Source organism: Euleptes europaea, chromosome 1, assembly GCF_029931775.1.
Source record: "Euleptes europaea isolate rEulEur1 chromosome 1, rEulEur1.hap1, whole genome shotgun sequence".
NCBI lineage: Eukaryota > Metazoa > Chordata > Lepidosauria > Squamata > Sphaerodactylidae > Euleptes > Euleptes europaea.
The window spans coordinates 175,368,301-175,439,589 of record NC_079312.1 but is presented as its reverse complement, the minus strand read 5'-3'; the positions used below and the strand labels follow the sequence as shown (position 1 = coordinate 175,439,589).

The following is a 71,289-nucleotide window of genomic DNA, read 5'->3' as shown; positions in this document are numbered from 1 at the left end:
CAAGCTCATACCCTGTGTGTGTGTTAAGTCGCTTCCGACTCATGGCAACCCTATGAATGAAAGTCCTCCAAAATGTCCTCTCTTTGACAGCCTTGCTCAGGTCCTGCAAATTGGAAGGCCGTGGCTTCCTTTATTGAGTCCATCCATCTCTTGTTAGGTCTTCCTCTTTCCCTGCTGCCCTCGACTTTTCCTAGCATGACTGTCTTTTCCAGTGACTCTTGTCGTCTCATGGCGTGACCAAAATACGACAGCCTCAGTTTAGTCATTTTAGCTTCTAGGGTCAGTTCAGGCTTGATTCGAACACTGATTTGTTTTTTTGGCAGTCCACGGAATCCGTAACATTATACCCTACCGGAAAATATTTTTGTTAGTCTTTAAGGTGCTGCCGGACTCTTGCCCTTTTCTACTACTAGTGGATTTTGAGCCACCTTTTCGACACGCTGCAGCAACGCCCAGCAGGGCAAGCCAAAACCTTGCATGTTCTAGTTCAGAGCAAGGGAAGAAGCCAGCACCCTATTCCCATGACTTTATAGACCCCCCCCCTTGCAAGTTAGAATCCCACCCCTTCCTGGATCTCTTATTGCGGATTTTGAGCCACCCTTTCGACAGCCTGCAGCAACGCCCAGCAGGGCAAGCCAAAACCTTGCATGTTCTAGTTCAGAGCAAGGGAAGAAGCCAGCACCCTATCCCCATGACTTTATAGACCGCCCCCCCTTGCAAGTTAGAATCTCACCCCTTCCTGGATCTCTTATTGTGGATTTTGATAATTCACAGTGGAAAGCTCATACCCTACCAGAAAATATTTTTGTTAGTCTTTAAGGTGCTGCCAGACTCTTGCCCTTTTCCACTACTGTGGATTTTGAGCCACCCTGTCGACAGGCTGCAGCAACGCCCAGCAGGGCAAGCCAAAACCTTGCATGTTCTAGTTCAGAGCAAGGGAGGAAGCCAGCACCCTATCCCCATGACTTTATAGACCGCCCCCCCTTGCAAGTCAGAATCCCACCCCTTCCTGGATCTCTTATTGCGGATTTTGAGCCACCCTTTCGACAGGCTGCAGCGGCGCCTGCAGTCGCCCAGCAAGGAGAGCCCAAACTTTGCATTTCCTAGCGCAGAGCAAGGCAGGAAGCGGAGTTGCAAAGGAGGATCTCCGCCGGGGCCCACCGCCCCAGGCCCCCCCAAACGCACCCCCGGCCCGGGGGACTTACAGGAACCGCCTCCAGTGCTGGGCGTCCCCGCCGAAGGAGCCCAGAGAGCCCCCCTTCCTCCTCTCGGGACCCTGCGCCATGGCGGGGCGAGCCGGGCCACGCCGCCCCGGAGAAGCCAGCTCCACCGGCTCGGCAGCTCTGGGGCCCTTTTTATTGCCACGGGGGGGGTGGAGCGGCTTGGGAAAAAGGGAAGCGGGCTGGGCCCCGGTCCGGAGGCGTTGCGGGGTTATTCCGGAGTCAATGCACCGAGGCTTTCACTCCAGGCAAAAAGGGCACAGGGCGACTACTTCTAGCTCCCCACGTTATTTATTTATTTATTTATTTATTTATATACATTTTTATTAAATTTTAACAAAACATACAGTAAAAAAAAAGAAAAAAATTATTAACAAAAAATTAAGAATTAAAGAAAAAAGTAAAATGCAATAACATTTAAAAAAAGAAAGAAAAAAAAGTTGTAAAAGGGTAGTCTTACTACCACATGTTCAATACAATCATAATCAATCAAAATATCCAATAATACCCTTTCTCCTCCACCCACCAAAAAGTGACCCTCCACCCGACTTCCGAAGAAGTGTCTGGATAGTTATGCTTATCTTTCATCTAAAGTCAAAGTTATTAAACATTGTTTTTCTATAACTCACTAAATAATATCGCAAGATCCATTTTTGCCATCTTATTCCAATATGAGGTGGCCTTAGACTATATTTGTTTAAATTCATCCCTATCTTTTCCATGTAGAAATTCCGTTAATCTGGCCATCCTCATATATAACCACAATTTCTCCAGTCAACAGTTGAAGGCTTATTTACTTGTTTCCATATTTTGGCTATCACAATTGTTGCAGCAGCAAAACTATATTGACAAATAACCCTGTCCTGGTCAGAAATGTTATTTATTGATAAGGTCAGACAAGAGGCGAAGGTTGGGCTGGCGCAGGAAGAATATGGAAACAAGAATATAGCCAAAATATGGAAACAAGTAAATAAGCCTTCAATTGTTGACTGGAGAGAGAAATTGTGGTTATATATGAGGATGGCCAGATTAACGGAATTTCTACATGGAAAAGATAGGGATGAATTTAAACAAATATAGTCTAAGGCCACCTCATATTGGAATAAGATGGGATCTGGGGACCGCTGGGGTGTGTGGTGTGCGTGTGCAGAATTATTGCAAGGGGTCCACGAAACCAGATGTGCACAAAGCAGTGTCGTCATTTTGATCTTTTTTTTCTCATTCTGTATTTTCTCCATCAGCAGATTCTAACAGGGCAGTTACCATCGTATGGGGGGGGGGGTGTCTGCAAAAGGTTAAGAAGGGGTTCTCGAACTTGAAAAGGTTGGGAACCACTGCGAGGTTACAAAGCGGAGCAGCTGTGGGCAACCCCCGGGACAGGATCCGAAGCAGCTGACTATGGCCGTTTATGCATGGGAGGTTTCGCCTTGGATTTGCCATGATCTAGATGCGCACTTTCCCGGTCCAAATTCTCTAAACTCAATAAGCCCCCCACCCCCCATGCAGAGTTTTGAGAATTCAGATGGGGGAAATGTGCCTCTAGAGAGCAGCAAGGCAAAACCTCCCGTGCATAAGCGGCCATTGTTCTTGTTTTTTTTTTAAATTTTTTATTAAGTAAATAAAATAACAAGGATACAAAAGGAAAACAGGGAAAGGGAAAAGTACCAATATCAAACATAGATATTATCTGCAAGTTGGGGGGGAAAAACAATTCTAGCGCAGAACAGGCTGATAACGTCATTATAATGCATTACTTAGGCTGATTATATAAACGGCTTGTACAGAAAATAGTCATTTTCTATATCAGTTGACGCATTGGCACATCTAACAGTTATCATATTATAATATAATATTATAATATAATATTATTATAATATAATCCTACAAAAATCTCGTCCATCGTTTTCTTATTGTGAGCAGCGTGCATTGTTCTCCTCTCCTCCCTTTTACCCTCACAACAGCCCTGTGAGGTAGGCTCGGCGACTGCGCCCAAGGTCACCCAGCCAGCTGCCACGGCCGAGTGGGAGTTCGAACCGGTGACCCCCCCCCATCCTAGTCGGACGCTAACCACTGCACCACGCTGGCTCTGTATGTCATGCTGTGCGTGCTTACTCAAGAGTAAGCCTCACTGTTCAGTGGGGTTTACTTTCCCCTTTCCAGCACCTCCCCTTATTTGCATAAGTGGGGGCGGGGTCTCCTCCCAGCCTTATTTAACTATATTGGCACTTCCGGTTCCCAAGAGTTGGGGGAAATGGTCTTAACAGGAACCGGAAGTGAAGATAGCCCGGCATCCGGGCCCTCATCCCCTAGCAACGGCCCAGCGCGGCGCCTCGCTTTTCGCCCTCCCTTCTCCCGAACGGCCTCCTTTCCCATAATCCCCGCTCCGTGTCGTTGCGACCCTCCTAAGATGGCGTCCTGCTCGAAGGCCTCCTTAGCACCCGCGCAAGATGGCGTCCGAAAAGAGCCAACTCGGCTTCCGTCCTCCGGCCCGCCCAATCGCTTTGCAGCACCGCGCCACGAGGGCGGGGCTTGGTTTGATATCCCGGACGTCGATTGGCCCTCTGGGCGGACGGATGGCTTGAATCGAAGGGCGCCAGAAGACAGAAAAATGTTTTTTTTTTATTTGTATCGTCGGTGAAAGGATGGAGAAAAGTGTAGCAATGGAAGAAGCGGCCGTCGGGTGAGTTAATAGGACTGCACCTTATAGGGCAGGGCAGTTTAATTCCCCCCCCACCGTCCACCCCCTTGGGAAGAGTGGTATCTCCCAAGACAGAGAGGGTGGGATTCCGTGGACTCTCCCATTAGATGGGTTTGGAGGGGTGTTTTTTTAAAATATATTTTTATTGTTTTTCAATAATTGCTATACATCTCATTTGACAATACATCCTATATACCAATCTTTGAGTCAATAAAGAATTAAAAAATTATTAGGTGCATGTCTTCAGTATTAAATATAATTAGTTACAATTGACTTCCCCACCGACTTCCTCCCTCCCTACAAATATCTAGTATCTCCTTTGTATTAATATTTTCTAATCCTTTTAAGTCATTATTGTTAATGTTATGTTAATTAATGTTATGCTTTCCCCTCAATTAATATATTTTGATAAGCAATAATAATGTAATATTGATAATAAAGAGAAAAAAGGAAAAAATCATTTAACAAATAAAAACAGAGAACACAAAATACTGTAACATCATTTCTCCAGTCACTCATCTCTGACATATAAAAAGAATTAGATCTTAAAAACCTTTATATACCCCCAAGTAAAAAATTAAGTTGATATCATTTTTCTTCTACCCCCCCCTTTCCCATATTAAAAGTCAAATTGGTATTCTTCCTGCTTTCTTAACTCTTCTTTTTAATCTTTTTCTTCTGTCTGGAATTTCTGGGTTTGGAGGGGGTTGATGCTTATTTGTGTGGCTTGAAGCAGGGTGCTGTGGCTGCCAACACGCCCTGGAGCAGCCTTGGCCATTTATGCTGCAGCAAGGCAAGACTGGCTCATGCTCACTGTATTGGAAGAAGAGGAAAAGAGTTGATTTTCTCCGCCACTTAAGGGAGACTCAAAGCGGCTTACAATCCCCTTCATAGCCGGGTGGAAAAGCGGAGGTTGATGGATACAGAGATTGCAGGAAATTGGCAGAGAGAGCAGTTAGGCTGGTCGCTGCCCTCAACCATAGGCCTGGCGGAACATCTCTGCCTTGGAGGCCCTGTGCAACCGAGTCTCTCCCTGCCCCCCGATGTACAGCTGCCCTTTTCGGTAGAGCTCCTCAACCGAGATTTTCTGGAAAATATAACCTTTGGAACTCCCCGTTCTGTGGTCTTTGCTAGGCAGCGGAACCAGAAAACCTCCCTTAAGATACAGGATTGGTTGTCAAAAGTAAAAGAGGTTTATGTTTTAGTGAAGCTAACAGCTTACCAAAAAGAATAATGATATTAATAGTGTTGACCTGTTATGGACAAGAACCATTCAAAGAATGGGAATGTCCATTTTATAATAAGAGATAGTTTCGGTTAAGCCAGAAGGGGCTACAGATGCGGGGTTGTAAAGTATTTTATGTGACTTTGAGCACACATGAACACGTGAAAGTATTTTATGTGACTTTGAGCACACATGAACACGTGAAGCTGCCTTATACTGAACCAGACCCTCGGTCCATCAAAGTCCGTATTGTCTACTCAGGCTGGCAGCGGCTCTTCAGGGTCTCAGGCAGGGGTCTTTCACGTCACCTCCTTGCCTAGTCCCTTTATCTGGAGATGCCGGGGATTGAACCTGGGACCTTCTGCATGACAAGCAGATGCTCTACGACTGAACCATGGCCCCTCCCCACTCAGACTGGCAGGGTCTCAGGCTGAGGTCTTTCGCATCACCTCCTTGCCTGCTCCTTTTATCTGGAGATGCTGGGGATTGAACCTGGGACCTTCTGCATGCCAAGCAGATGCTCTACCACCGAGCCTCAGTCCCTCCCCTTTATGTGATTATGTGACTATTTCTTTTTAGTTTATGTATATATTTACTGTTGACTGTCCATATTTATTAATAAAACTTAAAAAGAAGAAGAAGAAACTCCCCATTCTAGCCTCTCTCACTATTCCTATTCCTTATGCCCTCTTTAGGCTCCTGGCTCGGCTGAAGGATGTGCTGGCCGTTGAGGACCACCCCAAAGATGGGGCCAGGGCAGAGTTGCCCACCAAAGTCTTGGCTGAGCAGGCAGTGGTGAGTGGCAGTCCCCTTTTGACCCCCTAGAGCAGGGGTCCCCAATGGGGTGCCCATGGGTACCATGGCATCTGCCGACACCTTTCCTGGCGCCTGCTGATTGTTTTGGGGCAGTGGGTGAGGCCAGGAGGGACTGCTTCCAGCAGGGCTTCTGATTGGCCCTGCAGATTAAAATAGCCGTTCAGCGGCAGCCACCACCAGTGTTGTTTTTATTCTCTCATTTGCTCATCTTTCCCAGTGTATTTTTTAAAAAATGACCCCCTTTCCTGTTTCATTTGGGCTTCTCCTGTGTATGTGCTTGTGGGAGGGAGCTCCGCCTCCAGTGGCAGCCATTTTGCGATTGGCTCCGCCTCCGGTGGTAGCCATTTTGTGATTGCCTCCGCCTCCTGCGGCAGATATTTCGTGGCTGCGCCCACCACCCTGTGCCAGAATTCCAGAGGTGCCCACAGGCTCAAAAAGGTTTGGGAAGCGCTGTCCTAGTGGGTGCTTGCTTTGGCTGTGACAGGCTCAAAGAGGTGGGGGGGACGGACCTCCTTATGTCTCCTGGGTGCTGACGCCTCTCCTCCCTTTGCGGTCTGATTCCCAGAACACCAGAAAGACGCACAAGCTGCTACTCAGCCAGCTGCAAGTGGTCAAGTTCCTCCTGGATTTCCTGGACTCTTCCCTTGGTATCCAAGATGCCTCTCACTTGGGCGTTCGTGAGTATTGCTGCTGCTCCGTGGGTGACCGGTGGCTGGGTGTCTAATCGGATGCAGGGGGGGGTGTCCTTCAGTTAGGGGCACTTTAGCATCTTTTGTATCCGCTAGCAGCCCAATACCCTGACATAGATAGCTCAGTCTAGCCTGATCTCGCCAGATCTCGGAAGCGAAGCAGGGTTGGCCCTGGTTAGTACTTGGATGGGAGACCTCCGTGGATGTCCAGAGTCGCTACGCAGAGGCAGGCAACGGCACACCACATCTGTTCGTCTCTCGCCTTGAAAACTCTGCGGCAGGGTGTCAAATTCATTCGTTACGAGGGCTGGATATGGCATAAATGTCACTTAGTCGGGCCGGGCCGTGTGTTCCACAAAATTTAATGCCAGGTACCGGAGATCCTCAGTGTTATAGAGAAAGCAGGCAAAGCCAGTTAATGATATTGTTTTTTTTACTTCATTTTTTACTTAACATACACACGTGCTTAAAACAGTATTTTCTTTCATTTGACTGTCTCTGATAATCGACACATTGGCAGTGAGGTGGGGATGGCCGCCTCAGCCGGCTCGCGGGTCGGATAAGAGCTCTCAAGGGACCAGATCCAGCCCACGGGCTGTATGTTTGACACCTCTAGTGTAGCTTGTATTGCTTCATGGAGGAGAGGACTATCCATGGCTACTAGTCAAAATGGATACTAGTCATGATGCCTATCTATTCTCTCTAGTATCCGAGGAGCATGCCTATTATTTTGGGTGCGGTGGAACACGGGCAGGATAAATGCTGCTGCAGTCGTCTTGTTAGAACAGACTGCTGGACTTGGTGGGCCTGGGTCTGATCCAGCAGGGCTTTCCTTATGTTCTTACAAAAGTACTCTGTGGCTCCACTTGGACTTAACCAGACTGTACTGAAACTCAGAGTGGTAAAGCTGCAGTACTGCAGTCCAAGCTCTGCTCACGACCTGAGTTCGATCCTGACGGAAGTCGGTTTCAGGTAGCCGGCTGAAGGTCGACTCAGCCTTCTGTCCTTCCGGGATCGGTAAAACGAGTACCCAGATTGCTGGGGGTCAAGGGAAGACGACCGGGGAAGGCACTGGCAAACCACCCCGTAAGCAAAGTCTGCCTAGGAAACGTTGGGACGTGATGTCACCCCATGGGTCAGGAATGACCCGGTGCTTGCACAGGGGACCTTTACCTTTACTGAAACACTGGAGACTGTTCCTTTAGCAGTCAGCTGCAGACACCTATTGTACAGGGCTAGGGTATCCTGTTCTGGTTAAAAGGAACCATCAGCCTTGTTTGTCATGAGACCGGTTTCCTGACTGGGGCCAAGGATTCCCGGGTCCCACTTCTGGCACTGAGCCTTTTTCTCCCTTAGCTTGTTCGGTGTTGATGTTTTAATTATATATATATATATACGTATGTAGTTATGGTTTTAATTGCAATAATTTTATACTGTTAGCTGCCCCGAACCTGGCTTTAGTCGGGAAGGGTGGAATAGAAGTATTAATAATAATAATAATAATAATAGTAATGGTATTACTTTACTCTGCTGTGGTTAGACCTCACCTAGAGTACTGAGTTCAGTCTTGGGCACCGCAATTTAAGAAAGATGTAGACGAACTGGAACGTGTCCAGAGGAGGGCAACAAAGATGGTGAGGGGTCTGGAGACCAAGTCCTATGAGGAAAGGTTGATGGAGCTGGGTATGTTCAGCCTGCAGAGGAGAAGACTGAGAGGGGATGTGATAACCATCTTCAAGTACTTGAAGGGCTGTCATATAGAGGAGGGTGCCGAGTTGTTTTCTGTTGCTCCAGAAGGTTGAACCAGAACCAGCAGGTTGAAATTAAATCAAAAGAGTTTCTTTCTAGAAATTAGGAAGAAATTTCTAACAGTTAGAGTGGTTCCTCAGTGGAACAAACAGGCTTCCTTGGGAGGTGGTGAGCTCTCCTTCCCTGGAGGTTTTGAAGCAGAGACTAGATGGCCATCTGTCAGCAATGCTGATTCTATGACCTTAGGCAGATCATGAGAGGGAGGGCACCTTGGCCATCTTCTGGGCATGGAGTAGGGGGTCGCTGGGGGTGTGGGGGGGAGGTAGTTGTGTATTTCCTGCATTGTGGAGGGGGTTGGACTAGATGACCCTGGCGGTCCCTTCCAATTCTATGATTCTAATAATAAGCTTCTTATTTGCAGGGAAAGAGATGACCGAAGCCAAGCAGCAGTGGAAGGCCCTCAAGGCTGAGTACCAGGACAAGGTGGAGGCCATCAAGGAGGCCGTGCCGCAAACCCTGGCCAGACTCAAGGAGGCTCACCGCAGGGCTGAGCTCTTGGAAGAGGCGCTGGGGCGCTACCGGGCCAAGGTCTGTTCCTGCTTCCGGGCGGTGGTGGGGGATAGTGCTGAGACCCCCCCAGTGTCTGGTTGTTAAAACAAATGGGCAGTTTCCTGGATACTAGCCCTCCCTTAAATTGGGGATCTCCAGCGCGGTTCCCGTGGGCCACCAAGAAGCAGTGCACATGCAAGGGAACGTTTTAAAATGATACGTTCATTTAAAAAGGTATCCTGTTAAACAGAGTATCTGCCTGAAATGTTGAAGAGTCACTCTTAGACTACACCAGCGCTAATCTGGTGAATGGGGTTGGTTTCCCCACTCCTCCATACGAAGCCAGCATTGGTGGCCTTGGGATAGTCACTCTCTCTCAGCCCCACCTACCTCACGTGTCTGTTGTGGGGAGGGGAAGGGAAGGCGATTGGAAGCCAGGATTGATTCTTCCTTAAGTGGTAGAGAAAGTCGGCATATAAAAAACCAAGTCTTCTTCTTCTCCTTCTTCTGTCTCAGTGAACCATACTTTTCAGATCTTGGAGCTCTTCATGTTGGAGATTTTACAGAGGCAATGCGGTGCAGAAAGCCAGCGTGGTGTAGTGGTTAAGAGCGGTGGTTTGGAGCGGTGGAGTCTGACCTGGAGAACCGGGTTTGATTTCCCCACTCCTCCACATGAGCGGCGGAGGCTAATCTGGTGAACTGGATTTGTTTCCCCACTCCTACACACAAAGCCAGCTGGGTGACCCTGGGCTAGTCACAGTTCTCTCAGAGCTCTCTCAGCCCCATCTACCTCACAGGGTGTCTGTTGTGGAGAGGGGAAGGTGCTTGTCAGCTAGTTTGATTCTTCCTTAAGCGGTAGAGAAAGTCGGCATATAAAAACCAACTCCTCCTCCTCATCTTAGTGGATTCTCGGTTGTACATTAGCCTGGCCCGGTGGTTTTTGTTCCACCTGTCCTTGTTGAATGAATGAATGAATTTATTTTTACAGCCTTAGCCAGAACAGCTGTGCGTGTTTCAACTTTGCGTTTCCTTTGCAGAAACAGGAAATGGAGGAGAAGGTGAAGAGGGCTCAAGGCCGGCCTCTCGAGGAGCAGGTGAGTGGCATCTGGGGAGATGAGGCAGTTTGGGGGGGACGGCGGGCAGGCAGTGGGTCCTTCGGCCTGACCCGGCCTGCTCTTCCCCCGGCAGGAGCGTTTGCGGAAGCTGCAGGAGCAGTTGGAAGGCCGGGTGGCAGAAGTGCAGGGCAGGCTGCAGAGGCACCTGGAGGAGCTGCGGCACCTGCAGGGGGAGCTGGAGGAGCAGGAGCGCCAGGCTGGGGATTGGCGGGGGAAGGTGCAGACGTGAGTGTTTGGGGGGCGCGGGGGCCGCTCGAGGTCAGAGGCTGGAATGTAAAGCGCCATGCACAAAATCACAGGTGCGCTCTAGGTTTGCCAGGTCCCTGATACAAAATAAGCATAAACAGGTTGCCAAGGCATAGACAGGAAGTGGTTTTGCTCCCTAGGCATAGACAAAAAGTGGCTTTGTTCCCTAGGCATAGACAGGAAGTAGTTTTGCTCCCTAGGCTGGATGTCTTGAGAGCATTGTGGATCCTTGGGGTGGCTACTGAAAAGACCCTGACATGCTTCAAGGCCAACATAGCCTCCCTGTATTAAGGGCCCTGGTGTAGGGGCTTCTCAATTTGTCTGAAAAGGATAAGAAGATCCATCTCTACATTGACTCACTGATCGCTCCACCGTAAGGGATCTTGAGTGCCCACCCCCAGAATTCTCTTTTCCTCCTGGTTTGTTTCTCCCCCACCCCCAAGGATCTCTGATTTCCGGTGCTTTCTGGAGACGCTGCAAGGCGTCAAACTGACCCGCGCGATGGAGAGCGACCTGGAGCTCGAGCTGACCTCTCCCTCCCAGCCCGTGACCGCCGAGCCCCGTTGCCTGAAGCTGCGCCTACACTGGAGGGAGGACGGCAACATTGTGTTGCAAGTGAGTGCGCACATGTGTGTTGGGCGGGGGGTGGGGTGGGCGGAATTCGGCTGGCTAGGCCAAACTGGTGTGTACTTTTCCTGGCTTGATTGGCATGGTGTAGTGGTTAAGAGCGGTGGGCTTTGATCTGGTGAACCGGGTCGGTTTCCCCACTCCTACACACGAAGCCAGCTGGGAGACCTGGGGCTAGTCACAGTTCTATTAAGAGCTCTCTCAGCCCACCCAACTCACAGGGTGTCTGTTGTGGGGAGGGAAGGGAAGGTGATTGTAAGCCAGTTTGATTCTCCCTTAAGTGGTAGAGGAAGTCGGCATATAAAAACCAACTCCTTCTCCTTCTTCCTTTCTTTCTCTCTTGCCCGCCCCCGTACAGAGCGACGATCCTTTTTTCCTTCTCTCAAGTGCGCTCACCACGGGCACCGGGGGCACCGTCAAGAATGTCCTTCTGGAGCTGCAGGACAGCTACCTGCAGCAAGCGCAGCTTCTGGCCGAGATCGAGTCCCTGCAGAGCTGGTGAGTTTTCCGCCCGTGGTCCCCCCTTGCGGTTCTGCTTCAGGCCTCTGGACTTCCTCGGTGGTCTCCCATCCAAGTACTAACCAGGGCTGACCCTGCATACCTTCTGAGACCTGACGAAATCAGGCTCGCCTGGCTCATCCATGTCAAAGCAAGGGAGCTTCACAGATGGTTTGCCATCACCTGCCTCTGCTCGGCGACCCTGGATTTCCTTGGCAGTCTCCCATCCAAGCGCTCAGCTTGCGAGATCTGACATTGTTGGGCTAGCCTTGACCATCCAGGTCACAGCAGTTACGAGATACCCTCTTCAACAAAGAGAAACAGTCACAGGATATAAATTTGATGTAATACATCTGCTGCCAACTGGTGGCCCCCGGGCCGAGTCCTGCCCACGCGTGACTCCTGGCTTTTGGGGCTGCAAGGGCCACTGGTTCTATATGCATAGAGTAGATTGGTGCCTCCAGCTTTTCTCCCTCTCTCACAAGACCAGGACGTGGGGTCATCTGCTTCAAAACAGATAAAAGGAAGTGTTTCTTCACACAATGCTTAGTTAAAATGTGGAACTCCCTGCCCCAGGATGTGGTGATGGCTGCCAACTTGGAAGGCTTGAAGAGGGGAGTGGACATGTTCATGGAGGAGAGGGCTATCCGTGGCTACTAGTCAAAATGTATGCTAGTCATGATGCATACCTATTCTCTCCAGGATCAGAGGAGCATGCCTATTATGGTAGGAGCTGTGGAACACAGGCAGGATAATTCTGCTGCAGTCGTCTTGCTTGAGGGCTTCCCAGAGGCACCTGGTTGGCCAGTGTGTGAACAGACTGCTGGACTTGATGGGCCTTGGTCTGATCCAGCAGGGCATTTCTTATTTCTTATGGAGGATGGGGCTATCCATGGCTACTAGTCCAAATGAATACTTGTCATGATGCACACCTGTTCTCTCCAGGATCAGAGGAGCGTGCCCATTATATGAGGTGCTATGGAACGCAGGCAGGATGGTGCTGCTGCAGTTGTCTTGTTCGTGGGCTTTCTAGAGGCACCTGATTGGCCACTGTGTGAACAGACAGCTGGACTTGATGGGCCCGGGTCTGATCCAGCAGGGCCTTTCTTATGTTCTTATGATGTGCTAGGTCAGTGGCCTTTTTCAGATGCCTGCCCCCCCCCCCCCCATTTCTCTATGCATACAATCACTGACTTGTTGACTGTTTCTCAATCTCCTCCTCCTCCCCTCTCCAACTACAGTTTTGCCATTGATTGGCAGCCAGCGAAGAGGCTGCTGCATTACATGAAGCCATCCTTCACGTGCACCCTCTGCGTGGAGCAGGGGTATCCAACCAGCGGGGGGATCCACCTTCTCTCCATCAAGAGCCAGCACGGTGCAATCAATGCGACTATCTATAAGGTTAGTAGTGAATGCAGGGCCAGCGTCGGCATACCCCAAGGCGGGGCATCTGCCAGGGCTTCTGCTGGATCCCACCCACTAGGGATGCCAGCTCCAGCTTGGGAAATACCTGGATATTTTGGGGGTGGCGCCTGTAGAGGGCGAGGTTTTGGGGAGGAGAGGGACTTCAATGGAGATCTTTGGGCTGTGTAATGCCAGAGAGTCTACCTGGCTAGAGAGCCAGCGTGGTGTAGTGGTTAAGAGTGGTGGTTTGGAGCGGTGAATTCTGATCTGGAGAACCTGGTTTGATTCCCCACTCCTCCACATGAGCGGTGGAGGCTAATCTGGTGAATGGGATTTGTTTCCCCACTCCCACACACGAAGCCAGCTAGGTGACCTTGGGCTAGTCACAGCTCTCACAGGCCCACCTACCTCCCCATCTGTCCGGTTTCTTCTCCCCAGTGGGGACCCACAGCGGCTTAAACCTCATTCTCCTCTCCTCCATTTTATCCTCTTGACAACCTGTGAGGTAGGGGAGGCTGAGTGTGTGAGACTTGCCCCGGGTCACCCAGTCAGCTTCTCTGGTGAAGGGGGGAGTTGAGCTTGGCTCTCCCAGATCCTGGTCCAACAGGACAGCATGCCAGTTCTGATGCCGCTGCTTCGTTGTTCTTGGCAATGTACAGCTGCCCTTGCTCTTGATTGTTGGCCATGCAAATAGGTCTTAGAAGGGGGTGGGGATTGGTGGGAGCAGTGGTGAGGTCAGCGGTGATATTCCCCTATGCGATTTCTAGGGGCAAACGAGCATTTAGGGGCTTCCTATGGCTGGCAAACGTCCAGCCTTTCACCTGGGAGTCTCCTACCTTGTCCTTTTTGAGAACATCAGGCCGTCCCCTACTGCCAAAGGAATTTAAGACGAGAAGGCAGACCGACACAAACATTGTGGGGACAACATTGTGTAAGATTACTAGAAGCCAATATACTTCTAGTTGTTGTTTTTTTAAGCAAACAGAGTCATTTAAATTTTGACGCCTCTCTAGCCAGCTGCTGGGAGCTTCTGGAATTTTCTTGGCCCCGACTCTGACACCTGTGCCTTCTCCTTTTCTTTCTTCCAGCCTTCTCAGGAAACGCCCTCCCTGCAGGACTGGCTGGAATACCTCAGTGCTTTGGACTTCAATGCCCCTCTCCTTGCCAGAGAAGCTATCTGAGGCCCTGGACAGCATATAAAAAATGTGGGGCTAGGATCTCTGGGAAGGCTTCTGTCCCTCTGCACACTGCTTCTGGGGTGTGTGTGTGTGTATGTTCCAATGTTCTGTTCAATAAAACATGGATGAAGATCACTGGTTCTGGCTTCTCTGTTTTATGTAGTTGTGCAGAAGGCTTGGTGTAGTGGTTAAGAACAGTGGTTTGGAGCAGTGGAATACCTGTGAGAGCCAGTGTGGTGTAGTGGTTAAGAGCGGTGGGCTCTGATCTGGAGAACCGGGTTCGATTCCCCACTCCTCCACATGAGTGGCGGAGGCTAATCTGGTGAACCGGGTTGGTTTCCCCACTCCACACGAAGCCTGCTAGGTGACCTTGGGCTAGTCACGGCTCTCTTAGAACTCTCTCAGCCCCACCTACCTCACAGGGTATCTGTTGTGGGGAGAGGAAGGGAAGGTGATTGTCAGCCGGTTTGATTCTCTGTGAAGCGGTAGAGAAAGTCGGCATATAAAAACCAACTCTTCTTCTTCGTCTGGGTTCTCCTGTCTCCTTCCCAGAGATCAGATCTGTGTTCTGTGGCCATCTGGGCCATGAGTTTCCTGTATATATATATTAGAGCGAGGGTCTACAGCTTTCATGAATGACGAGTAATCAAGCTGAATCTTATGAATGGCTGTGAAGATACCCTGGTGCATGTTGGTAGCCACCATTTCCAAATGAGTTTCTGACAAAGGAGATCACCCCACATTTAGCTGGGACCGTCAACATTCATAGATAGATATAAAAATTTCCCCCATTCCTGGCATTTGCTGTTGCGTAGAAAGTCATCCGTGTCTTGGTGAAATAAGCTGGAAGGGGTTTACACATAACATAAATTAAAAGGAACCTTTTAAAACTAGCAAGAAAACCCAATTCTAGTGGTGTTCATGGGCGCCATGGTGCCCAGCAGCACCTTTTCTAGTGGCCACAAAGCATTTTTAGAAAGGGGGGAAGCATGTGGGGCTTTTGCTCGGCACGGCTTCTGTTAGGCCATTGGATTTTTAGAAATGTTGCTTTTGGCAGCCGCTGCCACCACAGCCCAAAGATCTCCACGGTGTGACTGAAGGTAAGCTGTGGCAGCCATTTTGTGGCTGGCTCCGCCTCCTGTGGCCGCCATTTTGATGAAGCTGTTTTGTGGCTGTGCCCACCGCACCGTGTCAGGATTCCAAAGGTTCCCACAGGCTGAACAAGATTGGGAACCCCTGCCCTATCCCGACAAGGTCCCTAGACTCTCCCACACGCTTCTTTCTCAATTGCAGAAGGGAAGGCGTAGTCCTGATAAGCTTGTTACGCAGAGCTTGGGCCATTTTGTCTGGGAACAAAAATCTGAGTCCAGTAGCACCATAAAGACGCAATGAATTTTGATAGGGTATAAGATAGTCATGCTAGGAAAAGTTGAGGGCAGCAGGAAAAGAGGAAGACCCAACAAGAGATGGATGGACTCAATAAAGGAAGCCACAGCCTTCAATTTGCAAGATCTGAGCAAGGCTGTCAAAGAGGACATTTTGGAGGACTTTCATTCATAGGGTCGCCATGAGTCGGAAGCGACTTGATGGCACTTAACACACGCACACATAAGCTTTTGAGAGTCAGTACTATCCAGTCATCATCAAGAAGACAAAAGTTATGACTACAGGAGAATTACTCAACTTTAAGGTTGACAATGAGGAAAATAGAAACTATACAAGGCTTTCTACTCCTTGGCTCCATCCTCAACCAAAAGGGAGACTGCAGCCAAGAAATCAGAAGGAGATTGAGACTGGGAAGGGCAGCCATGCAGGAGCTGGAAAAGATTCTTCAGTGTAAGGATGTGTCACTGGCAACCAAGATCAAATTAATTCGTGCCATCATAGTCCATATTACTATGTAGGGGTGTGAAAGTTGGACAATGAAGAAAGCTGATAGGAAGAAAGTAGATTCCTTTGAAATGTGGTGTTGGAGGACAGCGTTGTGGATACCCTGGACTGCCCAAAAAACCGAATCAAATAAAACCTGAACTGACCCTAAAGCTAAAATGACTAAACTGAGGCTGTCGTACTTTGGTCACATTATGAGAAGCCAAGAGTCCCTGGAAAAGACAGTCATGCTGGGGAAAAGTTGAGGGCAGCAGGAAAAGAGGAAGACCCAACAAGGGATGGAGTGACTACAAAGGAAGCCACGGCCCTCAGTTTGCAAGGCCTGAGCAAGGCTGTTAAGGATAGGACGTTTAGGAGGACATTGATTCATAGGGTCATCATGAGTCGGACGCAACTTGACAGCACCACACACACACACACACACTATCCAATACTATCCAGTGAGCTCTGACTTGCAAAAGCTGGAAAGTTTTGTTCCTGAAAGGTACTACCAAACTTGAATTTTGGTTCTGCTGTAGTATCACAATGTCTACCACTCTGAAACTCTTTTTGTCTGGGCTGTTGCTCCCCTGACCCCTCTTAAGAGAACAGATCTTGCAGGGGAGGATTGTAAGGTATGTCTGTGTTCATCAGGAAGAAGGGGAAGAGTCGGTTTCTATATGCCGATTTTCTCTACCTTTCAAAGAGAATCAAACCGGCTTACAATCTCCTTCCCTTCCTCTCCCCACAACAGACACCTTGTGAGGTAGGTGAGGCTGAGAGAGTTTGGAGAGAGCTGTGACTAGCCCAGGGTCACCCAGCTGGCTTCATGTGGAGGAGCGGGGAAACAAATCCAGGGTGAAAACGCATGGTCGCTTTAGCCTCCTTTTTTCTTTTCTTTCTTTGAGTACCATTTGTCTTTATTAGCCAACAGTCACACTATCATCCCCAGGACAGGATGCACAACTGGAACATACGCTGTCACCAGCTACACCAACTTACAAGCAAAGTATCCATATGCCTAATTTTATTGGGATAAATAGACACTTTTCCACATCATATATATATATATATATATATATATATATATATATATATATATATATATATATATACACACCTCGCAAGGTCCCCTGGTTTCATAGCCTCACAGAAGTTCAGACACCTGATGACGGCAGCCCCATATCTGATGACAAAGGAGGTAAGCAAATTTAGAAGGGCTTTCACATTAGCCAGATGTGGAGCTTTGCCATCGGCCATCCTAGTAAGCAGATATAAAAAAATTCCTCTTTCCAAGAGAGTCTGCCCGTGCAATGGTGAAGAAATTGAGACCCGTGAACATGTCTTCTTATACTGCCCTCTCCATCATGAGTTTAGATCTAAGACTATTCAAGAAACTCTAAGAAATAATACAGGGCTACCTGATGAAATCTGTATCCAACGTCTACTGGAAGATAGTAACACACAAACTTTGAGACGTGTGGCCGAATTCTGTGCTGCTATCTATAAGGCCCGAAAGGATGTAACGTACTAATAGGTACAATTTGATAGATAAACGTTTTAGAAGCTAGTTTGCTTACCTTTTTAGATACGGGATTTTATTGATATATTTTATTCTGTGGACTTTTCGATTGTCTGATATTGTTTTGTTACAAATTTATGTTGCTGTTGATTAGATGTTCTACTTTTGGTCAAATGACCGTAAAATAAAGATTGAATTGAACTGAATAAACGTGTTGTATAAAAAGGCATGTGAGGGATGACACTTACATAACCAGGGGCAGGGGGAGAAGAGACAGAAATGCCAAAAAATATACTGGCGGAGATGGCGAAACTCACGGCGTTGATAAACCCAAAAGATAATTTACAATTTTGGGGTGAATGGGAGGCATGGAGCGTGCGCGTTCGATCCTGGCTGAATCCTGGCTGAAACGGAATAAAGGAGGCTAAGGCGACTGTGCGTTTTCGCCCCCAGTTCGCTCGATTTGCATCCACTGCTCATGGGGAGGAGTGGAGGATCGAACCCGGTTCTCCAGATCAGAGTCTGCCGCTCCAAACCACCGCTCTTAACCTACTACACCACGCTGGCTGAAGAGGTGGTAATCCAAGTATGTTTGTGTAGATACCCGTAGAAGTCATCTTTCCCCCCCCCCCTTTTGAATTGTCAACCTTTTCTCGACTAACCTTCAGGATTATTTATGCATAAAATAAAAAACGGCTGTGAGTTGTTTGCAGCTAGGTAGAGGCGGCTGGTTTGAGTGGTAGTTCTGCATTTAGCCACGAGGCGGTGCTGTGGGGCCGCTTCACCTGTGGTCTAGCAGCCCTTAAGGATGCCCAAGAGTTGCATTGAGGGTCCCTTTGGCTTTTGAGATGTGCTGAGCTGTAATGGGGGGGGGGGGAAGCGAAACTATTGCTCCAGTATTTTGGAAGCAATGAGGTATGCTTTTGGTGGTCCAGGAATGCAGCTTCTCCCTACCTCTTCTTTTTTAAAAAAAAAATTTTTTTTTATTGGTTTTTATAATACAAATTTTCCATGATAATAAACAACAATGAAGGTAATATGAAATTCAAAATCCCAACTTAATGTTGTTATATCTTATAAACATTACAAAAAAAAACAAATAAAGGAACATTTATGACTTCCCCATCACCTCTGTCTGCCTCTTAATAAAGTATTCATCCCATCGTAATTGGTCTGATCTTAACTGTTCATAAACTCATTTAAGTTTCATATAACATATTCTATTAATATAGATAGTTGTGATTCTTAATATTAATTGTGTCATCTAGATCAGATTAATAAGTATTCTTCCATTTTCCCCAGTTTTAACTCATATTCACAATATTTCATCCAAGCCTCCCATTCCCCTAAATTCTCCCTACCTCTTCTTGCTTCTTCACAGCGGCTGCCCTCGGAGCTGGGCCTTTCTCGTTTGCCGTCTCCTCCCTTTGGGTTCTCTAAATAGGGCCGAACCTGTAATCTAGGGGTTGGGAATCGGGAGCCCGTGAACAAGCTGTCTTAGAGGTGGGCGCAGCCCCCTTTGTGCCACATTTCCCCTTCTCCGCATGCTTCTAATGGAGAAGATGGGGGCTGAGAGGGTTTAGCAGGGTTAAGGCAGTGGGTGCGGAAGCCGGATGGCGCCAGAGGCATTTGCATGCCTTTATTTATTCGTCTCCCGCTTTTCTCTCCAGCCGGGACTGAAAGTGGCTTAGAACGTCGTTCTCTCCTCTTCCCTTTTCTCACAACAACCCTGTGAGGTAGGCCAGGCGGGGAGATCGACTGGCCCAAGATCATCCACTGAGGTGCCGTGGTAGAAGTGAGAATCTGAACCTGGGTCAAGCAAGATTCTAGACTGCTGCTCTACCCAGTATGCCACAGTACCTCACTGGCAGGCAGGCATTCTCAGGATGGGAGCCTGGCGGAGGGTTGAGGGGCTGCCTGCAACGAATGATAAGAAAAAGAGGAGTTGGTTTTTATACCCTGCTTTTCTCTACCTTTAAGGAGTCTCAAAGTGGCTTACCATCTTCTTCCCTTCCCCTCCCCACAACAGACACCTTGTGAGGTCGGTGGGGCTGAGAGAGTTCAGAGAGAACTGTGACTAGTCCAAGGCAACCCAGCTGGCTTCACGGGCAGGAGGAGGAAGAAGAGGAGTTGGTTTTTATATGGTAACTTTCTCTACCACTTAAGGAAGAATCAAACCAGCTTACAATCTCCTTCCCAGACACCCTGTGAGGTAGGTGGGGCTGAGAGAGTTCAGAGAGAACTGTGAGTAGCCCAAGGTCACCCAGCTGGCCTCATGTGTTGGAGTGGGGAAACCAACCCAGCTCACCAGATAAGGTCCGCCGCTCACGTTGAGAAGTGGGGAATCAAACCCGGTTCTCCAGATTCGAGTCCACCGCTTTTAACCACTACACCACGCTGGCTCTCACACAGGTATTCTTCACACAGGTCCGGACTGGATCTCGCCCTGTTGCAGTGGAGGGTGTTGGTTACATCACAGAAACCTAGAGCTGGAAGGAGACCCAAAGGTCCCCCAATCCAGCCCTCTGCACAATGCAGGACATTCACACCTCCTCCCCCAGTGACCCCTACTCTATGCCCAGAGGAAGGCAAAAACCCCAGCAGGATCCCTGGGCCAATCTAGCCTGGTGGAAAATCCTGCAAGTCTGTTCTGCAAATGGCTGCTACTATTGCAAACGGCTCCACACGACCCGGACAGATGCGTGGCTCTCTTCCTTCCAGCCATGGGGCAGTGGTTAAGAGCGGTGGTTTGGAGCGGTGGGCTCTGATCTGGAGAACCGGGTTTGATTCCCCACTGCTCCACATGAGTAGTGGAGGCTAATCTGGCAAACCGGGTTCTCCTCCACATGAAGCCAACTGGGTGACCTCGGGCTGGTCACAGCACTCTTTGAGCTCTCTCAGCCCCACCCACCTCACAGGGTGTCTGTTGTGGGGAAGGGAAGGTGATTGTAAGCCGGTTTGAGTCTCCCTTAAGCGGTAGAGAAAGTCAGCATATAAAAACCAACTCTTCTTCTCCCACATTTTGATAAGCGTTAAAGACCGGCTGTGCGTTTGCTGCTGAAATATTCATTGGCTGGAGTTAACAGTGGTGGGGAGCCTTAAGTGAGTGTTTTCTGCTCGGGCTCACAGGATGAAATATTAAAGAAATGGCAAAGAACTGGGCAGCATCTTAGGCAGGTCTTTTTGTGTGCGATGGTACTCTCCAGGCTAGCCTGATCTCGTCACATCTCAGAGGCTAAGCGCTGTCAGCCCTGGCTAGTATTTGGATGGGGGACCTCCAAGGCATACCAGGGTCATGACGCAGAGGCACGCAAGGGCAAACCACCTCTGAACATCTCTTGTCTTGAAAACCCTACAGGGTCACCAGAAGTCAGTTAAATTGGAACTCCCTGCCCCAGGATGTGGTGATGGCTGCCAGCTTGGAAGGCCTGAAGAGGGGAGTGGACATGTTCATGGAGGAGAGGGCTATCCATGGCTACTAGTCAAAATGGATACTAGTCATCATGCATACGTATTCTCTCCAGGATCAGATGAGCATGCCTATTATATTAGGTGCTGTGGAATGCAGGCAGGATAATGCTGCTGCAGTCGTCTTGTTTGGGGGCTTCCTCGAGGCCCCTGGTTGGCCCCGGTGTGAACAGACTGCTGGAGTGGATGGGCCTTGGTCTAATCCAGCCATGGCCTTTCTTATGTTCTTATGTCAGCTTTGACCTGACAGCGAAGCAAACACAAAACTCACCACTACTGAGGACTGGAACCTATTTTCAGGGCTCTTCCAAGTCTTGAGTGGGGAACTGGTAGAAATCAGTCAACTTTGGGGTCAGGAAGCAATTTTCCTCCAGGCCAGATTGGCCAGGGATCCTGGAGGTTTTTTTTTTGCCATCTTCTGGGCATGAAGTAGGGGTCGCTGGGGATGTGAGGGGGAGTTAGTTGTGAATTTCCTGCATTGTGCAGGGGGTTGGACTAGATGACCCTGGTGGTCCCTTCCAACTCTATGATTCTATGATCCTAAGAGGGGCCTGAAGATCTCCCAGAATTACAACCGATCTCCTACTATTGAGATGAGTTCTCCTGGGGGAAATGTCTTATTTGGAGGGTGGACTGAATGGCTCTCCCCCCACAATGAGGCTCCTCCCCCAATCTCCAGGAATTTTCCAGCCTGCAATTGGAAACCCTAGTTTAAGAAGCTGGATTGTGCTACTGCTGAGAAATTCAACTGTGCCCCATCTGCAGGTGGAGCCTACTGTTATATAGGAAGCGATGGGCTTAGAATGGGCCACTTATGCTGAAGTTCTTCTTTTTTTCACATAGCTTGTTTTTCAGCCCACAAGAGGCACGTGATAAACTGGCTTTTAACAGAATTTTACGTCAGGTGCCTGCTGAAACGTCCCTATCCCATTAATGTTTGAGTTTTCTCTCTCGCTTTTCTTCCATAGCCACTTTTATGTCCCCCGGGGTCTTTTTACATTTTGTTCTTAAACCTTCCTTTTGTACGTGTCCACAATGGCTGCGTTTTCTTTTTTTAGAACACCCTTCTCAGTTTTGGAGCTAACATGAGCTCTAATGGAAGCGGAAAGGGGGAGAATTCTCGTACTTGTCTGTTTGCAACTTCACTCATTCTCAACACGGATTTCACTTCCGTCCTGTAGTTCAATAGAGATATCAACTATTTAATTTTTTAAAAAAATGCGTCTGGAAAATTATTCCAGACACAAACAACCTATCAAATGGCTATGAGCCATGACAGCTAAATGGAGCCTCCATGGATCGAAGCAGTCTAGATGTTGAGGGCATCTGTTGCGTTTGTGCCCTACTGCTCCCAAGATTCCCTCGGGCATCTGCCTGGCTACTGATGGAGGAAGGCGGCTGGATTAGGTCTACCTCCCCCCACCGGTGCAGTTATCAGCAAAAAGGTGGTTGTCTGTACAAAGATTAGTGATTGTCAGGGAAATGCTGTGTCTCATTGTTTTGCATGCAGAAGGTCTCAAGTTCAGTCCTCGGCATTTGCAGGTAAAAAAAGATCAGGTGGTCAGTGGGGTAAAGGATCGCTACCTGAGATCCTGGAGAGCTGTTGCCAGGCAGAATAGACCAGACTGACCTTGATGGATGCCGGGTCTGATTCAGTATAAGGCAGCTTCGTGTGCGATTAATGTAGATGGTGCGCTTAGGCCAACTGAAGCCAAACGGGGCAATATTTCCTAGTGGTTGGAGGGAAACATCCTTTCCGGCTGTAGTAAACTATCGTGGGTTGACTCCCATTTCAGAAGAGTGGGAAGTCCTCAACGCACCAAGACATCTCACCGCTCAAGAAGGATTGAAGGCAGTCTTGTAAAAATACAGGTTTATTCCCCACGCGCTGCCCATCAGGGTCCCTTCACTGAGCTCCCCCCTCAACAAATCTCCTCCCGCCCACCCCCCTCCCATTTCCCCTCCCCTGCCGATGGATAGATGCCCCTCCTCGTCTCCAGTCATGTGGGCACCATGGTTAGCTCTGTGTAGCTGATGTACGTCACCTTCTGGAGGCCTGCAAAGGACACAAGATGGGAGGAGTTAGGGGTGGACCGAGGGAGAGGTGGGCCACACTGGGACCCGGAGTGGAAAGCCTGCCCGAGAGACAGAGGTCTTCTGGCTTGCCTGGGGTTATCAGCTTCCAGGTATGGCCTGGAGTTCCCTTGGAATTGCAATTGATCACCACGCTACAGAAATTCATCCTCCAGAACTGCCAACCTTCTGGTACTAGCTGGAGATCTCCTACTATTACGACTGATGTCCAGCCGATAGAGATCAGTTCCCCTGGAGAAAACGGCCGCTTTGGCAATTGGACTCTATGGCATTGAAGTCCCTCCCCTCCCCAAACCCCACCCTCCTCAGGCTCCACCCCCAAAAACCTCCCGCCGGTGGCAAAGAGGGACCTGGCATCCCTAGATCTCCTGCTTTTACAACTGATCTCCAGATGACCAAGATCAGATCCTCTAGAGAACTTCGGTGGATGGATTCTATGGCATTATATCCTGCTGAGGTAGGGTTGCCAGGTCCCTCTTTGCCACTGGTAGGAGGTTTTTGGGGTGGGGCTTGAGGAGGGTGGGGTTTGGGGAGGGACTTCAATGCCATAGAGTCCAGTTGCCAACGCGGCCATTTCCTCCAGGGGAACTGATCTCTATTGGCTGGAGATCAGTTGTAATAGCGGAAGATCTCCAGCTACTACCTGGAGGCTGACAACCCTATACTGAGCCCCCCCCCCCAAATCTCCGGGTATTTCTTAACCCAGATCTGACAACCCTATCTCTGAAGTCTGGAGATCAGTTGTAATTCTGGGAACTCCAGGCCCCACTCGAAGGTAGATAGGGCCGCCAACCTCCAGGTACTAGCTGAAGATCTCCCGCTATTACAACTGATCTCCAGCCAATAGAAATCAATTCCCCTGGAGGAAATGGCCACTTTGGCAATTGGACTCTATAGCATAGAAGCCCCTCCTCTCTCCAAATCACGCCCTCCTCAGGCTCTGCCCCAAAAACCTCCCGTGGTGAAGAGGGACCTGGCAACCTTAGAGGTAGAGAAGCCTATTTCTATGACTTTCTAGCTAGGGAAAGAACAGAAGTCCTCCTCCCATTCTCATGACATGGCTTTTTGTTAAAGCTGCAAGCTTTAATTGGTTGACTTAGAAGAGATTAATCAACGAAAGCTTAAGTTGATTAAGTCGAGCCCTTTTCAGGCTGCACGGGGAGATTTTAATTGGTTGTGACCGCTTAAGGGATCTCTGGTTTCTTTTCTTGACATGGGGCTGATATGCTGAAAAATGAACAGAAAATATGACCCACATCTCTTCCTTCTGACACAGACTGGTGACTTTTGTTTATAATCAAACCCCAAAATACAAAAGCATGCGACTGAGGGACAATACTCATAGATTTAATTATGCACCAACGTTATAAGAAGAAGAGTTGGTTTTTATATGCCGACTTTCTCTACCACTTAAGGGAGACTCAAACCGGCTTACAATCACCTTCCCCTCCCCACAACAGACGCCCTGTGAGGTATGTGGGGCTTAGAGAGCTCTAAAAGAGCTGTGACTAGCTTAAGGTCACCCAGCGGGCTTCGTGTGTACGAGTGGGGGAAACAAATCCAGTTCACCAGATTAGCGTCCGCCACTCATGAGAAAGAGTGGGGAATCAAACTCGGTTCTCCAGATCAGAGTCCACCGCTCCAAACCACTGCTCCAAACCACTACACCATGCTGGCTCTTATAACTACCTATATATACTGATTGAAATACATCCAAAGTAACAATGCACAATAATTCTACTGGTATAGAATCAAGAGTCCATATACAATCCTTGAGGTTGTTCTTCCATATGTTGTGGATATCTGTTCAATGATGCAACACCGGTAGATCAGTTAATAAATAAAGTTATAAACCGTGTCTTCAGTATCGGTCGAAAAATAGCTATAAATAATCTCTTCGGTACTAGACGGGTTGCTGGCTCCTGATCCCGTTTCGTAAAAATGGAATGAGGAGTTTGTCAGATTAGGTATCATTTTGGACAAATAAGATTGATGCGATCGTGTATCATTTTGGACAAATAAAATCGATGTGGAGTTCTGATGAAGAATTCAGACAGCATATATAGGGAGTTATTTATTTATTTATTATTTGAATTTAATACCCCGCTCCCCCGGCCAAGACCAGGCTCAGAGCGACTTAACAAGGGAGTAATATCCCATTGAGTCAATAAAACCATTACAACGTTTAAAATAGCCCTATAAAATTATGTAAACCAAATATCCCAAAATTACTTAAGGCACCACTAAAGTGTAAAATGAATTACAATTAGGGAAGCAGATGGAACTAAGTACAAGAGCGGTGAGGTTTATAAGGTTGGTACATAATTAAATGTATAAGTATTGTCCCTTAGCCACATGCTTTTGTATTTTGGGATTGGATCGCAGTGTTGGGTATGGTGTGGCTGCTATGTTTTCTTTACTTTTGTTTATAAACCTTATAAAAGATCTCATGTTTACGTGGAAATGTTTGCTGCAGTCGTCATGTTTGCCGCAGCCGTCTTGTTTGTGGCTTCCTGGGGGCACCTGGTTGGCCGCTGTGTGAACAGACTGCGGGACTTGATGGGCCTCGGTCTGATCCAGCAGGGCCTTTCTTATGTTCTTAAATTGGGGCGATGTGCACATTTAACAAATTATATGGTCAAAGGGGGAAATATCGAAGATTTATTTGGTTGGTGGTGCTAAGATTGACATGATGGAAGGCACAGCGGCACTGGGAAAGATCATGGGGGTCCTTGGGGGCCAGGTAGGAGGTTGGGGGGGTAGTAGTACTTACAGGGAAGGCTGAGGTCAGTCGGAGGCACGTCGGGTTGGGGGGCACGTCAAAGAGCAAAAAGGCAGCGATACCTACTTTCTGGCTACTTACTGTCCGGCTTTTCGTCTTTGCTCTCGCCGTTCTGAGTGCCTTTCTGCGAGAGCCGCGTGGAGGCGTTGACCGCCGTGGCCGCCGCCTTGAAACTCCGCTTGCGCTTCTGGACGTTCTGCTCCGGGTGGAAGAGGATGATGTACACCTTGGGGACGTAGAGCATGCCGAGGGAGACCGAGGCGCTCAGGCTCATGGAGACGGTGAGCGTCGTCGTCTGGATGAAGATCTGAGGGGAAGAGAAACGGGGGGCTTGCCCAGGTGGCTTGTACAAAGATCCAGGTGGCCTGTACAAAGGGTTTACAAAATAGTAGTAGCAACAAAGGTTCAAATAAATTGCAAAACGTGTATTACGGTATACAAATAGTGATCTTTATGTCCCTGTGTTCACTAATTGTTATTTTACTCATTGCAGTATAATTACTTCATTTCTGATGATAGCTACAGTAAGCCTCATGTAACCTGTTGTAAGCACGTTATATGTAATTATTTCCTTTCCTTTATCCCTTAGAAGCTCCTTGATCCATTGAGCTTGAGCAGCGAAATTTTAAATCTGAGGGATATAAGGACGGAAATAAATCTTGCCACTGACAACGTAGCCTTGGGATCCCCGTCGCTTAATAAAAAAGGCATTATGTCAGACACAGAGGCATTAGATTTATATGTTAAAAGGGGAGAGATAATAACGTGATCTAAGTTCCTCATAAAAGCGGCTTTCCAAAAGGGCATGAGCTAATAAATCAATAGAATATGAAATTGTTTTGTGATATTTGTGATATTAGTTATACTTCTGTTTATTGTGGAATGTCAAGGTTATGGTCCGAAGAAGACAATTCACAGTATCTGAAGAAGTGAGCTGTGGCTCACGAAAGCTCATACCCTGCCAGAAAATATTTTTGTTAGTCTTTAAGGTGCTACTGGACTCTTGCTCTTTTCTACTGGTCCGAAGAAGGATATCGATACAGGATACCAGCTGGCAGACCTGAAACTGTTGTGGTTTTGTGTTTTATTATCAGCTCTTTTGCTTTTTGCGTTTGATCATTGTTTGTATACTGTAATACACGTTTTGCGATTTATTTGAACCTTTGTTGTTACTACTATTTTGTAAAACTTTGGAGTAGCTACAAATGATTAGATAAACACCGTGTTACCTCCGGTAAAGCCTTCTTCAGTGTGCTGGAAGACACTTTGCAATACAAAATCCAATAGTACACAATTGTGAGCACATAATTTGATTTGATGAGCACATTTTTTGATTGTGTGAACTGTTGTAGGTACTGAGCCTGTGTAACATCTCAATACAGTTGGGTGAGCTGACATTTTGCTTGGCATCCTGTACTTTTTGTCATATGCAGTCTACCTGGAGGTTGGCAACCTTATCTATATCATTTTGGCCTGCAAGCAATGGATCTTGTTTGTGGGCTTCCTGGTTGGCCACTGAGTGAACAGACTGCTGGACTTGATGGGCCTTGGCCTGAGATCCAGCAGGGCTTTCCTTATGTTCTTATGGAGGAGAGGGGTATCCATGGCTACTAGTCAAAATGGATTACTAGTCATTAGGGCTGCCAATTGCCAGGTAGTAGCAGGAGATCTCCTGCTAATTCAACTGATCTCCAGCCAATAGAGATCAGATCACCTGGAGAAAAATGGTCGCTTTGGCCATTGAACTCTATGGCATTGAAGTCCCTCCCCTCCCCAAACCCCACCCTCCTCAGGCTTCACCCTCAAAATCTCCCGCCGGTTGAGAAGAGGGACCTGGCAACCCTACTAGTCATGTTGCGTACCTATTCTCTCCAGTCTCATGGGAGCAGGCCTATTATCTTAGGTGCTGTGGAACACAGGCAGGATAATGCTGCTGCAGTCGTCTTGCTTGTGGGCTTCCTAGAGGCACCTGGTTGACCACTGTGGGAACAGGCTGCTGGACTTGATGGGCCTTGGTCTGATCCAGCAGGGCTTTCCTTATGTTCTTATGGAGGAAGGGGCTATGCACGGCTACTAGTCCAAATGGATACTAGTCATGATGCTTACCTATTCTCTCCAGGATCAGAGGAGCAGGCCTATCGTATTAGGTGCTGTGGAACACAGGCAGGATAATGCTGCTGCAGACGTCTTGCTTGTGGGGCTTCCTGGAGGCACCCGGTTGGCCGCTGTGTGAACTGACTGCTGGACTTGATGGGCCTTGGTCTGATCCAGCATTGGCATTTCTTATGTTCTTAATGAGGATGGGTCTAATCATGGCTACTAGTCCAAATGGATACTAGTCCTGATGCATACCTATCCTCCCTAGTCTCAGAGGAGCGTGCCTATTATCTTAGGTGCTGTGGAACGCAGGCAGGACAATGCTGCTGCAGTCGTCTTGCTTGTGGGCTTCCTGGAGGCACCCGGTTGGCCACTGTGTGAACTGACTGCTGGACTTGATGGGCCTTGGTCTGATCCAGCAGGGCTTTTCTTATGTTCTTATGTCTCAGCCCTAATGGCTCTGGGACAGCACCCTCCATCGAGTCCTCGCTCTGTTCGGTATCCCCTTAGGGAACCAACCCGTGGTGCCGCCGCAAGCAGCCCTCAGGACTGGGCCGAAAGACCCAATTAAGGCCCATTCCGTGGGCTAGAATGAAAGGCCCTCCGATGGTTTCCTTCTTGTTCTTGTGACGTAAAACTCCAGGATAAAAATACCCTCAAAGGGGTTTTTTTTGGTTTTTTTTTTAAAGGTGCGCCCTTCACTTGCAGCTCTGCCAATTAATATTTGTCTTCAAAGATTAAAACGAACCGTGCTGGTGATCAATCAGTGGCGGCTGTGAATTATCTACCCATTTAAAAACCACAGCCCCTAACATGAAATCGTGCACTGATTTGCTTATTTGGCCTACTCTTGCTTTTGCAAGTCTTGGGGAAGACACCGAGCCCCTGAATCTGGCTCTTGGCTTCTAGAAACCCTACTCTGCCAGACTTTGGCTTTGGAAATCTCACCATGCTCTGCTCACGTTAGGGTTGCCAAGTCCTTCTCCACCACCTGTGGGAGGTTTTTCGGGCAGAGCCTGAGGAGGGCGGAGTTTGGGGAAGAGAGGGACTTCAATGCCATAGAGTCCAATTGCTAAAGAGGCCATTTTCTCCAGGGGAACTGATCTCTGTCCCCTGGAGATCAGTTGTAATAGCGGGAGATCTCCAGCCATTACCTGGAGGCTAAATCAAAAATGCACTGGCATTAATTAGACAAGCTATATAAAAGAATAATACCAAGCTTGAAAATTTCAATGAAAACTTATATTCTAAATAGTGAATAAGTGCAAAGTGCTAAACAAACATACAAGTGACAAAACTGAAACTTAAGGCTATCTAATAAAGAACAAGAAGAAACAAAGTAGCTGTATAAAACGCTACTAATTTCTACAAGGCAGCAATGCTTGCAAGGTAAGTAAAAGTTCCAGAAATATTATGACCAATGTCTATAAATATGTTTGCCAGGTCCCTCTTATCACCGGTGGGAGGTTTTTGGGGTGGAGCCTGAGGAGAGAGGGGAGGGGCTTCAATGCCATAGAGTCCAACCGCCAAAGTGACCATTTTCTCCAGGGAAACTGATCTCTATCGGCTGGAGATCAGTTGTAATAGCAGGAGATCTTCAGCTAGTACCTGGAGGTTGGCAACCTCACATGCTTACAAATTTACCTTTGAAGCCACAAGGGGCTACAGCTCAGGGGCCGAAGCCATGGGCGCAACGTTTGTAGTTAGGGTTGCCAACCTCCAAGCAGAGCCGGGAAGGCTCCTGGAATTACAACTGTCCAGACGACAGAGATCAGTTCCCCCGGAAGAAAATGGACAGTTATGCATGGGTACTTTCACTCACATTCGCCCCTGGACTATCTCGGTTGTTCCTTGGAGTTATGCATGTGTTTTCCGTCCATTAGAGATGACCTCACGCCCAGCCCCCGCAAATCCCGGGTCTTCCTGTTCCTGTAAAAACTCAATCCTTTGATCTCCTCTGAGATCAGCCCAGGTGAAATCACCAAGCATAAGCCAAAGTGCGGGACAGGGGAGCTGGGGCGGGGGGTTGTCACATTTTGCTATCAATAAGCGCTACAGTCAATCACAAAGCAGTGTTTCAAGGGGCGGGGACTAAAATGCTTCCTGCTTTTTGTCTCCCACACTTTCTATTTTCTAAGCAGATTCTATGACAGGCAGTTCATGAGAGGGGGGGCATCTTGGCCATCTTCTGGGCATGGAGTAGGGGTCGCTGGGGGTGTGTGGGCGAGGTAGTTGTGAAATTCCTGCATTGTGCAGGGGGTTGGACTAGATGACCCTGGTGGTCCCTTCCAACTCTATGATTCTATGATTGTCACATAAAAATGGGTTTTAAAACAACACTTGGGTTTCCCCCCCCCATTCCTTTTAAAGAGCTCCATTGGTTTTTAAAATGGCACTTGGGTTTCCGCCAGGAGGAGAGGGGAACTGGACGTTTTTCTCAGAGTAAGCGCCACAGCCAATTACAAAGCAGTGTTTCACGGGGCGGGTACTCAAATGCTTCCTGACTTGAGCTTGGTGACTTTGCTGGTGCACAGCAATTTTTGGGTTCGCAACAGAAAAGTGTGGGTCGAGCGAGCTTCAAACCCCAGGTAAAACCGCTAGGCATAAACGACCTGCTTGACTGAAGGTAAGGTGTGGAAGCCAATTGGTGGCTGGCTTCATTTCCTGTGGCGGCGCTCACCACACTGTGCTAAAGTCTGATCGGCAGCCGCACGCTTAGAAAGTTTGAGGCCCCCTGCAATAATGGATAAACCTCGTTGACAGGGTGAAGCTGGAGCACTCGCAATTGGAGATAAAAATCCTCACTCTTTCCCTCTTCTACCTATTCCCTTCCCTTCCACTCCCTTTCCCTTGTGTTCCTTTTTAGTTTGTAGGCCTGGAGGGCAGGCATCGCCTCCTCCTTTATTGACACAATTGTTGGGAAAGCGGGGTATAAATAAATCTGACACCCCCCCCCGAACACACCATCACCAACCTAAATCACTGTTACCAGCAGTGCGTCTAACATTTCTCCCGAAACCTTTCATGCCAAAACAGATCCACAGAAGCCTGACCTCGATCAGCCTCTTGCTGGGCTTCTACCGTTTCAGACTGCAGGTGGGGAACGGGATGTTTTATTTAATGCTTCCTTCACATTAAAAAAAAAACCCCACACCCAAACCAAAACCCAAGACTTTATACAAAGCTATCACATCAGAGAGAAGTTTCTAGGCTAGCTTTCCCTCTGGCCGTGCCGTGCTAGTTCTACGTTTACAGGGAGTCTTTTATGGGAAGGAACATTGCAAATTCCGCTCCCGACGCTGCGATCTGAAATGGTGTCGCCCAGCGTGAAAATATATCCCGACGGAGCTTTACTTTGTCCGTTTCAGATCTTAGAGCCAGACTTCCCCGGGAGGCGTGTGAACCATTCACCTGATTTTCTTTTAAAACTGAGATTGGGAGGGTACAGAAGAACGGCTGGGGGAGACGGGCTGCATAGCCCCATTTCCCTTTCTGTCATTTACCGTACGAAACCTATTCCTCAGATGTTTCCCTATGAGAGTTGGCAGGAAAGCATTGGCAACCGGGGAGGGGGTTGTTCTAGGAGACAAGGGCGGTCAAACCAATGTTGCGGCATCACCACAATGCCAATTGCCCCACCATTTTTCTCCTGTAGCTGCGCTCGGCATCAGCCAGGGCTGAGAGGTCTCCATACTCCCCACCCATAGGGAAAAGATCTTATAATTTTCCCCAGCCGTGTGGGCAGGGTGATTTTGACTTATGACACAAGGGAAAGGGTTAAACAATGCCTTCTTGCTGTTCTTCCAGTGATAGGGGTATTCCCCTGTGGCTTCTTCTGCCAGCATGGTATAGTGGTTAAGAGCGGTGGTTTGGAGCGGTGGACTCTGACCCGGAGAGCCTGGTTAGATTCCCCACTCCTCCACATGGGCGGCGGAGGTTAATCTGGTGAACTGGATTGGTTTCCCCGCTCCTCCACATGAAGCCAGCTGGGTGACCTTGGGCTATTCACAGCTCTGTTAGAGCTCTCTCAGCCCCACCTACCTCATAGGGTGTCTGTTGTGGGGAGGGGTAGGGAAGGTGATTGTGAGCTGGTTTGATTCTTCCTTAAGTGGTAGAGAACGTTGGCATGTAAAAACCAACTCTTCTCTTCTTCTTCAAGTTGGTTTTTATACCCCACTTTTTTCTACCTTTAAGGAGGCTCATAGCGGCTTACAATCATCTTCCCCTCCCTACAACAGACACCTTATGAGGTAGGTGGGGCTGAGAGAGTTCTGAGAGAACTGTGACTAGCCCAAGGTCACCAAGCTGGCCTCATGTGGAGGAGTGGGGAATCAAGTCCGGTTCACCGCTCTTAACCACTACGCCACGCTGGCTCTCAATTACTATGTTTTTGAGCCAGTAGACTGCTGGTGTGCCCTGACCCGGATGGCCCAGGCGAGCCCGATTTCATCAGATCTTGGGTCAAGCCTGCTTTGGTCTTGGATGGGAGACCACCAAGGAAGTCCAGGGTTGCTATGCAAAGGCAGGCAATGGCAACCCACCTCTCTTTATCTCTTGCCTCTAAAACCCTATGGGGTTGCCATGAGTCAGCTGCGACTTGACGGCACTTACAAACACACTGGCCATTTATGCAGGGGTATTTAGGTCGCGGTCCCTACTGGACTGCTTCCTTTGCATGATTCATGATTTTACCAACCTTTAGAAGTCACTTTGCTCCCGCCTCATTCTTTCCCCACAGTTCTAGGATGCTGTTTTATAACGAATTTGAATTCTGCTTTGAGGCAAGAGCGATGCAAATCCCCACCATTTCCATGCATAGTCCTAACTTCGGGTTTCTCTCCCCAAGCCCATTCTGGCTTCTCCCTCCCACGTGTCTGTCCCTCCCATCCAACCCCTTCCTTCAAAGCAAAGCACAAAAGAACGAGTGAAACCTTCATGAAATGTGCAGGAAAACACCAACAGAAGAGAGGCTGGAAGGCAGCTCCTGGCAGGGAGCTGTTGAAGAAAGGAGAAGAGGAATACCCAGCTTTGCAAAAGCACACACGCAGACAGGGAGGAAGCAGTCCCTTCAAGAGCTGACGTGCCCCCTCCAAGTAAATTGCAACAAGGCTGCGTTTTTAGGGGGAGGGACTCAGAAGCTCCATGATTCACTGGGGATATATAATTAATCACAAGGTACTCCTGAAATTTCTTGGTGTGTGTGGGGGGAAGCCCTCATGCATATGATGTTTGAGAATTTGGATCAGAAAACTGTGCAGCAAACTAAACACAAACTTCCCCTGCATACTTGACCACAGACTGTTCTGTATACCTCCTGGATACCATTGAATGTGGAGTTTATCGGCCGCTTAAACCTCCCCTCCATCTGACTATGTTCTCTTTGCCACCCCTTTCTCAGCCTCGTTGCTCCCACCTTCTCTGCTGATTGGGCAGTGCCGAAGAAGATGGGCACGAAGGCCAGCCAGACGATGCAGGTGGTGTACATGGTGAAGCCAATGGGTTTGGCCTCGTTGAAGTTCTCGGGCACGCCGCGAGCCTTGATAGCGTAGACCGTGCAGGTGACCATCAGAAGGATGCTGTAGCTGAGGCAGCAGATGATGGACAGGTCTGACATGTCGCATTTGAGCACCCCCTGAGCAAACTCGGGGTTGGGCGTGCGCTGCTCTTCAAAGTCGATGATGCTGTGGGGCGGCTGGACCCCCAGCCAGATGACCACGCTCACGATCTGCACGGACATGAGGCTGAAAGTGATGGCCAGCTGGGAGGTGGGGCTGATGAACTTGGGCGGGCTCACCGACTTCTTGCCTTGCTCGAAGATTCGGTAGATGCGGTTGGTTTTGGTCAGCAAGGCCGAGTAGCTGATGGCCATGCCCAGGCCCAGGAAGAGGCGCCGGAAGGCGCAGACGGTGACGCCGGGCTCTGCGATCATCAGAAAAGTGATGGAGTAGATGAGGAAAATCCCAGTGAGGAGGACGTAGCTCAGCTCCCGGCCCGAGGCCCGGACGATGGGCGTGTCATTGAATCGGATGAAGGTGATGACGATGAAGACTGTCCCAAGGATGCCCAGAATGGCTAAGAAGAGGGGCAGAACAGCCCAGGGGGAGCTCCATTCCAGCTTGACGATGGGGGTTGGGCGGCAGGCCGTGCGGTTAAGGTTGGGCCGCATGTCGAAGGGGCACATCTCGCAGGTGAACTCGTCCAGCTGGTACTGGTAGCCGTCGCACAGCTCGCAGTGCCAGCAGCAGGAGACCCCCTTGACCATCTTCTTCCGTTCGCCTGAGTTACAGGGAAGGCTGCACACTGAACTGGGGATCTCTTTTTGCCCGCCAGACCACTGCATGTCCTCAATCTATGGGAGACAGAGAATGATGCCCGTATAGCAATGGGTATCCGATTGTGCTCTATAGTAAGTAGTCATATATCAGAGATCGACACCCCGACCCTGCCTCTTGGGAGCTTCTGCCATTTGCCAGGAGGGACCTGGTGACCCTAAGTGGCGCCCATTCAGCGTTCTCAAATTTCCAAATGTGCCCGCAAGATTCAACAACGTTGGGGACCCTTGCCCTAGATTTATCGTGTTAATGGGTCACTGTTGCGCCAGATTTCCTGCCACAGTTTCACCTCATTTCCCAGGAACCACTAGCACTGTGCCCATGTCACTCACATTCAGGCGGAGATATTCCGTCCACTGCCCAATGGCCTTGTACCCAGGGGCCGTGGTGTTTGTTAGCTGATACTGGAAAATGTCGTAGCGTCCAGGCGCATCCCCATTCTCATTGAACATCACGGGTGTCCCGGCGCTACCTGTAAAAAAGGGAAGAGGTACAAGCAGGAGGCTGATACCTCTCTCCATCTGAACGTGCAGGCCTCATCCTTGGCCCGAAATGTATCTGGCTGTCCTTGACCAGGGCCAGGGCTTTTTCGGCTGTGGCCCCAGCCTGGTGGAAAACTCTGTCAAATGAGAACAGGGCCCTGCGGGGACCCAGCACAGTTCCGCAGGGCCTGCAAGACGGAGATGTTCCGCCAGGCTTATGGTTGAGGATAGAAATGGTTCTCTTATCTGGCCTTCCCTTCCCTCTTCCCCCCACTCTTCCCCTCCCCCTTCTTTCCCCCCTTTCATCCTCCCTTTTCTTCCTTCCCCCCTTTTCCTTTCCCTACTTGTTTTTCCCCTAATCCTATTTTATGTCCATCCATCACCATCTTGTGGCTCCCCGCACTGGGCATGCCCGGTTTCTCTGATCCTGGACCCGATAACATCATCTGAGAGCCATGATCAGGGTGCCGTTATTGTTTGTTACTATCTAAGGTTTTAATGATTTATATGGTATTTATGATTTGAATCGTAATAATTTTATGCTGGTAGCCACCCTGATAGGGTTGCCAGGTGGTTTGGATTGGCGGGCAATTGCCCACCAATCCATCGTCCTGCTCACAGCCAGAATCGTATATGCGCGTGGCTGCAAACAACACGATCCTGTCACTTCCCATTTACTTCCGGTTTGAGTGGTAAATTGGGGTTTGAGTGGTAAATCGTTCCATCGGGCTGTGGTGCTTCCAGAAGTAAACTGGAAGTGACGGGCTCGTGTCGTTTGCGTGCGATCCTTGTCTCCCCAAAATCTCCTGCTGGAGGACAGGAGGGATGTGGCAACCCTACGGCCTGAGCCCAGATTTAGTCAAGAAGGGTGGAATAAAATTATAATAAACAAAAAATTAATAAATATTGGGCTGGCCCAACAAGGGAGTGGCAGGGTAGATCCGGAGGCACCACAGGAGAAACAGGGTGCGCATTAGAACAGATAGACGCACACGTTGGGCTTCAGGGGGCATCTGATAGCATGCGTTACAATTTGCCTTGACATGCTTACGGAGCCAGCAAACAAGGAATGAGCTGATGAAGCTTATCGAAACGTGACATGCTAGCTTCACGTTCTCTTTTGGATTGAATTATTTTGCCTTCGGGTTCTCCTCCGGACATTTTTGCAGCCATCATTGCAACAGAACCTCTTGTTTATGATTTGGAACCTTCGTGGTCAAGAATGGGAGCAGACGCCTATACCTATTGAGACCTTCTATATGGACTTATCGCGTCGTTATTGAATTGCAATTCTTTTCCTTTCATGCATCTGTTGCTATGTTAATTAATAGCCAAATAGCGGATTGAAGTACTGACTGCTGATTATTTTTTTATTGATGTTACAGGCCACAGTACGAATTAATACTGTTAACTGCCTAGAATAACTGATTTGATTATAACTTAATATTTACCATCCAGGATTATTACTGTATGAGCCCTCGTGCTGCTGTTTTTCTAAAATTCACTTATTACTGGCACAGGTTGTAATTTTTTGTTGCTTAACCTCCAGGCATGGCCTGACGTTCTCCTGGCATTACAGCTGATCTCCAGATTGTCCTTGTCAAGATGTGACTCCTGAAATGGCTGCTTGAGGATTGAATTGTGTCCCTAATTTCAACCCCCATCCCATCACTTCTGCTCCAGTTTGGCAATCCAAGAGCACTGGGGGAGTGGAGGCTGCAAGGACACCACCCTATGCTACGTGAAGTGGTATAGTCCAGAAAAACCTATCACCGTCGCTGGGCTGCACCTTGGCTGGCTGCCCCTTGGCCCTGCTGTAAATCATCCTTTGTCTCGGAGGGTGGCCTGTGCAAGCCAACCTCCCGCCACCACCAAGAGGGCCCTGCTAGCCTCACCGTTGAAGTTGACTGAGAGGATGTAGTGCAGCAGGGTGCGTCCGTGGATGGGTTCCATGTTGTCACACACCCCGATCTGGCCCGGGCAGAGGTCCTTGTGCATGTTATGCAGGGCGTGGGCCATGGCGTAGACGGCGTCGATCACGAACTGCACCTTCCCCTCCTGCTCGTACGATGAATCTCGCGCGATCCGCTCTTCCCCTGGGAGGACAAAAGGAAAGGGTTGGACCCTGCACAGAAGTAGGATTGCCAGGTCCCTCCTCGCCACCGGCAGGAGGTTTGGGGGTGGAGTCTGAGGAGGGCAGGGTTTGGGGAGGGGAGGGATTTCAATGCCATAGTGTCCAATTGCCAAAGTGGCCATTTTCTCCAGGTGAACTGATCTCTATCGGCTGGAGATCCGTTGCAAATAGCAGGAGATCTCCAGCTACTGCCTGGAGGCTATACACAATTCGCAGCCACTATGCCTAAAATGTCTTATGTAATCCTATTGTTCAATGTAACTACAATAATAAACATAACATCAACAAGCTCCAAGTTGTGCATCCATTATATTATAAATGGTAGTGTGTTCACATGCTATACAAAAAACTAAACATCAAAACATCAACCCCACAGTCAAATTAGAGAGTCCAATTCTCTCCACTAATCCTTATAGTGCTATCAAGTCCTCAATACAGTCCTTATTGTTGAAAAGGTTGTAGCTGCAATATGGCAAAGAATATTATAGGTGAAATGTAGGCGATACAGGTCCCAATATTGTAACTACGATCTTTTCAACAATAAGGACTTTATTGAGGACTTTATAGCACTATAAGGATTAGTGGAGAGAATTGGACTCTCTAATTTGACTGTGGGGTTGTTTTGATGTTTAGTTTTTTGTATAGCATGTGAACACACTACCATATATAATATAATAGACGCACAACTTGGAGCTTTTGGATGTTATGTTTATTATTGTAGTTACATTGAACAATAGGTTTACATATGACATTTTGGCCATAGTGGCTGCGAATTGTGTATAACTTTACTTGTGCAGCACAAGTTTCGATTTTATTTGGGATGGTGCCTGGAGGTCAGCAACCCTACTCCTACTGTGCCTCAGAACTGAGTTCCCATGGGGAATTTGCAGCTGCCGTCTGAAGGCAAGTCTCTATGGCAGTCACACATTACATATAAGTCTAGATTGTGTCCACAGAGTCAGCATTCTGGAAACTGCACTTCTGGTTTTCGGGCAATGAGCCTTGAAACCCACTCGGTCAGATCTGCATTTGATGGCCGTAAAGGATAACTGCCCCACCCTCGGTCCCCGGTGATACAAGGAGGCTGAGAACTTTTCCTTTTAGGCCACAAATGACTGACGTGCATATGCGGCAAAAGGATTATTTCAAAAAGGAGAGCGGTTGTGATTTGGGGGGGGGCATTCTTTGCCAGCCTGCTTGCATTAATTCGTCTCATCCGATATTAATTAATCTCATCCAAGGGACGATATTTGGGCTCCGGAATTCAGAACGCCGATCCTCTCCCTGCTGTCGGACGTGTGGGGATGGCAGCCGAGCACAATGCGCTGTTAGCTTGTCATGCGCCGCAGTAGGAGAGTTGCAGACAACCCAGAACAGGGGGGGGGGGAACGAATGCGAGGTGAACAGGCGCCTTTGCGATGCTAATTAAAATCCAGTTGGGTTCTAATCTGGGATTTTCCTGGCGATCAAGTGCATTTGAATGGGACGATGGCAGCAGGTAGCGTGAAAGTGGGCGTTATCGGGGGGGGGGGGGGAAGAGACGCTGGCGTCTAGTTCCCTCCTGCCCTGCCAAGGGGAGGGATTTGGGGACTCTAATCCCCTCCGTTCCTGCAGAGTTGTAACGAACCCAACGGCTCTGCAGCTCCCTGATAACATCCCCACTGTCTCAAAGCCCCAGGGATTAGCACACAGTAAGGAGGGAGAAATCAACTGTGGAAGACAGGGTGCAGAGCAAGGTTGCCAACCTCCAGGATGGCTCTGGAGTTCTCCTGGAATTACTACAGATCCCCAGGAGACAGCCACCCCTTCACTTTCAATCTGGGTTGGCGAGGCATGGCCCAGCCTGACCAAGTGACATTTATGTCATATCCTGCCCTCGTAACAAATGAGTTCGACACTCCTGCCTTAGAGGAAACAGCAGCTTTGGAGGGTGGACTCTATGGCATCACAACCCCGCCGTGTTCCCTCCCCAAACTCCATTGCCCCCAAATCTCTAGGAATTTCCCGAGTCAGAGTTGGCTACCCTAGGTGTGTCATTGGCGGGTGCTGCTGCGCATTTATCTCTGCTTGCTTTGAGCCCCCCTGCCATTCATACCCGTGCATTTCCGTGCCCCCTCCTCAGGCTGCATCCCTGGCCTGGTCAGTTTGCACTTGAAATCCTCCTCCCAGTATTCAGCAAACCAGATATTGCGCCGGTTGTTCTCCAGGGAGCGCGTGGTGAAGTACTGGTCGAAACCTGGGTGAGAAAGGAAGGAGAGCGAGCGGGTGAAGGGGGCAGCTCATTTGCGGACTGTCCTCTGTAGCGGGGTATGCAGGTCATGCTTATCCATCAATATCAATCAACATCTGCAGAGAACGTAATCGTACAATTTCACTCAACCGAGTTAACCTGTTCCCATTTACAGTAACATTCACGAATCCACATTGCTTGCTGCAAAAACTTGGCTACATGGTCAATTGTGGCCACATCCTGAGTAGACATAAGACAAGTTATCTTGCGCTCAACTGGGTGCCACTCCGTACTAGTGAATAACGGGTTGATAAACTTAAGGCAGATTCTCTGATAACGGGGGCAGTGCAAAAGAACACGCATAACTGATTCTGTATGATTCATTACACAGGGGCATAACCTTGCAGCAAGTAGTATTGATTGAAATCTCCCCTGTAATATTGACGAGGGTAGCTCATTGAATCTTGCTAACATATGCCCTCCTTTGTTTGGGATCTGTTAAGTGGGAAAAATAGGTTGCCACTGAATGTTTGCATTTTACCATCCCCAGATCATGCTTATCTCTGTGCTTTGAAAAGCTCAAACCAGATAATTTCTGAACATCGAACTGCTGTTAAAGGCACAGGAGCAGGCTAGGCGGGATGTTTTTCAGGTCAGTTGGCAACCGTACCCTGCTTTTCCTATACTTCCTTCCCCAATGAGAAGTGTTGGGTGTGTAGATTTGGTCTTCTGACTTTGTGTGTGTTTGTACAGTGCTGTCAAGTCGCAGCTGACTTATGGCTTCCCTGTAAGGTTTTCAAGGCAAGAGGTGGTTTGCCGTTGCCTGCCTCTGTGTAGCAACCCTGGACTCCCATCTAGAGTACTAACCGGGGCTGACCCTGCTTAGCTTCTGAGATCTGATAAGATCAGGCTAGCCTGGGCCATCCAGGTCAGGGCTTTCTGAATTTAGAAGCCTTTTATCAGAGCTACGTTGGAAGGGGAGGGGGCGCCCCTAGACTTTCTTACCTTCAATCGAGGCTCGTTTGGGTAAGATGGTGACCGCTCCCTCGGCTACGTCCTCCAGCTTCAGAATGGGGGAGAGCTTGGAGCCCCAGCTGTCCGATCCCACCCATAGGAACTGCCCCGTCAAGTTGGCACGACTCGAAGCTTCCAAGACTTGCCTGTGGCGGGGGTGGGTGGGGGGGAGAGGAACAGGAATGAGTGCCTCACCCAACCTTCCCCACCCCTCCCAGGGCATTTGGCGCACTCACTTGATGTCGTCCTCGTTGGCAAAGATGATGATGCCGCGGGCATTGGGGGTCTCCATCAAACGCTTGATGAGTTTGTCAAACTCGCCCGGTTTGGGTTCTCGAGGGATCTTGATGGACTGAGCAATGCAGACGCCTCCTGCCAGGGGGCAAGAGAGCTTCAGGGGGCTGAGGTCCTTCACACCTGGACCTCTTCTTCTTCTCCCCTCCCCTGCTCCTCCCTCGTTGCCCAGCCCAAAACCTTGCTTCTCAAACTGTGCCCCATGAAATCCTGAGGGTCTGTGGATGGTTATCAAGTTCAGGGACGCATATCAGGGATTCCTTTTATTTTAACCAGAGAAAAAGCCTCCAGGGTCTAGGACAGGGGTGTCAATCCATTTGTTATGAGGGCCAGATATGCTGCAACCAGACAGAGCACAGCAAAGTTTGGCATGGCAGAGGCAAGGTTTAGCTCGATTTTTGTTTAAAAATAGACACCTTCCCCATCGCTTTCTTTCCATGTGAATAGGCAAAGCGTCTGCAGATACGAGCATTGCCTTGTTTGGTCCTGAATGGAAGAAGTCTGCCTTTCTCCTATCCCATCCTTAGCATGGCAACCCTGATCCCAGCTGGGACCTCTATTAAAGATCTCACGAGATTTCAGGAATTCGTTTCTAATCACTGATCTCCCGAGCAGAGATCTCAGATAATCTTGTTTGTTTTGATCCTTTCCTGAATGTCTGTGTTGTAATACTCCTTTGCATTGGGAGGGGAAAAACACTTGCCTCTGTTCCACGTAGACTGGAGCAACCTGCCTGCCTTCCAAATGTTTGCGTCTTTCCCCTGTAGGCACGTTGCTTATTGCATGGGTCTGTGTGGCCTGGCTGCTTGCTACTGTTCAACAGCAGCCACCCTATGAAAGTCAGTGTGGTGTGGAAGTTACAGCTTCAGAGAAGGGTCTGGGAAGCTGTGGAAGCTCACTGGGTAATTTAGCGTGAGTCATCTTCTTTCAGCCTAATCTACCTCACAAGGTTTCTGTGAGGAGGAAAAAGGAGGAGAGAAGAAGAAATTAAGCTGTTTTAAGAACGTAAGAACATAAGAAAAACCATGCTGGATCAGACCAAGGCCCATCAAGTCCAGCAGTCTGTTCACACAGTGGCCAACCAGCTGCCTCTAGGAAGCCCACAAGCAAGACAACTGCAGCAGCACCATCCTGCCTGCTTTCCACCGCACCCAAAATAATATGCATGCTCCTCTGATCCTGAAGAGAATAGATATGCATAATGACTAGGGTTGCCAATTGCCTGGTGGTGCCGGGTAAACTACCGCCCATCCACCGGGCTACCCGCCGGCCAGCTGAGGGCCAGCGGGCACTGCGGGCAAGCTCGCGCAGACGCAGCGCACGCGTCATTTTTGGGTAAACCCCGAAAGTGAAGCGGACGCTCTAGCACCCTCGGCTAAAACGCTATGGAAACCTTAGAGTTTTGGCCCGGATCGCTAGAGCGCCCCTGTCACTTCCGGGTTAAGGGGGCGCATTGCGAGCTAACGCCACTGCCCTGCGAAGCTCCCGCCGGTGGAGCTGCAGGGCCTGGCAAGCCTAATCATGACTAGTATCCATTTTGACCAGTAGCCATGGATAGCCCTCTCCTCCATGAACATATCCACTCCCCTCTTCAAGCCTTCCAAGTAGGCAGCCATCACCACATCCTGGGTGTCAGGGTGTTCCACAATTGAACTATGCGTGTGTGAAGAAAGACTTCCTTTTATCTGTTTTGAATCTCTCACCTTCCAGCTTCAGCAGAGGACCCCGCATTATGAGAGAGGGAGCAAAGCATCTCCCTGTCCCCTCTCTCCATACCACGCATAATTTTATAGACCTCTATCATGTCTCCCCTTAACCGCCTTCTTTCCAAGCTAAACAGCCCCAAGCGTTGGTCCTCACTGTGGAAAAAGGTGGGGTATAAATGAAGGAAATGTGTGTGCACAAGTGTGTGTAAAGTGCCATCAAGTCCCAGCCAACTTCTGGCGACTTACAGAGGTGGTTTGCCATTGCCTTCCTCTGCATGGGGACCCTGGTATTTCTTGGTGGTCTCCCATCCAATTACAAACCAGGCTCAACCCTGCTTTACTTCTGAGATGTGACAGGATCAGGCTAGCCTGGGCCATCTAGGCCAGGGCAAATGAAGTTAAGAAATGATAATAAATATAGCTGAAGATGGGAAGCAGAAAAAAGGTAGGTTGGTGAATAGCTAAGAAAGTGAAGAACGAGGCAGGGAAAGGGAAGAGGATATGGAGGTGGACAGGAGGAGGGAAAGAGGAAATCGTGTGGGGAGGGGATACGGGGGAAAGTGAGGTCTCCCCCCACAAGTCCTTCAGGGTTCCCTATGATGCAATTGGATTCTATTGAAGTCCCTCCCCTCTTCAAACCCCGCCCACTTCCGGCTCCGCCCCTAAAACCTCCAGGTATTTCCCAACCCGGAGCTGGCAACCCTACCGTCCAGTACCGCCATCGTTCTTGGTCGCTCCCCCGGGCCCCACTCACCAGCCTCACGTGAGATCTGCACGAAGGCGTCCACACCGCTTTCCCCGTAGTTTCCTTCAGATGCCAGTGTGGAAACGTAATTCCAGCCCAATGCCTTCACTATGTCCACCATGGCCTGGGCTTGGTAGGAGTCGGGGGGCACCACGCGGGAAAAGTAGTCGTAACGGTTGCTGTCGCTGAGCTCGGGCGCTGTGGAGGCATAGCTGATCTGGGGGATCTGAGGGGTGGGGAGAAAATAACAGGGGTCAGGGGCAGGTATCTGGCGGGCTCTGTGTACAATGCAGGATTCAAAAACAAGCTGTTGAATGGACATACGAGCAATGGCCTCATACTGGATCAGACCCTTGGCCGACCAAAGTCAGTATTGTCTACTCAGTAGGGTTGGGAAATACCTGGAGGTTTTGGGGGCGGAGCCTGAGGAGGGCGGGGTTTGGGGAGGGGAGGGCCTTCAATGCCATAGAGTCCAATTGACCAAGCGGCCGTTTTCTCCAGGGGAAATTGATCTCTGTCGGCTGGAGATCAGTTGTAATAGCGGGAGGTCTCCAGCCACCACCTGGAGGTTGGCAACCCTACTACTCAGACTGGCAGCAGCTGTCCACGGTCTCGGCTAGATAGGGTTGCCAATCTCCAGGTACAAGCTGGAGATCTCCTGCTATTGTAACTGATGTTGGATGGAAGGTTGTTAAATAACATCTCCCTGGAAAGGTACATGGATATATATAATTTGGATATGCCTCTATTGTCGGAGAAATGCGACTGAAGAAGGACGTGAAATAAGAAATATTGGATTCCTGGCTTGCTGCTCTGCCGTTTCGTTCCACCTTGCTGCTCCCTTTTGTTTCTTCGCTGTTTTGCGGCTTTTCCCCCTGGAGTCAATGGCATTATATCTTGCCTGCCCCCACCCACCCCAGGCTCCATCCCCGAAAGCACCAGGTATTTCCCAACCCAGGTCACCGAACTGCTGGAAATGTCAAAAAGAAGTGGGTTCTTTTCATCATGTTTGGTGGCTATGTGAGAAGGCTAAGAATTATTGGGACATGATTTATAATGAATTAAGGTTGATATTACAACAAAATATCCCTAAAACAACAGAAATGATGCTATTGAGTATAATACCTGATACTATAGTGAACCAGAGACCTTTTTTGATGTATGCTACTATTGCCGCCAGAATAGTATATGCTAGGAGATGGAAAATGACAGATATACCAAACAAATCGGAGTGGATTGAAAAAATGATGGAATTAGTAGAAATGGCAAAACTTACGGCGTCGGTAAATCAAAAGGATGATAATGAATTTGCAAAAGAATGGGAGGCATGGATTAATTATTGTAGAGATGAACTTAAATGTGATATTAACAAATGTATTTTGATCTAATTCAGAACGGATGTATTGGGTATTGACGGTTTTGTTATAATTGAATTATAAAAACAATACAAAGAGAAAAAAAATGTTAATTAAAGGATCAGAGGAAGGGGGAGGGGAAGTCAAAGAAATTAGACTTTTTACAATATGTAATGAAATGTATAATGATTGTATGGAAAAATAAAAAAATTATTTACCAAAAAGGTATTTCCCAACCCAGAGCTGCCCAGTCCTAGCAACAGCCCGGCCCCGAGGAATTCAAGCTGTCAGAAGGTCAGATAGGAAACGGAGGCCAGAGAACATTACAGTGGGTGGAACTGATCGTCCTGGCTCGCTGCTACAAAGCCACGGCCCTCTCCTTACATTTCAGATTGACACCCCTCCCCGGCTCAATTCCTGGTCGCCCCAGCCAGAGATCTGGGGTCCCACTCCAATCCCTCCTCCGGCTGGAAAGCAAGGTACGCCTTCCAATCCCAGATCCATCAGGGTAAAACCAAACTGTCCCTTTCCTCGTGTCCCTGAATCTCCCTTTCCTGCCCGCTTTGGGTCCGCGCGAAGACCCATTAAAGCGATTAGTGACGGGGATTAGAGGGTTTTCAGCGAAATGAGCAGGAGCTCCGGTCAGGAACGGCTGAAGCTGGTGTGTGTGAGGCTGCGGTCACCCAGCGCAAGCATGCGGGCGAGTGAGTTCAGCTAGATCTGTGTGGTAGAATTAGGGTTGCCAACCTCCAGGTATTAGCTGGAGATCTCCTGCTGTTACAGCTGATCTCTAGCCGATAGAGATCAGTTCACCTGGAGAAAATGGCTGCTTTGGCAATTGGAACCTATGGCATTGAAGTCCCTCCCCTCCCCAAACCCCACCCTCCTCAGCCTCCTCCCTCAAAATCTCCAGTTATTTCCCAATCTGGAGCTGGCAACCCTAGGTAGAATGGGTATTGGGCAGACGGGTTCATGTCTTAGGATTCCCTTGAGTTGCTGAATCTGAATGCATCTCCTGCATATAGGGTTGCCAGGTCCCTCTTCACCCCCAGAAGGAGGTTTTTGGGGTGGAGCCTGGGGAGGGCAGGATTTGGGGAGGGACTTCAATGCCATAGAGTCCAATTGCCAAAACGGCCGTTTTCTCCAGGGGAACTGATCTCTATATCGGCTGGAGATCAGTTGTAATAGCGGGCGATCTCCAGCTAGTTCCTGGAGGTTGGCAACCCTACCTGCATAACACTTCTATTCTATTCTGAAACGACAGAAGGGCAAACTGATTTCCCACTCCCTGGCACCTTTTCCAGGGGGCCAAGGTCGCCAACCTCCGGGTGGGCCTGTTGCTCTCCTGGAAGAACAGCCAAGGTTGCCAATCTCCAGGTACTAGCTGGAGATCTACTATTACAACTGATCTCCAGTTGATAGAGATCAGTTCACCTGGAGAAATTTGGCAATTGGGTTCTAGGGCATTGAAGTCCCTCCCTGCCCCAAACCCCACCCTACTCAGGCTCCTCACCTCTCCAACAACTTCGGGGCTCTGTGTTCATTATTTCCCCACCTTCAGAGGTTGCCTCGCTCTCCCCCTGCATTTCCCCGTTTTGCCCTCATTTTCAAATCTGAGATGAAACAGGTTTCTGAAAATGCGGGCAAAACGTGGGGTAACGCAGGGGGAACGTGAGGCGACTTCTGACGGCCCCCAGGCATCCCCCAAAACTCCAGGCATTTCCCAACCTGAAGTTGGCATCCCTACCTAGGAGCTCTTCCAAAGCAGTTTACATCTTTGTTGGCCGAAGCTGGCTTCCAGCTGCTCAGGAAGGCTCGACACATTCGACATTTGGGCACAGTATTTTAATACTGGACAGGAAAGACAAGTCGATGCCCAAGAAGGCTGGCAACTGAAGGGCGAAAACGGGTTATCAGGAAAAAAAAAATCTGGGTGGACGGTGGCCCAAACGAAATACGCTTATGGCTGAGGCATGCTGGGACGGGAGTTCGTATGCACCCGCGATCACATGGAAGAGACATGCGCACGCAATCCTCTGGACCTCTACGCACTAGCCAAGTGTACAAGAATTAAGGGACATCTGCCCGTTCGCTTTCCAATACAGATGGCAGCTTCGGAGAGTGGACTCTACGGCATTGTAGCCTGCTGAAGTCTTTCCCCTTCCCCGGATCCCGCCTTCTCCAGGTGCCGCCACCCCTAAATCCCCAGGAATTTGCTAACGTAGAATTGGCAACGCTACATAAGGGGGAGGTTAGGTGCCCCTCTTCATACCCAATATTCCTCTTATTTTTCTGTTAAAATATGAAGGGGCATCCTCCCTCCCAGTGTCTTCTAAAGAGCTTTTGAGTGCAGATGCCGACCGCCAACAGCTGCTACTCAGAGATGCCTTCCTCTCCCCTCGGCAAAGGGTCAATTACAGTTTAAAGAATCGTGGTGGAAAGTGCTGTCAATTCACAGGCCATTATGGTGACCACGTAGGGTTTTCAAGGCAAGAGCCGAACTGAGCTTAGGGCTGTTTAGCTTGGAAAGAAGGCGGTTAAGGGGAGACACGCTAGAGGTCTATAAAGTTATGCATGGTGTGGAGAGAGTGGACAGGGAGAAGCTTTGCTCCCTCGTAATACCAGGATGGGGTATCATCTGCTGAAGCTGGTTCAAGACAGATAAAAGGAAGTATTTCTTCACACAGTGCATAGTTAAATTGTGGAACTCCCTGCCCCAGGATGTGGTGATGGCTGCCAACCTGGAAGGTTGAAGAGGGGAGTGGACATGTTCATGGAGGAGAGGGGTATCCATGGCTACTAGTCAAAATGGATACTAGTCATGATGCTTACCTATTCTCTCTGTGTTGTTTGTGGACTTCCTAGAGGCCCCTGGTTGGCCACAGTGTGAACAGACTGCTGGACTCGATGGACCTTGGTCTGATCCACCATGGCCTTTCTTATGTTCTGTAGAGGTAGTTTCCATTGCCTACCTCTGCGTATCAACTCCTTACTTCCTTGGTGGTCTCCCACCAAGGCTGACCCTGCTTAGCTTCTGACATCTGATGAGATCAAGCTAGCTTGGACAAGTCAGGTCAAGGCAGAGACGAACAGAGGTGGTTTTCCATCACCTACCTCTGCGTAGCAACCCTGGACTTCCTTGGTGATCTCCCATCCAAACAGTAACCATGGCTGACCTTGCTTAGAATTCAAGATCTGAAGAGACACCAGGCTAGCTTGAGCCATCCAAGCAAGGATCTTTTTGGGGGGGATCATATAGTCACAGCTGACTTAGGGTGACCCCGTAGGGTTTTCAAGGCAAGAGGCGCTCAGAGGTGGTGCCAGCGTGGTGTAGTGGTTAAGAGCAGTGGCTTGGAGCGGTGGACTCTGATCTGGAGAACCGGATTCGATTCCCCCACTCCTCCACACGAGCGGCGGAGGCTAATCTGGTGAACTGGATTTGTTTCCCCACTCCTACACACGAAGCCGGCTGGGTGACCGTGGGCAAGTCACACTCTCTCAGCCCCACCCACCTCACAGGGTGTCTGTTGTGGGGAGGGGAAGGGTGATTGTAAGCCGGTTGGAGTCTCACCCTTAAGTGGTAGAGAAAGTCGGCATATAAAAACCAACTCTTCTTCGTCTTCTTCTTCATCATCATTGCCTGCCTCCATGCCGTGCCCCTGGTATTGCTTGGCAGCCTCCCATCCAAATACTAGCCAGGGTCGAGGCTGAGAGTGTGTGACTGGCCCAAGGTCACCCAGCAAGCTTCCATGGCATGAGTGGGGATTTGAACCTGGGTTTCCCAGGTCCCAGTCCGAAAGCTTAACCACGACACCATGCTGGGTGGAAGCTTGCTGGGTGACCTTGGGCCAGTCACACACTCTTAGCCTTTTTTTTTGCAGGGGGGTGGTAAATTCATAGAATCAGCAATGCTGATTCTATGAATTTAGGCAGTTCATGAGAGGGAGGGCATCTTGGCCATCTTCTGGGCACTGGGAGTGTGTGGGGGAGGTAGTTGTGAATTTCCTGCATTGTGCAGGGGGTTGGACTAGATGACCCTGGTGGTCCCTTCCAACTCTATGATTCTATGATTCTTCCCCCATTTCCCCCCCAATACTTTATTAAAAGGAACCAAATAAAAACAAAGGCCTAGAACACAAATTAAGGTTAACAATGAGGAAATTGAAATTGTTCAAGACTTTCTATTCCTTGGCTCCACCATCAACCAAAAGGGAGACTGCAGCCGTGAAATTAGAAGGAGATTGAGACTAGGAAGGGCAGCCATGAAGGAGCTAGAAAAGATTTTGAAGTGTAAGGTTGTGTCACTGGCCACCAAGATTAGATTAATTCATGCAATCATATTCCCTATTACTATGTATGGGTGTGAAAGCTGGACAGTGAAGAAAGCTGATAGGAAGAAAATAGATTCCTTTGAAATGTGGTGTTGGAGGAGAGTGTTACGGATACCGTGGACTGCCCCCCCCCCAAAAAAAATCAGTGGGTTATAGATCAAATCTAGCCTGAACTGACCCTAGAAGCTAAAATGACTAAACTGAGGCTATCGTATTTTGCTCACATTATGAGAAGAGAAGAGTCACTAGAAAAGACAGTCATGCTAGGAAAAGTTGAGGGCAGCAGGAAAAGAGGAAGACCCAACAAGAGATGGATGGACTCAATAAAGGAAGCCACAGCCTTCAATTTGCAAGATCTGAGCAAGGCTGTCAAAGAGAGGACATTTTGGAGGACTTTGATTCATAGGGTCGCCATGAGTCGGAAGCGACTTGACGGCACGTAACACACACACAGAACACAAATTACTAAATTACATCGACGTCAAACTACACAAGCTCGAACTAACTGAACATTCTAGACAAAAGAAAAGCATTCAATTTTTCAGACTTTTGGCCATGTGAAAGACAAGTTAGTTCATTCAGACAAATACACTCCATCAGCTTCTCCAGCAATCCCTCCTCCTTCGGGATTATATTTCTCTTCTCTCAGCCTCAACCCTGGCAAGTATTTGGATGGGAGACCTCCAAGGAATACCAGGGGCCTGATGCGGAGGCAGGCCATGGCAAACCACCTTTGAACGTCTCTTGCCTTGAAAACCCTACGGGGTCACCAGAAGTCAGCTGTGACTTGATGGCCCCCCAAAAAATGGTTAATGGACACCCCAACCACAGCGGGTATGAATGCTCTTAGATCCTCAGTGTATTCTTTTAAAGCAGGATTTCCCCACTTACCATAGCATATTCCCAGCTACAGAAACCCACCTGAACCCTGTCTCTCCTCTGGTTCGGTACCCAATGGTGGCCATTTATGCATGGGGAGGTTTTGCCTTGTATTTGCCTCTCTCGAAATGCACATTTCCCCCCATTCGAATTCTCAAAATTCTGCATGGGGGCTTACTGATGAATTTTGAGAATTTGGATGGGGAAAACATGCACCTAGAGAGTGGCAAATCCAAGGCAAAACCACCCATGCATAAATGGCCCGTGTCCACTTTTTACTAATACTACATTTTACTAATAGTGGGAGCGATATATCAGTAAATCTGGGTCTCTGTCCCTGAGCAAGGAGATTGTGATTCCTGATAAGCTCTCCTGCGTGACAAAAGGAATGGCCACATTTCGTAACGCCCGGCTGATCTTCCCCTCCACGGCTTGAACGGCTCTGGCCAAGCCGTCCCTCAGATGACTCCCCTCTCGGTGGAAGGGAGGGTGGGTGTGCATCTAGGTGGGGAAAGGAGGATAAAACAAAAATCTAGGGGCACCTGGAAGACTAACATTTATTTCAGTGTGAGCATCTGTGGGGTCACAGTTCACCTCTTGAAAAGGAAGCACAGTTCTTAGGAGCTGAAAGAGGTAGAGTCAGAGAGAGATTGCTAAAAGCTGATGCAATTGGTGGGGGGGGAGGCTGGATCTCTCTCTCTCTCTCTCTCTCTAAGAAGAAGAAGAAGAAGAAGAAGAAGAAGAAAAAGGGATTATACCCTGCTGAGGTCCTTCCCCTCCCCAAACCCCGCCCTACCTCCCCAGGCTTCACCCCCCAAATCTCCAGGTATTTCCCAACCCACAGCCGGCAGCCCCTACTCCGAGGCGCTACTGGACTTGAGTCTAGCTGTTCTACTTGGGGTTGCTAGCTCCAGGTTGGGAAATACCTGGAGATTTTGGGGGTGGAGCCTGGGGAGGGCGGGGCTTGAGGAGGGGAGGGACCTCAGCAGGTATCATGCCATACAGTCCTCCTTCCAAAGCAGGCTTTTTCTCTAGGGGAACTGATCTCTGTCACTTGGGAGTCCAGTTGTAATAGATCTCCACCTCCAGTTACCACCTTGCAGAAGGTGGAACCACTTGGGGGTAATATCACATATGGGTCTTACTCAATTTCGATAGGCCTTTATTGATCCCCTGATCAGTAGATTCCCAGATAAGTCAGCTGAGTTCCCGTCTAAGAAGCTTCTGATGGGGGAGACTCCTCATCTTTCGCTCCCTACTTCTAAATTCTTTGCCATCGCAATTAAAATATGCAAAAATAGGGTGGAAAAAAACTGTTAAACTCTTTTATACTTTTATATTTTTAGTAATCTTAAATTGGCAAGCCACTTTTGTGTCATGCACTAATTTTGTATATCTTATTAATACCAGATTTTTTTTATCGATTTTTGTAATTTGTAACAGTTTTTAGTTTTATCAAGTTGGACAATATGATAAACTATCTTCTGGCTGTTCAAATGGACCGTATTAATAAACTTGACTTGACTCGACTAGGCCTTTATTACATTTTGAATTTGAGACACTTTATCTGATGAAATTGTATATGTGCGTGTATTTCAATGGAATTACTTTGAATATTTCTAGTTAGGGACAGACATCATACATATAAACAAGTGGAAACCCGCAAAAAAAAAAACCTCCATCCTCCACATTGTCCTAGTCCAACAGACCAACCACTACACCCCTCTCCCTCTCTCTCCCCCTTCCTACTTCTTAAGTCTATGGTCGTTTACGCATGGGTACTTTCACTCACGTTCACCCCTGGTCTGTCTCGGTTGTTCCTTGGAGCTATGCATGAGTTTTCCGTCCATTAGAGATGACCTCGCGGCCAGCCCTCACAAATCCCAGGACTTTTCATTCCTCTATTAACCCAATTCTTCACTCTCTCCTGAGATTGGCCCGGGTGAAATCCCCATTCATAAGGCAAAGCACGGGACACAGAAGCTTGGGGGAGTGATGTTTCTCTCATAGAAAGCACTACAGCCAATTACAAAGCAGCGTATCAAGGGGTGGGGAGTCAATGCTTCCTGCTTCCTCAGAGTCCTTTCTGATCGGAAGAAAAGATTTTAGAAATGAGGCTTGGGTTTCTTCCCCGTTTTTTAAAAGCTCCGTTTTTTTTAAAATGTGTTTTTGACGCAGCACTTAGGATCGTTTATGCACGGGAGTTTTACATGAGGTTCGTTGTTTGCTGGGCCCACACTTTCCTGTTGGGAATCTATGCACCAGCAGTCTCCAAGCTCGAATCAAGAAGCATTTGAGTCCCCGCCCCTTGAAATGCTGCTTTGTAATTGACTGTAGTGCTTACTGTGAGAGAAAAGTCCCCTGTCCCCCCTCAAAACCAAATTGCCACAGAAAAAAGCATTTTAAAAAACGGAGCTCTTTAAAAGGGATGAGTGGGGGGTGGGAAACCTAAGACTTGTTTCTAAAATCATTTCTTCTGATCAGAAAGAACTCCAAGAAAGCAGGAAGCATTTTAATGCCCACCCCTTCATACGCTGCTTTGTAGTTGGCTATAGTGTGGTCTGTGAGAGAAATGTCACTCCCCCAAGCTTCCGTGTCTTGAGCTTTGCCTTATGCGTGGGGATTTCACCCGAGCTGATCTCAGGGGAAATGGAAGAATCGGGTTAATAGAGGAACGAGAAGTCCTGGGACTTGTGAGGGCTGGCAGCGAGGTCATCTCTAATGCACGGAAAGCTCATGCATAACTCCAAGGAACAACCGAGACAGACAGGAGGCGAATGTGAGTGAAAGTACCCAGGCATAAATGACTTGGGTTTCGGAGGGGGGCTGGGGGACTTTTCTCTCACAGTAAGCACTACAGCCAATTACAAAGCCTCGTTTCAAGGGGCGGGGACTCCAATGCTTCTTGATTTGAGCTTGGAGACTGCTGGTGCATAGATCTGCAACAGGAAAGTGTGGGTCCAGCGAGCGATGAACCTAAGGTAAAACTCCCATGCATAAAAGACCTATACGTCCTGTGCTCTTTGTCGTTGACTTCTGTCACCTGGTGTTGAGATTCATTAGGAACCCACCCAGCCAACCCCTTATCGCCTCCTTTCCTGGAAGTGTTGCTCGAAAGGACTTCCCCTCTACTCACAGCAAACAGGCGCAGCACGTTGGCCACCATGATGGAGACAGAACTGGCCGAGGCCCCGATGACGGCCACCACACGTTCAGGCCTGGAGATGATGGGCGGCTCACCGTTGGAGCAGCGCACGTCGGACGTTTCCTTCTGGATGAGGGCCTGCACAAAAGTCAGTGACTGCTCCAAGGCGTAGGTGTCGCGGGAGCAGGTATCCAGGATGCGGGCCCCCAGGGTCATGTTGGGAAGGAGGTCGGGGTCGCTGTTGATCTGGTCCAGGGCGTAGAGCATGGCTTCCATCCGATGGATCCCTTTTTCCTTCTTCACTTCCCCGCACGGCACCCCGGCCGGGCCACGGGAATGCACGGGGAACAGCCCGCCTAGGGTGATGTCCCCTTCGATCCGGATGGAGTGTGGTTGTGTTGCTTGGTGGCCATCGACCCAACTTGGGTTAGGGCCCAAGGTCCATAGTGGCCATATCCAAAACAGTGGGAAGTTGGCAGAGTTCATGATGTGCCTTGCAGGGATCCCACAATGCTTACAGCCTGGGAATCGGAAGAAAACAGGCTTACAGTGGGGGGGTCTATCTAGGTTTGAGAACCTCCAGGTGGGATCTAGGGTTCTCCCAGAATTACAACAGATCTCCAGACTAAAGACATATGTTCTCCTGGAGGAGATGGCAGTTTCACAGGGGCAGCGCCTGTAAAATACGATAGAGTCTAGGAGCAATGGAAGAAGAGGAAGAGGAAGAAGAAGAGCTGTTTTTATATGCTGACTTTCTCTACCACTTAAGGCAGAATCAAACTGGCTTACAATCACCTTCCCTTCCCCTCCCCACAACAGACACCCTGCAAGGTGGGTGAGGCTGAAAGAGCATGACTTGCCCAAGGTCACCCAGCTGGCTTCGTGTATAGGAGTGGGGAAACAAATCCAGTTCACCAGATTAGCCTCTGCAGCTCATGTGGAGGAGCGGGGAATCAAACCCTGTTCTCCAGATCAGAGTCCACCGCTCCAAGCCACTGCTCTTAACCACTACGCCATGCTAGCTCTTTTAAAGGCAACTGGGATGCAACCTTGTAGAACTCTCTTACCTGTGTCTTCTTCCTAATACAAACCTGTCCAAAATATTGTCGAAGGCTTTCACGGTCAGAGTTCATTGGTTCTTGTAGGTTATCCAGGCTGTGTGACCGTGGTCTTGGTATTTTCTTTCCTGACGTTTCGCCAGCAGCTGTGGCCGGCATCTTCAGAGGAGTAACACTGAAGGACAGTGTCTCTCAATGTCAAGTGTGTAGGAAGAGTAATATATAGTCAGAAAGGGGTTGGGTTTGAGCTGAATCATTGTCCTGCAAAAAGTAACAAAGGTAATGTGCTAACCATTGTCCTGTAAGTATCAAGATAATGTGCTGATGAGGGTGTGGTATGTTAATATGGAACCATTGTATCCTGAAGTGATCTGTTAATGTGTGAAATCCAAAGCTAATCTGCATGGCTATTGTTGACTGTAGTCTTTGTTAGTCTGGAGGTTTTCAAGACAGGAAGCCAAGCCTTATTCATTCTTAAACTCTCTTCTTTTCTGTTAAAGTTGTGCTGATGTTTATGAATTTCAATGGCTTCTCTGTGCAATCTGACAAAATAGTTGGTAGAATTGTGCAGTCTTTCAGTGTCTTGGAATAAGACCCTGTGTCCTGTTTGGGTCAGTCCATGTTCAGCCACTGCTGATTTCTTAGGTTGGCCCAGACACTGAGAGACACTGTCCTTCAGTGTTACTCCTCTGAAGATGCCTGCCACAGCTGCTGGCGAAACGTCAGGAAAGAAAATACCAAGACCACGGTTACACAGCCCGGATAACCTACGAGAACCAACAAACCTGTCCCTTCCCCAGAGCTGGGATCTGTTTCATGGGAAGGGGGATATAGCGGCTATTTTTTTTTTTAAGGCAGAGAATTTCACTCATAGATCTTCAATGTAGAGTTGCCTGCTCCAGGTTGGGAAATACCTGGAGATTTGGGGGGTGGAGCCTAAGGAGGACGGGGTTTGGGGTGGAGAGGAACTTCAATGGGGTATAATAAGAACCTAAGAAAGGGCATGCTGGATCAGACTGAGGCCCATCAAGTCCAGCAGTTCTGTTCACACAGGGGCCAACCAGGTGCCTCTAGGAAACCCACAAACAAGACGACGGCAGCAGCATTGTCCTGCCTGTGTTCCACAGCACCTAATATTACAGGCATGCTCCTCTGATCCTGGAGAGAATATGTATGCATCATGACTAGAATCCATTTTTACTAGTAGCCATGGATAGCCCTCTCCTCCATGAACATGTCCGCTCCCCTCTTAAAGCCTTCATGCGGCAGGGAGTTCCACAATTTAATGCTATCGAGTCCACCTTTCAAACCGGCCCTTTTCTCCAGGTGAACTGATCTCGGTCGCCTGGAAACCAGCTGTAATAGCAGGAGATCTCCAGCCACCATCTGGAGGCTGGCAACCATACTCCCGTGTCATATGTCGTTTGCCCATCAGGTGCCAAAACTCTGTTAGCCCACTCTGTTTGGTCCTCCCTGTTGTATTTGGCGTCCGGATCCTGCAGAACCAGGTCACGGCAAGCATTTGGTGCCGCTCTGGGCCTCAGAAAGGCGAATTCCCCCACGCACACACACTTACACACACACCCCAACCGGGACTAAGACGGGTGACATCCAATGCTTTACTTCGGGAGAGGAACGGTAGGGAGGGAGATGACCGACAGTCAGGAATCGGTTTCTGAAAGCTTTTCCTGGTACCTGACCCGAGACCCGGCGGCTTCAGTTCTGGAACATCCAAGGAGGGAGAAAAAAGTGCAGCCACTGACATCCGGATGGGAAGCAGAGGTAGAGCACAGCTTTGGGAAGAAATGAGGCCACCGGGAGGGGCTCTGCAGTTCTCCAGCAATCCCAGACAAATCTGTCTCTGGCTATCCATCCATCCAATCATCCACCCCCCCCCTCCATCCTTCTCTTGCTCAGTCTCTTCTCCATCTCCCTCCCTCCCTGCCTCCCTCACGCTGGACCGGGACCACCCCATTCCACTACTGAAAACTACTTTAGAGAGCCAGCGTGGTGTAGTGGTTCAGAGCAGCGGTTTGGAGCAGTGGACTCTGATCTGGAGAACCGGGTTTGATTCCCCCCTCCTCCACGTGAGCGGCGGAGGCTGATCTGGTGAACCGGGTTTGGGGAAGGGAGGGACTTCAATGCCATAGAGCCCAATGGCCAAAAAGCGGCCCTTTTCTCCAGGCGAACTGATCTCTGTTGGCTGGAGATCAGTTATAAGAGCAGGAGATCTCCAGCTAGTACCTGGAGGTTGTAAGGAAACAAACACAGGAGTGAAAATGTATCCCAAAGTGCAAAATGTTATATTATACAAGCTACACAACATGGGAAACAAAATCAACGACAGTAAAACTATATATCTATCCTAATAGCTATAAATAGCCAGATAAGTAACACAAGATTACTAACACCGTCCATGGTTATAAAAGTCCAATACTAGTACAAAAGCTTGTGAAAATTCATATTGTTGTATGTCTTTTTATTTTCAGATGTCCTTCAGCCAGGTACAAGAGAAAATGCAGGTTCAATTCACAATTCATTACCGGAACCACCTCTAATATACTCCAATTTTCATTTATTCCATTATTAGGATAGTCAAACCGGTTCCCTCCTGGAATTAGAGGTGGTTCTGGTAATGAATTGTGAGGAGACTTTTGCACAGTCATGTACTGAATGGAAGAGGGACTGAGGAAGAATCGGAAACGGCCCGTCTCCCCTTCTTTTCTTGAGATTTGGAGCCTGCATTTTCTATAGCAGGAGATCGCCAGCTAGTACCTGGAGGTTGGCAACCCTAACTTCTCTGCAGCTTCAGGCGTCTGCACCAGGGAAATTCTTCGGTGTACAATTCGCACATCCTCCCTCCAGGCACGGCTTTTGTTAAAACGATGTCCCATTTCGCAGGCATTCAAGCTGCAATATTTCATGCTTTAGGGGAATGCAATGCTTTCAATAGGCTGTACTCTAATGGCTACGGTCGCTGCTGAGAGCAAACTGGTTTCCCTGGTGCATTTGAAGATCTGTGCCACATAATTCCCAATGGGCACCACAGCGCCCGCTGTGGCTTCCAATACTTTTTTGGGCGGGGGGGTTGTTGTTAATCGAATTGTGTTTAATATTATGTCATGTTTTTGAATGATGTTTTGGGGTCTGTGCGATCCTGTCCTGCAAAACTCACATCCGAAAGTGCTTTCTTAGACATTTTTTTTTTAAAAAGGAAATGTATGCTGGGACTGAGTGCGGGACGGGTGCTCCCACAGCAGTCCTGCTTTACAAATGTTATGTTTGTCTCTGGTAGGGTTGCCAGGTCCCTCTTTGCCACTGGTGGAAGATTTTTGAGGTGGAGCAGGGTTTGGGGGAGGGACTGCAATGCCATAGAGTCCAATTGCCAAAGTGGAGAACTGATCTCTATCGGCTGGAGAACAGTTGTAATAGCAGGAGGTCTCCAGCTAGTACCTGGAGGTTGGCAACCCTAGTCTTCGGCCTAACAATCTTCCTGCCCAAACAACCCAACTTTCTCCTCTCATATTCAGCCAGTGTGGTGTAGTGGTTAAGAGCGGTGGTTTGGAGCAGTGGACTCTGATCTGGAGAACTGGGTTTGATTCCCCCACTCCTCCTCATGAGCGGTGGACGCTAATCTGTTGAACTAGATTTGTTTCCCCACTCCTACACACGAAGCCAGCTGGATGACCTTGGGCTAGTCACACTTTCTCAGCCCCACCTACCTCACAGGGTGTCTGTTGTGGGGAGGGGAAGGGGAAGTGACTGTAAGCCGGTTTGAGTCTCCCTTAAGTGGTAGAGAAAGTCGGCATATAAAAACCAACGTTTCTTCTTATTGTTCCCAGTCCGAGACCTGGAAGCCACTTTCTGACAATTATATCCTTCTGAGCAGTGACTAAGGTGGAAGAAAGCGCTCTCAGGTCACCATGTGGAATGGTACGATATAGGCCAATATCATCAGATCTCGGAAGCGACGCAGGGTCACTATTTGGCGAGGGGACCACCGAGAAAGACTCTGCAGAGGAAGGCAATGGCAACCCCCCTGCTCTGCTTCTCAGTCACCTTGGAAGCCCCTTTCTGGGGCCGCCACAAGTCGGTTGCAGCTTGCTATGCCTTCCTCTGCATAGCAACCCTGGTAACTCCTTGTCTCCCACCCAAGTACTAACCCGGGCCAACCCTGCTTAGCTTCTGAGATCGGAGAAGCACACGCCTTTCTCTTTCTGGAGGGCTGCTGTCAGTCAAAGCAGGCAACACGGGGCTCCGTATACGCAAGAGGGGGCTTGCCAGGTCCCTCTTTGGCGGGAGGTTTTTGGGGCAGAGCCTGAGGAGGGCAGGGTTAGAGGAGGGGAGGGACTTCAATGCCATGTACTGTTACCTCTCAGTAGGACATAAGAACCTATGGGTCTGGAACCCTTTGGGGTCTGATTTGAAATGGTGTTGAAGCAATTTGCCTTTAATGCAACTGAAGAAGCAATATGTATGCGAAACGATTCCCGATCTAGAGGTATCGTCTTGGAATGTTTCTGGAATGATTCTACATATCAACTTTATACTCTTTGGATTATCCTTGTTTTGGGACAATTCTACCAACTACCTTTTCTTTGGACTTTCGGTGATGTAACCTAATTTCGTTCACACTTTTGGAATCCTAAGGAAATTGGACTTTGGATTTATCTTGGACTGTGAAAAATTCCCAGGAGGGAACCGTAGTTGTGATATTGTGCCTTTGTTGTTAACATTATTATAGAACTTTCTGGAATTATTCCTTGTAGAAGTTTTTTTATTTATGAGCCCTCGTGCTGTTGTTGGTTGCAACGACGTTGATTTCAGCATAGGTAACTTGGTTATTCAGATTGTCTAAACTACCCGGAGGTTGGCAACCTGGTGCATGAGCGAAAAGGTGGCAGCAGTTGCCAGACCGATCTGAGGGCCATAAATACAGGCTCGTGATTTTCGAGCCCTGCAGTATGTGATTTATTTACCTTTCTCTGCTGCCCCGACGGCAATCGAAAGGCAGCCGATTAAAGCTCAAAGCGGCAGGCCTCCCTCTGCGGCGAAAAGGGATTGGTGCCAAAGCCCGGACCGCTCGGATAATAGCTCTGTGCATTAGCCAGCGAGTAGCGAGCGCATCTCTGGGGATCAAGATGGGGGGCGGGGTAGGAAATGGAGGGTCCCTTCCTCCCAAACAGGATTACGATGACTGGTTGCGCAGGTTGAAATGTGGGGAGGAGGGGGGGAGAAATGCCACAGCAGTCTTAGACCCTCGGGGCAAACACATTAGGCAGCAGAAAGGGAGGGGAAAGCGGTCAACGAATCTCCTGGCACTTTGCGCATTAGGCCGGTCCTGTTCTTCTGACGTGCCACGCGGACCCTGGACAAGATCAGTTGTTAGGGTTGGCAACCTCCAGGTACTAGCTGGAGATCTCCTACTATTACAACTGATCTCCAGCCGATAGAGATCAGATGACCTGGAGAAAATGGCCGCTTTGGCCATTGGACTCTATGGCATTGAGGTCCCTGCCCTCTCCAAACCCCGCCATTCTCAGGCTCTGCCCCAAAAACCTGCCGCCGTTGGCGAAGAGGGACCTGGCAACCCTATCAGCTGTCCACCTAATTCATAATCTTGATGATCCCTGGTAGTACACGGGGAGTGTTGCCAACCTCCAGGCGGTGGCTGGAGATCTCCCGCTATTTCAACTGATCTCCAGCCGATAGAGATCAGTCCACCTGGAGAAGATGGCCGCTTTGGCAATTGGACTCTATGGCATTGAAGTCCCTCCCCTCCCCAAACCCTGCCCTCCTCAGGCTCCGCCCCAAAAATCTCCAAGTATTTCCCAATCCGGAGCTGGCAACCCTATTCAGGGGTGATTTATACCAGCTGCGAGTCTTTCTAGCAGAAGAGAACTAAAGCGAAATCACAAGTACCTTGTCCTAGAGATCTGGATGGCCTTTAATGCATGGGTTGTTTCCGTGGTGATCACACACACACACACGGACTACTTTGGGGCTTCGTTTTCATTATGCATGTCTTTTCCAACTAGGGCTGCCAACCTCCAAGTGGCAGCTGGAGATCTCCCGCTATTACAATTGATCTCCAGGTGACAGAGATCAGTTCCCCTGGAGAAAATGGCCGCTTTGGCAATTGGACTCTATGGCATTGAAGTCCCTCCCCTCTCCAAACCCCGCCTTCCTCAGGCTCCACCCCCAAAATCTCCAGGTATTTCCCAACCTCGAGCTGGCAACCCTGTTTCCGACCTTTAGAAGTCACTTCGCTCTCTCCCCGCGTTTTCTGGACGCAGCCAGAAACAGCGCACAGAAAATGCGGGGAGGGGGAGAGCAAAATGACTTCTAAAGGTCAGAAAAGATGTGGATAATGAAAACGAAGCCCCCGAAGCAGTCCTAGGCTCTGACTGGGTAGATAACACCAGCGGGGTATCCGTATTACTCTACTGTAGCAAACAGAACACACACAGGAGACTGCCTTGTACTGAATCAGACCATCAGTCCATCCAGGTCAGTATTGTCTACTCAGGTTGGCAACGGCTCTCCAGGGCCTTTCCTATCACCTACCACCTTGTCCCTTCAGCTGGAAATGCTAGAGATTGGAGCCAGGACATCTGCGCGCAAAACAGAAGCTCCTCCGCTGGGCCACAACCCCTCCAAGAAGTCCAGAGACATCTCAAAGACGAACAACATGAGCTCTGTCTTGTGAGAGGTCATACTGGATTACAGGTAGAAGACGCAGCAGAAGCAGAAGCAGCAGAGTTGGTTTCTATATGCCAACTTTCTCTACCACTTAAGAAAGAATCAAACCGGCTCACAATCACCTTCCCTTCCCCTCCCCACAACAGACACCCTGTGAGGTAGGTGGGGCGGAGAGAGCTCTAAGAGAACTGTGACCAGCCCAAGGTCACCCAGCTGGCTTCATGTGTAGGAGTGGGGAAACCAACCCGGTTTGCCAGATTAGCCTCCGCCGTTCAAGTGGAGGAGTGGGGAACCAAACCTGGTTCTCCATTTCAGAGTCCACTGCTCCACCGCTCTTAACCTCTACACCACGCTGGCTCTCGCTGGTTGAGTATCCCTTATCCAGACATCCAATATCTGGACTGTCCCGAAAACCGGACGTTTTGAGCAGGCACGCAGGCATTACTCACAGGCACTCAGCAGCCCCACTGATAATCCAATTAACACAAAATTATTAAAAATATTGTTTAAAATCACCTTCAGGCAATGTGTATAAAGTGTATATAAAACATAAATGAATTCCGTGTTTAGACTTGGGTCCCATCCCCAAGATATCTCATTATGTATATGCAAAAATTCCTAAATATTCCAAAATATGGAAAGATCCAAAATATGGACCACTTCTGGTCCAAAGCAGTCCAGGTAAGAGATACTCAACCTGTAAATGTTGGGATTTCCATTTTGCTTTGGGTAGACAACAGCCAAGATGGTAGTTATGAAGGAGGGGCTTTCAGCAACGTGCCCACCTTCCCTTTCTAGATCTTTCAACTCTCTGCCACCACTGGTTTTAGGACCTTGGTGGAGTTCCTAGCATGGAATCACTCTCAACCAGCCAGCAGAGCGGCCGACCAAGATCACCCAGCGGCCTGTTCCCTCTTGCTCTCAGAGGCATCTGGGCTCTGGTAGCTGTCCAAGGTATCTGCCTGGCACATGCCACCCACCTGGCTTTCCCTACACCAGGGGGAGCTTTTCTCTCCTTCCCTCGGTTTAACCATTGCCACCACCTGGCATTTGTAAGGGCCAGCTTCCATGCATGATGGGTAGGCCTCCATGCCCCTCTACAGTAATGCTCTGTGGCCAGCAAATTCAGTTTCCCACGCATGCTCTCCTGAGAGCCAGTGTGGTGTAGTGGTTAAGTGAGGTGGACTCTAAGCTGGAGAAGCGGGTTTGATTCCCCACTCCTCCACATGAGCGGCTGACTCTAATCTGGAGAGCCGGGTTGGTTTCCCCACTCCTACACATGAAGCCTGCTGAGAGAGAGCGGTGACTAACCCAAGGTCACCCAGCTGGCTTCGCGTGTAGGACCGGGGAAACAAATCCAGTTCACCAGATTAGCCCCCGCCGCTCATGTGGAGGAGTGGGGAATCAAACCCGCTTCTCCAGATCGGACTCCACCGCTCCAAACCACCGCTCTTAACCCCTACACCACTGCCAACCCAAGGTATTTTGGCCATTCCAACAATAGAACATTTTGGAGGTCATTCGTATGGTTGCCGTGAGTCGGAAGCGATTCAACAGCACATAACGCACACAATGTCTATGCCACCCAATCTCAGAGGCATGCCCCTCCCAGGGAAGCTCTTGCAAAGTTGCAGAGGAGAGTGGACCAGAGAGCTGCACCTGAATTCTCTGCATGAGCCCTTGGCGCGTATCTCTGCTTCGTCAGCACCCCTGAAGATTTCGGTGTCCTGCTTGGGTTCCCACAGAGCAGCTGAGCTCACCCTGCCGCTGGGGCGGGGGTTCCTGACCACCAAATGTCCCTTTCACTCTGCTGCCCTCTGTAGACTGGTTTCGGACCTGATTTGCTATCTTTGGACAGCCCTGTTCCATTTTGCTGCCTTGGGTCGGATGTGTTGACGCACAAAAGCATTAGGAAGAAGGAGAAGGATGGTTTTTATATGCCGACTTTCTCTAAGACTTAAGGAAGAATTAAACCAGCTTACAATCACCTTCCCGTCCCCTCCCCACAACAGACAGCCTGTGAGGTAGGTGGGGTTGAGAGAGTTTGGAGAGAACGGTGACCAGCCCAAGGTCACCCAGCTGGCTTCATGTGTAGGAGTGGGGAAACCAACCCGGTTCACCAGATTAGTGTCTGCAGCTCATGTGAAGGAGCGGGGGGAATCAAACCTGGTTCTCCAGATCAGAGTCCACCGCTCCAAACCACCTCTCTTATCACCTACACCACGCTGGCTCTCAGGAGAGCACATGTGGGGAAGTGTGACTTTGTGGGCCACAGCACATTACTGTACAAGTTGTACTGCTGGGTGGCACCATAGAAACGCTTGACCCCTTTCTCCTTCAGTTTGCACACCTACAAAGCGGGAAGAATGAATAAGCTTCCCCACTCCACCGTCAGGCAAACCGAACACATGAAGCTGCCTTCTACTGAATCAGACCCTCGGTCCATCAAAGTCAGTATTGTCTGCTCAGACCGGCAGCAGCTCCCCAGGGTCTCAGGCAGGGGTCTTTTGCATCACCTACTTGCCTAGTCCCTTTAACTGGAGATGCCAGGGATTGAACCTGGGACCTTCTGCATGCCGACAAGATGCTCTACCACTGAGCCACAGCTAGGGTTGCCAGCTCCGGGCTGGGACATATCTGGAGTATTTGGGGGTGGAGCCTGTGGAGGGTGGGGTTTGGGGAGGGGAAGGACTGCACCGGAGCATAATGCCATAGAGTCCTTCCAAAGTGGCCAGTCTCTCCAGGGGGACTGATCTCTATCGCCTGGAGGTCAGATGTCGTAGCAGGAGGTCTCCAGCCACCACCTGGAGGCTGGTAAACCTAGCCACATCCCCTCTAAGATGTGTGGGGCAGGGACCGAGAAAGAGAAGTTCGAGCAGGGAACAAAGTCGTGCAGATCCTGCCCCAAGCCCCACTCCGCTTTGGGGGCCCAGGCGGTGGCGAACATCTGTCGGAGGGGATCTTTTTGGAACAGACAGCTGTTCCAGTTGCCAGCTGCCCAAGGGCTGATGCAAGGCATTTTTTTGGGGGGGGGGTCTGAGATGGACTAGCCAAATGGCACCTCCCACACTAAGTACCACCGGGCGTGATCCACCAGAAAGTTCTCCCGTGTTAGCCTCAATGAAATGAAGGGGAGCCGGTCGAGAGCATTTCCACGGAGTTACACCCAGTGGATCGTGTCCCCGTGGGTCTCTTTTTTTGGCCATCCATCATGTTTCCCCAGAACCCCACCTGGCGCTCTGGTAATCCCCATATGCCCGAGACCCACGTAGGATAAAACTGTGCGTGGCCCCCTCCTTCCGACCAGCAGAACCCCTTTTACGCATTTCCCAGCTATCCTTGGTGTTTTGACCAGGGCAGAGGAAACCCCTGCGTTTTAAAATTGTGGGGCAGAAGGTGGGATTTCAACAGGTGCGGTTGTTTCTCTCCCCGGCACCTGCCCCAAACTCTTCTAGGCAATCCTTGGCCGTTTATGCCTGGGAGGGCACATTTCCCCCATCCGAATTCCCAAAACTCTGCATGGGGGCTTATTTTTGAGCTTTGAGAATTCGGATGGGGGAAATGGGCATCTAGACTAGAGAGCGGCAAATCCAAGGCAAAACCTCCCAGGCATAAATGGCCCGTCACCTTGTCCTGGGAGGGCTTTCTGCGGGCCGGGGCTCTAAGCATGTGCAGAGTGCAATTCCAACCTCTCCAGAGTGACTCAAGGAAACAGGGATCGGGCCCTTCCAGATGGGAAGGACGGCGTCCCCAGACGTAGCTGAGCCCCCGCACGTCTGCAAAGTGAGAGCTGCTTCCCCCCCCCACCCCAAACCAGCATTTCTCCTCGCCAATGTGCAACCGGCGTGCAAAAGAGAGCGCGCGCTTTGCATAAGCTCAGAGGATCTCTCGCTTGTAGGCGCCCTTCTCCTCCCCACGGGGCAAATCCCGGCGTGCAAAAGAGAGCGCGCTCTGCATAAGCTCAGAGGATCTCTCGCTTGCAGGCGCCCTTCCCCCCCCCCGGGGGGGGCAAATCCCGGCGTGCAAAAGAAAGGGCGCGCTCTGCATAAGCTCAGAGGATCTCTCGGTTGCAGGCGCCCTTGTCCCCCCACCCCAGGGGCGTGCAAAAGAAAAGGCGCGCTCTGCATAAGCTCAGAGGACCTCTCGCTCTCGGTTGCAGGCGCCCTTGTCCCCCCACCCCGGGGCGTGCAAAAGAAAGGGCGCGCTCTGCATAAGCTCAGAGGATCTCTCGGTTGCAGGAGCCCTGGTCCCCCCACCCCGGGGCGTGCAAAAGAAAGGGCGCGCTCTGCATAAGCTCAGAGGATCTCTCGGTTGCGGGCGCCCTTGTCCCCCCACCCCGGGGGCGTGCAAAAGAGAAGGCGCGCTCTGCATAAGCTCAGAGGATCTCTCGGTTGCAGGAGCCCTGGTCCCCCCACCCCGGGGGCGTGCAAAAGAGAAGGCGCGCTCTGCATAAGCTCAGAGGACCTCTCGGTTGCAGGCGCCCTTCTCCCCCCCCGGGGAGTGCAAAAGAGAAGGCGCGCTCTGCATAAGCTCAGAGGACCTCTCGCTCTCGGTGGCAGGCGCCCTCTCCCTCCCCCCCCCATCCCAGGGGCGAACCCACCCCTCTCTCGGGCCGCGGCTGACCTGACGGGGGGCTTCCTGGCGGCGGCCGCCTTCCCGGGGGTCTGCCGGGGGTCTTCGCCCGGCATCTCCTCCGCCCGGCGCGCCCGACGGACTTAAGGGACGGCAGCGAAGCGGCGGCGGGGGAAATCCGCTGCCCAAAGCCGCGCGCCTTAATGCACCCGGCTTTGGAGAGGATTGGAGAATCTCCCCCCCCCCTCCATCCCCTCCATCCCCTCCCCTCCCCATGCATTAGCGATGGCAGCCAGCGACAGCTCTCCAGTCTGGCCTTTTCGAGCTCCCACCCCTCTTTCTCTGCCGCTCCGAAGCCCCCCCACCCGCACATGTTTCTCTTTTTGCACCACCTCCCCTAGTTTCCCTTCCCTTCTCACTCCCTTTCTCCCCCTTTGCCAGTCAAGGATGCTGGGTCTTTCCCCCCTTTTAATACACAAATCCAATGCCTCTGTGACTGGCATAATGCCTTTTTTTTACTAAGGGATAGGGACCCCAAGGCTACATTGTCAGTGGCGAGATTGGTTTCGATCCCTATATCCCTCCAACACTAGATATATGCTGCTCAAGATCAATTGATCAAGGAGCTTCTAAGGCAGGGGTGGGGAACGTCAGGCCCGGGGGCCGTATAAGGCCCTCGAAATCATTTGGTCTGGCCCTTCATGGGTCCTGGCAGATCTCTAGCTCAGAAGGATGCTGCCCTGCCTGAATCTCTTGGGCCCAGCTGGGGACGGCAGAGCTCAAAAGCAAGTTGCCCTATGTGGCCGTCTCCAGTCGTGCCTCTTGGTTAAATGTTTGACCAAATATAGCAGGCTAATTTTCAAGTTGATAATTTTGTATGGCCCGCGGATGATGTTATAAATATCCAAATGGCCCTTGGCAGAAAAAAGGTTCCCCACCCCTGTTCTAAGGGATAAAAGGAAAGGATGCTGGGTTGGGAAGGGGACAGAGCCCCTGCTGGGTTTTTTTTTTTTTGCCAACCTCCAGGGGGGCCTGGAAGAAGAAGCGTTTGTTTTTATATGCCGACCTTCTCTACCTCTCAAGGAAGAATCAAACCGGCTTACAATCGCCTTCCCTTCCCCTCCCCACAACAGACACCCTGCAAGGTAGGTGGGGCTGAGAAAGTGTGACTGGCCCAAGGTCACCCGGCTGGCTTCACCTATAGGAGTGGGGGAACCAACCCAGTTCACCAGATTAACATCTGCTGCTCATGTGAAGGAGCGGGGAATCCCACCTGGTTCTCCAGATCGGAGTCCACCGCTCGAAACCACCGCTCTTAACCACCACACCATGCTGGCTCTCCCCAGGTGATCCCCAGGTTGATACCCCCAGACAACAGAGTTCAATTCCCGGGCAGGAGATGGCACCTTTGGAGGGTGTATGGCATCGTACCCCTGCTAAATTCCCTCCTCTCCCCAGATCCCACCCCCAAATTTCCAGGAATGTCCTAACCTGGAGTTAGCAACCCTATGTCACACACCTTTCCCAACAGCTATGGTGTATCCCAATATTTTCGGGAAGGCAGTTCCCAACTGAGACAAGTCCTACCCCTGGGGAGCTGGCTTGTAGGACCTCCTCAGATAGGCATAAAAGGTTCTTTGTTAACATCCCCCCCCCCCTTAGTACAATCCTAAGGACACTTTCCCAGCAGTAGGCCCTATTGAATAGACCGGAGAAGCGTTCTTGAGCAGACCTGTTTAGGATTGCTCTCTTGATTACGCCGGAGATGACAAAGGGAAAACTTGCTCCGAGGCTCAGTGTGGGCAGCAGGCCGAGCTATACAGCGCCATCTACATTGGTGGCAGCGTGAAGTTGGGCGGCTGGGCAGCAGCAGCTGGTAGGTGTCCTGCCGGATCTTTGAGCAGGCACAGTCTGAGTGGTGAGGACTTGGCATTTCAACAGCAGCGCCCTCAAGGGGGCATATTCTTTAATTCACCACGGTGTTGAGGCTCAGGGTGGGGAAGGAGGGGAAGTGAGAGCCTGCCCCTGGGGCAGACATGGCTTGTTGGTGCACTGCAGTTCATTCCCAGATACATATGCCAGCTTGAATTCCAAGCTGTGATAGGACTTTAAGGTCTTTTATGCAGGATCATTGAGCAGCGACAGACCAAGAAAGGGATCTTGGGGTGGTAGTGGATAGCTCAATGAAGATGTCAACCCAGTGTGCGGCTGCTGTAAATAAGGCAAATTCCATGCTGGCCATAATTAGACGAGGCATGGAGAACAAAACGGCTGATATTATACTGCCCTTGAACAAATCTATGGTGAGACCACACTTGGAATACTGTGTACAGTTCTGGTCACCACACCTAAAGAAGGTTATTACAGAGCTTGAGAAGGTGCAGAAAAGAGCAACCAAAATGATTAGGGCACTAGAGCAACTGTCCTATGGGGAGTGGTTAAGACGCTTAAGGGCTATTTAGCTTGGAAAGAAGGCGGCTGAGGGGAGACATGATAGAGGTCTATAAAATTATGCATGGTTTGGAGAGAGTGGACAGGGAGAAGTTTATCTCCCTCTCCCATAATACTAGAACATGGGGTCATCTGCTAAAGCTGGAGGGTGAGAGATTCAAAACAGAAGTATTTTTTCATACAACGCATAGTTAAACTGGGGAACTCCCTGCCCCAGGATGTGTTGATGGCTGCCAGCTTGGAGGGCTTTAAGAGGGGAGTGGACATATTCATGGAGGAGAGGGGTATTCATGGCTATTAGTTAGAATGGTTACTAGTCATGCTGCATACCTGTTCTCTCTAGTATCAGAGGAACATGCCTATTATTTTGGGTGAGGTGGAACACGGGCAGGATGGTGCTGCTGCACTTGTCTTGTTAGTGGCTTCCTAGAGGCACCTGGTTGGCCACTGTGTGAACACACTGCTGGACTTGATGGGCCTTGGTCTGATCCAGCAGGCCTTTCTTATGTTCTTATGTTCAGGGGTTGGGCTAGATGGCCTTTATGGCCCCTTCCAACTCTATGGTTCTATGGCTTATAGCGACCCCAGCAAGGCATGTGAGAAGCAGAGGTGTTTTGCCATCGCCTTCCTCTGCAGTCTTCCTTGGTTGCCTCCCATTTGGGTTGTTAGGTCCTCCCTGGTTACTGGCAGGGGGTGGGGTGGGGGGAAGGGTTGCCAGCTCTAGGTTGATAAACTCCTGGAGATTTGGGGGTGGAGCCTGGGGAGGACAGGGACCTCGGTGAGGTACAATGCCATACTGCCCACCTTCCAAAGCATCCATTTTCTTCAGGGGAACTGATCACTGTAGTTTCGAGATGAACTGTAATTCTGGGGGATCCCCAGCGGCCACCTGGAGGCTGGCATCCCACCCTGTCTGGAACAACAAGAGAAGGTGAGACATGGAAGCCATATTCTAGTATATAAGGAATAAATAACTTTACAGGAAGCTTCATTACACTGGAAGGGCTTTTATGCATTTTTCTACTGTGCATTATGACACTATTACATTATTAGGATGGGTACTAGATTACAGTTCTATGTCTGACCACTCAGGAAGGCCTTTTTGAGGCCAAAACGCGTTTGGTCCTTATTGGGTCCTACTTTGGTCAAATGTAAGATTGTACATCGCATGTGTATGAGTTTGTATGTATGTATTGACTGTGAAAGACTTGCCTGTGTTAGAGGCCTTATGTTTTTAACTTGACTGTGCACCTTGTTAAAATTTATATATTTGCAATTTTAGCATTTTTTAGCTCAACCTCTTCTTTTTAAAAAAACATTATTAAGAGAAAATGAGAATACAACAAAAAGGGAAAACGAAAATACAACAACAAAAGAAAATGGAAATATAACATTCAGACCTCAGAAGCTAAGCAGGGTCAGCCCTGGTTGGTATTTGGATGGGAGACCACCAAGGAAAACCAGGGTTGCTGTGCAGAGGAAGGCACTGGCAAACCCCCTCTGTTAGTCTCTTGCCATGAAAACCCCAAAAAGGGGTCGCCATAAGTCGGCTGCGACTTGACGGCACTTTACACACACACAAAATACTCTTTATACAAATTCTTGAGAGGAAACTTAGACCTTGCTGCTAATATAACTAAAATATCCATAATAGTGAACCAAGCACTACTCTATCTATTTATCTAAAATCTGGATGGTTGTCACTTCCCTCCCTCCCTGCGATTTACACATTGGAGTGTTTCTTCCATCTCTGAAATTGTCACATTCCAGCGAGCGTCCAGTTCTTCTGTATTTTATTTTAGCTCAACCTCTTCTGTTTGGCATCCCACCCCGTCTCCCATCCAAGTACCAACCCTACTTAGCTTCCAAGATGCCATACCGTGCGGCCTTCCCTCCCTGCTATGCATCTTAGCGTAGTGAAACCACAGAGTCGCGTTTGTACGGAGTCCCAGGATGCAGGGCCGTCCTTTCTCGTCTCCGCCACTTCAGATCCCTAGCAGAACCCCAGTCTTGTTTGAGAACTTTTAATTCCTCGCTGTCTCATTCCTGTCCAGCACGTAAAATGGCCAGCCATTCAGGTTTTGCATTGGATTTGTCACTCTATAGATGCACATTTTCCCCATCTGAATTCTCAAAACTCTGCATGGCGGCTTATTGTTGAGTTTTGAGAATATGGATGGGGAAAAAGTGCATCTAAAGAGTGGCAAATCCAATGCAAAACCTTCCATGAATAAATGGCCTGTGGTTTAGTTCAGACATAAGGCAAAGCCATGGCTTTGGTTTTTCGAACTGTGGTATGGTCGTGAAACTAGGGGCGGAAACGTATGATGCTGAAGCCTCCTTTATTCCCTGTTTCAGCCAGGATTCAGCCAGGATCGAACACATGCGTTTTGCCCAACGTGCATTCAGTCCTGGCTGAATCCTGGCTGAAACAGGGAATAAAGGAGGCTAAAGCGACCATGCGTTTTCACCCCAGGGTTCAGACCGCAGGCGATCACACATTTGCCCCGACAAATGCTAGCTTCTTTTCCTTCTCTGTGTCTCCCGGGAGGGCATCACTGGAGGATGAGGAGGATTAAACCAGGATTAAGTCATGAGTTCTGCACTCATACGTAGGCTGGTTGCTCTGTCTTCCCTACGGTTGCCAGCTCTGGGTTGAGAAATACCTGGCGGTTTTAGGGGTGGAGTCTGAGAAGGGCAGGGTTTGGGGAGGGATTTCAATGGGGTAGAATGCCATAGAGTCCACCTTCCAAAGGGGCCATTTTCTCCAGGTGAACTGATCTCTGTCGCCTGGAGATCAGTTATAATAGCGGGAGATCTCCAGCTCCCAAATCTCCAGGAATTTCCTAACCCAGAGCTGGCAACCCTAGGGAGCATGACTTTGAAGGTGGATTTGAAGAAGAAGCAGAAGAAGCAGAAGCAGAAGAAGCAGAAGCAGAAATGTTATTTGTATGCCTACGTTCTCTGCCACTTAAGGAAGAATCAAACCGGCTTACAATCACCTTCCCTTCCCCTTCCCACAACAGACACACCCTGTGAGGGAGGTGGGGCTGAGAGCGCTCTAAGAGAGCTGCAGCTAGCCCAAGGTCACCCAGCTGGTTTCATGTGTAGGAGTGGGGGAACAAATCCAGTTCCCCAGATTAGCCTCCCCCGCTCGTGTGGAGGAGTGGGGAATCGAACCTGGTTCTCCAGATCAGAGTCCACCGCTGCAAACCACCGCTCTTAACCACCACACCACACTGGAAGCTTGACTTGGTGCAGAAATATGGCATGGAGCTGGTAAACGGGCTATGCTTCCTATACAGTGCATATTTCCTTGATGTCGGACCAATTCACTGGCTGCCGAACCACTTCCAGACCCAGCTCTAGTTTTGCTTGTTCCTTTTAGGCCTTTTATGCGTGGCTGTTTCCCTTGCCGTCACCCCTCGCTCTCTCCCTGCGTTTCCCCGCGTTTTGCCCGCGTTTTCAAATCCGTAATAAAGCAGGTCCCTGAAAACACGGGTAAAACACAGGGAAAGGCAGGGGGAAAGCGAGGTGACCTCTGACAGCCGGAAACAGCTTGCATAATCAAAGGCCCGAAATGGTCAAAGGGGTGACGGCGAGGGAAACACCCATGCATAAAAGGCCGTAGGGTTGTCCTGCCCCTCTAGGGTGGGAACGATACCAGACTGAAAGCTCAGAAATGAGAACTCCGTTAAACCCAAATTCGAAACCTCCGCAGAAATCTCTTTTGTCTTTCTCATCTTTGCCGTGCTCTGAAGTTATTTTTACTGCTACTGAAGGGAGGCGTAGAAGGAAAAGATTGAAGTTTATGGTTGATTGAAGTTTTTATGTATTTTAAAGGTTGTTACCGGCCCTGACCCTGGCTTGCCGGGAATGAGGGCAGGGTATAAATGTGAATAAATGAATGAATGAATGAATGAATGAATGAATGAATGAATGAATGAATGAATGAAGAAGAGTTAGTTTTTATATGCTGACTTTCTCTACCACTTAAGGGAGACTCAAACCGG

General features: G+C 49.4%; 1 protein-coding gene across 1 annotated transcript; it reads right to left on the bottom strand.

Annotated features, from left to right (window-relative positions):
* Positions 1–22,855: 22,855 nt before the first annotated feature.
* LOC130478757 (metabotropic glutamate receptor 6-like) lies at positions 22,856–52,979 on the bottom strand. The gene is made up of 10 exons (XM_056850965.1): positions 52,485–52,979; positions 42,793–43,009; positions 40,275–40,410; positions 40,030–40,184; positions 38,890–39,030; positions 36,556–36,756; positions 34,511–34,650; positions 33,260–34,195; positions 25,831–26,056; positions 22,856–22,929 (listed from the first exon to the last, which is right to left on the bottom strand). Exons 1-10 carry the CDS (start codon positions 52,977–52,979, stop codon positions 22,874–22,876), a joined length of 2,703 nt encoding a protein of 900 aa, XP_056706943.1. The 3' UTR covers positions 22,856–22,873.
* Between the last annotated feature and the right edge of the window lie 18,310 nt (positions 52,980–71,289).

Excerpts from the sequence above, each read along its gene's own strand:
- LOC130478757 (XM_056850965.1), bottom strand. The coding sequence starts at position 52,979 with ATGAACTCTGCCAACTTCCCACTGTTTTGGATATGGCCACTATGGACC. Across the intron at positions 40,185-40,274 it reads GCCAACGAGGACGACATCAA|GCAAGTCTTGGAAGCTTCGA; the intron begins GTGAGTGCGCCA and ends CCCCCGCCACAG. Across the intron at positions 34,196-34,510 it reads CGGAATATCTCCGCCTGAAT|ATTGAGGACATGCAGTGGTC; the intron begins GTGAGTGACATG and ends TGTCTCCCATAG.